The following is a 72089-nucleotide window of genomic DNA, read 5'->3' as shown; positions in this document are numbered from 1 at the left end:
AAACTGATTTCACTCTCGTTCAGATGAACTGATCAGCTGGGCTTCTTCATCAGTTGAACACTCCTTCCATTGGTCAGGCTTTTGAGGTTCTCCTGGTGAACCACCTGTCAACTGGACGATCAGCTGAACTGGTCATTTGATGTCTCATGTAATGCCCGAGATTTTATCACCGTAATTAGACATTGATTAATTGACAGAATTGATGTTGTAGGAACTCAAGCGAAGAATCTGGGCGTCAGTGCACTAGAAGCCAAGATGTTGGACAGAACATCTGGCGCACGAGCGGTAGAAAATGACCGCCCGAGCGCCAATGCATCACAAGATTAAAACTTTGGACAGAAAGTGTGGCGCCCGAGCGGTAGAAAATAACCGCCCGAGCGCCAGTGTGCAATAAGAAAAGTACTCGGACAGAATGTTCCGCGACCGAGCGGTAGTTTGTGACCGCTCGAGCGCCGCCTGAAATGCTGGAAGAATAAGCCACATATCATGACCATGCCACGTGATATATATATAGGTTTTCTTCATTCATTCCTTCAGTTTTTGGCAATAGAAAAGAACGAGAAGTCCCTGGAAAGAATTGTAAAGTTCTTGATTCTAAATTTATTATTTGTGGAAGATCCAACCGTTAGAATTTCAATCCGACTTCAGTAGTGTATTCCTATCGACGAGAGCTTCAACATGACGTAAGTTTTATTATATTTTGATATGATTTGAATTTATGATATTGGAAGAATCAGATATGATTCATATATGGTGTTCTCGATATGTTAGACATCGTATAATCGAAACCGGATTGAAGAACGGATACCATATGAAATTGTTATGATTTTCAGAGTTGATTTGATTGAGATGTGATATCAAATTTGTATTGTTATTGATTACGAGTTGTGGGAATCAATATCTGTTGATTTGTATTGCTGGGTATATTGAAATTGTGTCGTTATGCCGTTAAAACAGAATTTGATCTGGTTCTGATTATATCAAGTATTGATTTGAATGGTGTATTGATACGATACCCTCGATATTGTCATTGCCAGATTGATATTGACAGGCTTTGAATCCGAGACTTCGACAGAGTCAGATTTACAGAAAAGAAATTTATAAATCAATGTTGATCCGGGATTGCACAACTCGAGTTAGATTTAACTTGAGTTTTCCAATATCACATGCTTAATTGTCATTGCCTCGATATGTTGCAATGTCTGAGATTGAGATTCTTATTCTATAGATATATAGCAAAGCGTGTATTGAGTCATGGGCGGAGATGCCTAGTCATTGGCAGGATATGCCAAGTCTTTGGCGGATATGCCACGACACTGGATGTTTGATTTATATCGATGTTTGCTTAGGAGTTGATTTATTCCTATCGCTGAGATTCGATACATGAGACAATGTCCAGGAACCGGGATCCCTAGATTAGAAATGAGTCGAGTCTGAGATGACGAGTCCAGAGTTTATTTACAGCTTTATATCGATACATGTCTTTCTGATTTGATACATGCTATTGATATATGTTTCATGCTTTTATATTTGTTATATGATTGCATGTATACATTGTTTATACTGGGATTATATTCTCACCGGAGTTATCCGGCTTTTGTCTTGTTTGTATGTGTGCATGGCAATAGGTGGGACAGGATCAAGGTCAAGAAGTGGATGAGAGAGGACAGTTAGCGTGGAGATCCGGACTTAGAAGTAGATCTGTTTCATTACTTGACATGTAGTGACTGATCAGTAGTTTGTTATGATTTATTTTTTGTACAGGACTTGTACTTAGATCTGGATATTGATCTTGTAAATGAAATAAGTTTCATATGTCGCGTACTCTTGTATTTAAAAAAAAATTTAGACCCTGTTTATCTTAATTGATTAAATTATTCCCAAAAATGATTAAGAAGACGAATAAGGTTCAGGTCCCCACAGCAGGTGGTATCAGAGCAGTAGGTTGCTTAGACTAAAATAGGAGCTAGAGAGCGGGGTAGAATGAGTTTTCTCTCCTTGCTTTTGCATGCTAGCAATATGTTATGCTTTACTGCTTTGAAATGCATGTTTACCTGTTTATCTAATTTGATTGGTAACATGTATTATTGAGAATGGATCAGAACCGATTCTTGATCAGCAGTAAGATGATCAGGGGAGGACTGAAACAGGTTTGTTGTATTTGGTTACTAATCCTTTTGGTAATTAGATACGCCTCCTCGAAGAGTACCAGAAAAGGGTAGCACTTCAGCTAATCCGATGGACGTGACAGCAACACCGATGGAAACGTTACTGAAGAGGTTTCAGTCGCTCAAACTGCCAACCCTGAAAGGAACAGAGACTTCTGTTGACTGTGAGTGTTGGTTAGATGATATCGAGATGCTGTTTGATTCCTTGGATTACACGGATGAGCGCCGAGTCAGACTGATTGGACACCAATTGCATGATGTTGCAAAGAATTGGTGGATCACGACGAAGAAGGCTTTGGAGCATCGAGGTACGACTATTACTTAGAATGTCTTTAAAGCTGAGTTTTATCAGAGATTTTTCCCAGAGTCGTACAGGAAAGACAAGGGGGCAGAGTTTGCCAATCTGAGACAGGGTTAGTTGAACATAGAGGAGTATGTGGCCAAGTTCTCTACTTTGTTGCGTTTTGCTCCACACGTTGCTGAGAATGACGAAGCTGATAGGATCGAATGACGTGTCAAGAGTGTTTAGAAGGGGGGGTTGAATAAACACTCTCAATTAATATTGGTCTTTTCGAATTTTTGAGTTCAGTTTGGTGACAAACTGATTCTCGGAATCTTGTTGGTCAATATCAATCAGTTAAACTAAGGTAGTTGCGGAAGGTAACTGACTGACAGATAGAATACAGAACTGAAATAAAATACACAAGGATTGTTTCTGGATGTTCGGAGAATTCAATTACTCGTACGTCACCCCTTCTATCACAAGGAAAGGATTTCCACTAAAAGACTTTGATCCAATACAACACTTGTACAGACCCACTTCAGTTAGGACTTACCCACTGCCTAAACTGAAACTCTTAGTATTACAAAATGATCTCTGTGCGTAACTGATCTTAGCACTATTGAATTAACAAATATTACAGAGTGCTAGTTTGCTCAACTTGTAGCCTTGATTGATACGAATAAATCAAGTAAGAGTGAGCTGAGATTTTGATAGAGTAATAGCAAGTTTTTAATGATGTATCGTTGCTTTCTTCTTTTTCTTCTGCCATATTTATACTCTTCTTTTCCAACGGTAATCTTGAGATAAATTTGAATCTTTGTATCCGTTGGTTTCCACTTGATTATTCCTTCGATATTGTTTGCTTCATTCATTGTAATTCGGCGTCTTAATTGCTTTGTCCGGAATGCGTTGTTTTAAGTAGTCTTGGTTGTTGTGCGGTGCTCTTGTAATCTGTTATGTCTTCTTTGTTCTTTCCCGAGACATCTTCAGTTGAGAGACTTTGAGGCATTCAGCTGAATGTTTTAGCTGATCAGTTCCAACTGATCAGTTTACTCTGTATCATTGTATCAGCTAATTTCAGTTGCCGAATTTGCTTGCGCGTATCAGTTGATTCATATTTTGTTAATCGATTGATTCATGTTTTGTCAAACTCCAGAATTTAGTTTCCAACAATTTACCCCTTTATGGTGTTTGACAAAACCAAGTGATTTAAGATCGAATAACTGAGCTCTTTGTAGATAATAGATTACGCAACTGAATCATAAAATAACTGGATTCCTTGTAGATAACATAAAATCTGAGAATATAATAACTGGATTCCTTGTAGATAACATAAAATCTGAGAATATAATAACTGGATTCCTTGTAGATAACATAAAATCTGAGAATATTTTATCAGTTGATTCTAATAATCTGATTAATTCTTCTTCAACTGCTGTTCTTCCCCCTTTTTGTCAAACAACTCCATTTTGTCTGATAACTTTCGAACGTCAATGGAAAGAAGTTTTACATCTGATGAGATACTTGAGGCAACAGTTGTGAGGGAGGTCTGTAGCAATTCTATTTTATTTGAAACAGAGGTTTCCAGTCGCTCAACTCTCTGACTGATTACATCCTGAGTTGTAAAGAGTGAGTTAACTAGCCCCTTCTTTATTTCATGCACAGTTCTGCTAAGAGAGTCCAAGTTGGCTTGAAGAGCGTTTAGTTTCGCCGAGTCAAATTTAGTCGAAGAATCTAATTTGACAGTATGAGACAGTTTTTCGAATTGAATTTTCTTGATTTCAGCGAGCATCTGCTGCATATTGTACTGTATGTTCTGGATTTCTTCAAGAACAACATCCATTTCTGTGGATTGAATTGGAGGTCGCTGACTGGGCATTTCTGAATGCTTCGATGTTTGTCCAAAAAGAACTAATGCTTGATTAGTTTACATTGTTCCAGCCATAGGCTGAGCTGGAATGTTTTCTTGAATTTGAGATGATGAACTTTGGTTTTGATCAAGAAGTGGACTGTCTGGCTGAATGATGGAGATGGATGGTTCATACATAGGGGCCTCCTGTGGAGAATTAACTGAAATTTGTTCTTGCTCCTTTGATTCAGTGAGCAACTGACCTTCTACATGTTCAGCAGTTTCTTGTTCTGAGGGTTTTGCTTGTTTATCAGTTTGAATATCTTGTTCAGCAGAAGTTTTTGGCTGAACTGGTGTTTCAGTTTGAGCTTTTTCGGTTTCAGTTATTTCTTTTTCTGATGTTTGGTTTGGCTCTTCAGTTTGAGCAGATATAAATTTTTCAGCAATAAGTGACTCAGCTGGTGCTTCAGATGATATCTTAATGTCTTGCTCTGGTTGTTCAGCTGAATGGGTAATTGAGTCATATTGTATTTCCTCTAGCTGAGCTTCCAAGGTAACAGCTTGAATAATTTCATCAATGTTTGCCAAGGATAGTTTTGCTTCAGAATATAGCTGAGTTCTGTCTGAGAGGATTGAGGTATTTCCTGAACTGGATTTTCAGTTGCCTGTTGTAGAGATGGTTCTTTTTGTGGAGAGGAGGATAAATCTTTTTCAATATTTGTGTTAGGGGGTTTGTCATGAAGAACTAGTTCCTGATCTTCTTCCCAAAATCTGATTTCTCTCTGCAGACTACTAAGATCTGTGTCCAATTGAGTGAACACAGCTCTATCATTGTATGCAGTTGGACTTGTGGGATTGTACTTGGACTTCAGCTTTGCTACCATTCTTGTTACCTTTTTGACGCGAATCTGATTAAAGAAATATTTCTGCCTTTCTAATGCCTGTGGAATTGTAGCAGCTTTGACTACTTTCATCACAATTGCTTCTAGCTTGATGAACTTTTTCAGTTGAGATCTATGCTTCAGTTCTTTGGCAAAGATTTATGTTCTGAAACTTTTCCAACAATCAAAAGATTTTAATTGTGATGTGGCAAATTCATTGACCTAATCCCAAACTAGGTCAATGTTTGTTTGAATGACATTGGATGGCCGGGGTTCTTCAACTAGCTTTCCTTTTTCTTTGTCAGTTGAGAGAATGTGAGGAAGATCCATTCCATAATGTGTGGAGTGCACTGGTTCCCTTAATATTACACCTTTAGATCTGGCTCTAGGCAGGATGGTAGGGTGATTTACAAGAGTCAAGGGAGCTCTTACCTTAGCTGGTGTCTTTGCTTTGGTAACTGAATCATCAGGTGAGACTACTTGCAAAGGGATAGCCTGAATGGGCTGTTGAGCAGCTGATTGAATAATTTTCTCAGGTGGAATGACTTCCACTGTGGTTATTGGTTTGGTTCTTTGAGTCCTTGGTCTCTTGACAAGCTTAGGGGAAGGAGTTTTCTCTGAATCTGATTCACTGAGAATCAGTTTCCTTTTTGCTGTTTTGGCCTTCTTGACTGGTGATGGCTCAACCTCTATTTTGGTTTTTGATGGCAAGGTGTTTTTGGCAGTAAATACCTTGAATTTTGATGATGTTTCAGCATTTTCAGCTACCAAACCCTTCAATTTTAACAGATAACTGATTTGGATGGCGAAGCCACATGACTGTTTGGATGACTTGAGCATATTCTTCAAGATGTTAAAAAGAATATATCTCCAATTTGCTTTCTTTTCACCCACGATTATGGTCATAACCTGGAATTTTTCGAGTGTAAGAGCAGCATAAGAACCGGCTTTTGCTAATATTCCCTTTGCCACGATATCAGCTAACAACTGAATTTCTGGTTTCAGTTCTTTCTTTGGATCGGAAACCTCGATTTTTCGTCCATCAGCAGATAGTCGAGACTGCATTTCTTCAATGTCATGAGTTTTTACTTCAGAAAAGCTGACATAACCATCAGTTGGCAAAGAGAAGATTTCTCCAAAAGCTTCTTCATAAAGGAGTAGCAACTGATCATTGATAGTCACAGAGATAGTGTCATTAGCAGTGATAAATCCCTTCCGATAGAATTCATTTACCTCCTTGAGATATATCTTCTGAGAAGATTGTCCCAAGAACATCCTGAGACCTGCCGACTCAAGCTTTAGAAATACATTCTTAACGTCTGCTTGTTGGGTTGATAGAACCGAGTTAAAATCGATGACCATCGCATTCAAGATATGGGCTGGGATCTGGTTTGCCATTTTGGAAAGTGTAGTGATCTGCAAATTGGAGAAAATAAGTTCTGAAATTTGTATACTCTTAGAAACTGATTGTAATTGTGAAGAATAGAACTGAAGTGAAGCGGGCAAAATGCTTTTGTTCGTGGCTGTTCAAATTCTGGACACGTGTCAGCCCGGGAAAAATTTTGAATATAAATGTGTACACGTGTGCTGTAATCGTGTGTATATAATAATGAGCGGTTTTAAAATATGCCACGTCATAAAAATTTAGTCACCTCATTTGTTTTGGAATATAATAAGTTTTTAATTGGTTAACTTATGTGGAAAGATTTGTAAAATTTTCAAGCTGAACGATCAGTTGGGAAACTGATTCAAGTCAGTTGAGAATTCACAAACGATTGTCTTCTCAGTTAACTTCTTAAAAACTGACATTCCCCCTAAATTGGTGCATATAATAATTAAAGTAGTGCTACAAAATAATTTTAAGAGTCAGAGAGGTTATTGGTTTTGCTGAAACGTTGACGACTCTTCAGCTTTCTTGATATTCTGCTATAAATAGAAATGGCTCAATTAGTTTTAGACATATCATTGAAAATATTCAAGATAAAAAATGTCTGATACGAGTGACTCAAGTCTTTCTCCCTTTTCTGTGGAGGCCAAGAAGGCTGAGATAGAAGACGAAGTCTTCTATGAAAGTCTACATTACTGGGAGCGATTGCAGGAGCTTGAGCTCTTATGCAACTCTGGGGAGGCCACCACTCCTGAATTGGTAGCAGAACTGAATCAAGTGCGAAAGCACTTGAATTTTGTTGTGTGGGTGGAAGTCTTCAAGGATGGTCACATGTATCAGCTGATGCTCCGCAAAGAATTGAAGATCCTGAGGCGCATAGCTCATTCTCACAGCTTTCTCATGACTGCTCCTTCTTCTCTATCTGTTTGGCCGAAATTTTGGATAATTGTTGTGGAGGAGAAGTATGATGATGTAATTCAGGCCAAAATTTATAAGTAATGAAATATTTATCTGGTTTTAACTATGTTTTTCTGCAAATGATATATTTCATCAGCTGTGATATGTATGAACCGATGAAAGACTAACTGTCATAAGTTGATCATGAACTGGGACTATTTAAACAACTATTAATAGAATTCAAACTGGTGTCAGTTGACAATGAATAACTGATAACTTAAAGTCTTTGGTAAATGTGAAAGACGCATTGATTGACTTGAGACTCTTCAGCTTCTCCAACATCATTTTTCTATAAATAAGATAATAGTGATAAAAATGTGATGCAATATCAGTTCAAAAATATTTCAATATGTCTGATTCTGATGCATGCAGCAGCACTCATGTTCATGTTACTGAGCAGCCAACCCCTCGTTTAAAAGATATCAAGAGAAAGATGGAGATATATGTTTTTCAGAAGGTGATGTTAACATGGGAAAAGATTCATGAGTTGAAGAGGGTGAGTGACAGTGGTGCTATTCCTACTCGTGCTCAGGAGGCAAGAGCACTGAAATACCTTGAACGTTTTGAAGTGAGGCATGTTAGGGATTTGGTTGAAGACAAATGTCTTTTGGAGGCGATGCTATGGAAGGAGTGGCATGTTGTTGATAAGATTTCGAAATCTAGGGCATTTGCTAGAGTTCGAATTTATGAGTTAAATGATTGGGTTAGGGCGTGGCTAGATTCAGTTGATTCCATGATTTCTTCTGTAAAATGGGAACGTTGGTATTCTTAATGAAGTGTTATTTTCAATTTGTTGTGTTCTTATTTTCTGCATATAATTCTGTTAGTGAAGCAATATTACTAATAATTTCTAAGATAAATCAATTAAACCAAGAATATTTCGAAAGTAAGAAAACTTAGCCTCGGGTAATGGTTTTGTGAAAATGCCAGCTGCTTGCTGTTCAGTTGAAATATATTCTAGTCGAATATCCTTCTTTAACGCATCATCCCTAATGAAGTGATGCCTGACATCTATATGTTTGGTCCTTGAGTGAAGAACTGGATTATAAGTGATGGCAATTGTGCTGGTATTATCACAAAATATGGGCGATTCAGTTGACGTTATTACATAATCCTTCAGTTGTTGCTGAATCTAGATCAGTTGTGCACAACAGCTACCAGCAGCAAGATATTCTGCTTTTGTTGTTGAGGTAGCTATGGATGTCTGCTTCTTGCTGAACCAAGAGATCAGTCTGTCTCCTAAGAACTGACAAGATCCACTTGTACTTTTGCGATCAAGCTTACATCCTGCATAATCTGCGTCTGAATATCCAACTAAATTGAAGATGGAGTCTTTGGAATACCATAGCCCAACATTTTGCGTGTCCTTAAGATATCTAAGAATTCTTTTAGCAGCTGAGAAATGTGATTGCTTAGGATTTGCTTGAAATCTGGCACACATACAGACAGCAAAAGCAATATCAGGTCGACTGGCTGTTAGGTATAACAGTGAACCTATTAATCCTCTATATAATGTCGCCTCTACTGATATTCCCCCTTCGTCAGTATCTAGTTTAACTGATGTGCTCATGGGAGTAGTTGCAGCTGAGCATGATTCCATACCAAATTTCTTTAACAACTCCTTTGTATATTTTGTTTGACTAATGAATATAACAGTTTCCAGTTGCTTCACTTGCAGTCCAAGAAAAAATGTCAGTTCACCCATCATACTCATTTCAAACTTTTCCTGCATTAACTTAGCAAACTTTTCGCACAATTTGGGGTTAGTTGACCCAAATATTATATCATCAACATATATTTGAACTAATAGAATATGATTATTTTTAGTAAATTTGAACAAGGTCTTATCAACTGATCCGACTGTAAAGTCATGATCAGTTAGGAATTTTGAAAGAGTTTCGTACCAAGCCCTGGGAGCTTGTTTAAGACCATATAATTCTTTGTTCAAATAATATACATGATCAGGAAGTTTGTGATTTACAAAACCTGGAGGTTGTTCAACATACACTTCTTCTTGTAACTGACCGTTTAGGAATGCACTCTTCACATCCATCTGGTAAACTTTGAAGTTTTTGTGAGATGCATAAGCAATAAATATTATGATTGCTTCCAATCTTGCAACTGGAGCATACGTCTCATCGTAGTCAATTCCTTCCTCTTGCCTATATCCTTGTGCTACTAGTCTTGCTTTGTTGCGTATAACTGAACCGTCCTCGTTTAGTTTATTCTTGTACACCCATTTTGTACCTATAATGGTTTTTGAAGTTGGTCTTGGAACTAAGTTCCATACGTTATTGTGAGTGAACTGATTCAGCTCTTCTTGCATAGCATTTACCCAGTTAGGATCAGCAAGAGTTTCATCAGTTTTCTTTGGTTCCATTTGTGAGACAAAGGCTGAATGAATAAATAAATTTAACATTTGATTGCGAGTTCTTACTGGATCAGATGGATTTCCTATTACCAATTCTGGTGGATGTGATTTTCTCCATCTGTACTCAGCATTTGTTGCATCTGCAATTTCTTCAGTTGGTAACTGAATGCAGTTTTCAGCTTCAGTTGATGCCTCGTCAGCTGATATTTGAATATTATCATTTTCCTTTAATAACTGATTGTCAGCATTTACTTCCTGCTCATTTAATTGATCCAATATCTCTGGTTCTGGTGTTTGGAGGATGTTTTGATTATTATGATTTTCATCTTTGTCATCATCTTCCAAACTGATATCTGAAAATCGATCAGCTAGCTCAACTTGATCAGTTGGCTTATCAGTTAGTGCTGTTTCATCAAAATCAACATGCGCAGATTCTTCAACATTTAAAGTTTTCTTATTAAAGACTCTATAAGTTATACTAACTGATGAATATCCAAGGAAAATTCCTTCTGCAGATTTGGCATCGAATGCTTTTAAGTAATTTTTACCATTATCATGAATAAAACATCTACAGCCGAATATTTTGAAATAACTGATTATACTTTTTCTTCCATGCCAGATCTCATATGGTGTTTTTATATGATTCTTATTAATCATTGATCTGTTCTTAGTATAACATGCAGTGTTTACTGCCTCTGCCCAAAATCTTTGAGAAATACCAGAATCAGCAAGCATTGTTCTAGCAGCTTCTTTAAGGGTTCGATTTCTTCTCTCAGCTACACCGTTTTGCTGAGGAGTTCTTGCTGCTGAGAGCTCATGCTTGATTCCAGCATTTTCTAGAAAGCTTGAAAGTGTTTGATTGATGAATTCAGTTCCTCGATCAGATCTGATTCGATCAATCCCAACTGATTTTTCATTTAAAAGTCTTTTAAAGAGTTTAATCAGTTGTGCAGCCGTATGGTCTTTGGATTTGAGAAAGATAACCCAAGTAAATCTTGAAAAATCATCTACGACCACCAAGGTGTATTTCATTCCCCCTAAGCTCATGACTGGTATTGGACCGAAGAGATCCATGTGCAATAGTTCTAAGTATCGGGATGAAGACTTACAGCCCTTGTTTTTGAAAGAAGATCGTACTTGTTTTCCATACTGACATGCTGAGCAAAGTTTTTCTTTTGAAAAATTTATTTTGGGCAAACCAGTTACAAGTTCATGTTTACTCAGATAGGCAATGAATTTAAAGTTTAAATGATTTAACATTTTATGCCACAACCAGTTTTGAGATGATTTTGAAGCAATAAAGCAGACTGGTGCATGAGGCTGTTCATTCCAACTGACTTTATATGTGTTTCCACATCGTTTGCCAGTTAGTATGATTTCATCAGTTGATGTTTTAACTGAGCATGAGTTTTTATCAAATTGTACCGAGAATCCATTGTCGCATAACTGACTGATGCTAATCAAGTTATACTTCAGATTTTCTACTAATAAAACTTCTTTAATAGTAAAGTTACCATGGATAAGCTTACCCTTACCCACGGTTTTACCTTTGGAATTATCTCCGAAACTAATGTTTGGACCACTATATTTGGTCAGTTGAGATAGCATACTTGCATCTCCTGTCATATGTCGTGAGCAACCGCTGTCCAAATACCATATTGAATTTTTATATGTACCTGTTACCTGCAAGCACACACATAATATGATTTGGTGCCCATATCTATTTGGGTCCAAAACTTATTAGTCCCTTTGGAACCCATACTTGGATTAGTCTAACTGACTTTCTAGTAGCTGTATTCAAAATGGTTTTTCTCGGCTTTTGTGTGCTTGGTGAGTAGTGTACAGTTGATACAGTATGTGTTTTAGTCTTATTCAACTGATTGTTCAATCTGTATCTCTTCTGAACTGGCTTGCAGTTATAGTAATTGACATAGCCATTCGAATAGTTTTTGTGAAATCTTTTTGATGACCCGCTTTGTGAATCAGTTGAAAGCTTTTGGCTATAGCCAATCCCATATCTTCTAGCCTTGTTCAACTTCTCAGTAGGTTGTTCAATCAGTTTACTTGGCTCAATTTGTTTTTGTACCACTGCTGATTTGACAAAGTGAATGTACTTCCCTTTGTTCATTGTCAGCTTTGGTTGAGTATCATTTGAAAACGTTTCTCCTTGATTATTGAACCCTAAACCAGTTTTATCAGAAACTGATTTTTGTGAATTCTGCATCTCATTCAGTGAAGTAGACGACTTATTCCAAGATTGAATGAGTTAAGTCTGTTTTGAATTTTCAAGGATCAATTTCTGGATCAGTGACTGATCTTTCTTTCTCTCTGCTTTTAACTCAGCAATTTCTCTTTTTAGACTCAACCCATCAACTGATTCATCAGTTTTGGTTTTATTGTCCATGAGATCATTTTGCTTCGACTTTATTTCCTCAAATGATGATGCAAGTTTCTGGTACTCATTTACCATTTCATGCAATGTTAAAATGAGTTATTCTCGTGTAAAATCAGTTGAACTAAAATCAAATACCTGTTGACTTGTAGATTCTGCTTCTGTATCATTGGCCATTAGACATTTGACTTCCTCTTCATCACTTGAGCTATATGAGCTTTCTGGTTCTGATTCGTCACTATCAGTTTCTGCCCATTTGGATTTGTTCTCTTCAGCTAATAGAACCTCATGTTTCTTTTTGTAGGTTTTCTTATCATCTTTGGATCTTCTCTTATGCTCATATGATTTCTTTCTTCTGTCAGTTGATCCTTGACTGTCCTTTTTAGGTTTAGGACAGTCAGCAATATAATGACCTGTTTTGCCACAATTGTAGCAAGCATTTATTTCTTCTTTGGGATTGTTTCTCTGGTATTGCTTCTGAAAGTTTCCTTGGTTCTTTCTCATGAACCTCCCAAACTTTTTGATGAATAATGACATAGCATCATTGCTTAACTGATCGGCAGATTTCTCGACTGAACTGGTTGATTCAGTTCTTAAAGCTACTAGAGCAGTTGTAGCTGTAGGAGTAAATGGTTCTCCTTCTCTGCTCTGCAATTCAAATTCATAAGCCTTTAAATCAGCAAATAGTTCATGAAGTTCGATCTGGTTCAAGTCTTTAGATTCTATCATAGCCATAGTTTTGACATCCCATTCCTTTGGAAGACCTCTCATCACTTTTAGTGCAACCTCTTCGTTAGTATACACCTTTCCGAGTGTATTTAATTCATTTACAATACTGCTCACCCTTTCATCATATTCATTCATTGATTCTCCAACTTCATTTTGATATTGTCAAATTTCTGAACAGCAACAGAGAGTTTATTTTCTTTTGTTTGGTCATTTCCTTCATATAACTGAATCAACTTTTCCCAAATTTCTTTTGCTATTTTGCACATCTTTATTTTGTTGAATGTTGCTTTGTCTAGTGTTTTGTATAGATTATCTTTGGCCACATTGTCAAGATTGGCTTTTCTTTTGTCCTCGGTTGTCCACTCTTCTCTGGGCTTTTAAATTCTCTGTGGTGCCCCTTCAGTTATGGCAATTGCTGTATTTGCTTTTAGAATCTTCATGGGTCCGTCTGTTATGACATACCACATGTCATCATCTTGTGCAGCTAAGTGAGCCCCCATTCTGATTTTCCAGTCATCGAAATCTTCTCTTGAGAACATAGGAATTTTATTGAATGAAGTCATGCTAACAGATTTATAGATCAGAAGTATTCAAGAACAAGATTCAACCGCTCTGATACCACTTGATAGGATCGAATGACGTGTCAAGAGTGTTTAGAAGGGGGGGTTGAATAAACACTCTCAATTAATATTGGTCTTTTCGAATTTTTGAGTTCAGTTTGGTGACAAACTGATTCTCGGAATCTTGTTGGTCAATATCAATCAGTTAAACTAAGTTAGTTACGGAAGGTAACTGACTGACAGATAGAATACAGAACTGAAATAAAATACACAAGGATTGTTTCTGGATGTTCGGAGAATTCAATTACTCCTACGTCACCCCTTCTATCACAAGGATATGATTTCCACTAAAAGACTTTGATCCAATACAACACTTGTACAGACCCACTTCAGTTAGGACTTACCCACTGCCTAAACTGAAACTCTTAGTATTACAAAATGATCTCTGTGCGTAACTGATCTTAGCACTATTGAATTAACAAATATTACAGAGTGCTAGTTTGCTCAACTTGTAGCCTTGATTGCTACGAATAAATCAAGTAAGAGTGAGCTGAGATTTTGACAGAGTAATAGCAAGTTTTTAATGATGTATCGTTGCTTTCTTCTTTTTCTTCTGCCATATTTATACTCTTCTTTTCCAACGGTAATCTTGAGATAAATTTGAATCTTTGTATCCGTTGGTTTCCACTTGATTATTCCTTCGATATTGTTTGCTTCATTCATTGTAATTCGGCGTCTTAATTGCTTTGTCCGGAATGCGTTGTTTTAAGTAGTCTTGGTTGTTGTGCGGTGCTCTTGTAATCTGTTATGTCTTCTTTGTTCTTTCCCGAGACATCTTCAGTTGAGAGACTTTGAGGCATTCAGCTGAATGTTTTAACTGATCAGTTCCAACTGATCAGTTTACTCTGTATCATTGTACCAGCTGATTTCAGTTGCCGAATTTGCTTGCGCGTATCAGTTGATTCATATTTTGTTAATCGATTGATTCATGTTTTGTCAAACTCCAGAATCTAGTTTCCAACAGAAGCTGTTGCTGATCAGTTCATCAATGGGTTGAATCCTGAGATATTTACATTGGTGAACACTGGGCTACCGAATAACTTTGCTGATGCCTTGAATAGAGCCAAAGGCGCAGAAGCTGATCTGATGAGACAGAAAGGAGCTTCGTATGTTCCTCCAGCACCGAGACCACAACAACCACCTCCTAGATTTGAGAGTGGCAGCAGCAGTGGTGGAAAGAAAAATTTTCTAAAAGTCAGAGGAAAACAGTTTAAGAAGTCTGGCAGCAGTTCTTCTAGCTTCAGTGGTTCCCGACAGAGCCAGAGTTATACCGGGTCTTATTGCAGAACTTGCGGAGGGAGACATCCGACCGAGCAATGCCAGGGAGTGATTGGTAATTGCCGTATTTGCAGACAGCAGGGACACTTTGCCAGAGTCTGTCCAAAGAGAGGTTCCCAGGGATCCCAGGGAGCAGAATCAGCTGGATCAGTGGCTCAGACTGATAGATGATCATCAGCTGTTCATTCTTTCCAGCCACCACCGACTACTACTCTGTCACAGCAGAGGCCAGGAGGAAGCCAAACAGTTAGCCAGCCTCCTAGACAGCAGGCCAGAGTATTTGATTTGACAGAGGAACAGGCCCAGGAAGCACCAGATGATGTTGTTGCAGGTAACTGTTCTTTATGTGGTTACCCTACTTATGTATTGATAGATACGGGTGCTTCTCATACATTTATATCTGAACGATTTGCATTGAGTCATGCATTGCCTATTGAGTCTTTATCTGCTGTAGTGTATGTCTCTTCTCCTTTGGGGACATGTTTGATATCAGTGAAATCTGTCAAACATTGTGTACTACAGAGCTACCGTTGATTGTTTCCATAAGATTGTGAGATTCAGACCTGACATGGCTGATGAATGGAAATTTTACGGTAAAGGTTCTAGATCTAGAATTCATTTGATATCTGCTATGTCTATGACTCGATTGTTACAGAAAGAAGCGGAGGGATTCTTTGTCTATTTAGTTGATTTACTGAAGTCGAGTCCATCATTGGCTGATTTGCCAGTGGTATGTGAGTTTGCTGATATTTTCCCAGATGAGATTCCGGGTTTGCCTCCGATTCGAGAGATAAATTTCAACATTGAGTTGATGCCAGGTACAGTTCCGATTTCTAGAACTCCGTACAGAATGGCACCGATTGAGTTGAAACAGTTGAGAGATCAGTTGGAAGATTTACTGGCCAAGGGTTACATCAGACCGAGTGTTTCTCCTTGGGGTGCTCCAGTACTGTTTGTGAGAAAGAAAGACGGTTCTATGAGACTCTGCATTGATTACCGGCAACTGAACAAGGCTACGGTAAAGAACAAATAACCTTTGCCTCGTATTGATGATTTATTTGATCAGTTGCAGGGTTCGTCTGTATATTCCAAGATCGATCTGAGATTTGGATATCATCAGCTGCGAGTCAGAGATTCTGATATCTCGAAGACAGCGTTCAGAACCTGGTATGGACATTATGAGTTTATTGTCATGCCGTTCGGTTTGACCAATGCTCCAGCTGTATTTAAAGGTCTGATGAACCGTGTATTTCAGAAATATCTCGATGATTTCGTGATTATTTTTATTGATGATATTTTGATATATTCAAAGAATATGATTGATCATGCTGAGAATCTGAGAACTGTGTTGAGAATTCTGAGAGCTGAGAAATTGTATGCTAAACTGTCGAAATGTGAGTTTTGGCTGAGACAGGTTGTATTTCTGGGTCACATTATATCTGGAGATGAGATTTCTGTTGATCCTAGCAAGGTTGAGGCTGTGATCAGTTGGCCGAGACCGACATCTATACCAGAGATACGCAGTTTTATGGGTTTAGCAGGATATTATCGTCGATTTATTAAAGATTTCTCGAGTATTGATAAACCGATTACTCAGTTGACTCGGAAGAATGCTCAATTTGTTTGGTCAAAAGACTGTGAGTCCAGTTTTCTTGAATTGAAGAAGAGATTGACCAGTGCTCTGATATTGACTATTCCATCAGGTACTGGTGACTTTGTTGTTTATTGTAACGCTTCTCACAGAGGGTTGGGATGTGTTTTGATGCAGCGGAGATATGTGATTGTGTATGCCTCGAGACAGTTGAAACGACATGAATCTCGCTACCCAATTCATGATCTTGAATTGGCAGCCATTGTATTTGCTCTGAAGACATGGCGACATTATCTATATGGTGAGAGGTTCGAGATTTATTCTGATCACAAGAGTTTGAAATATCTGTTTTCACAGTCAGAACTGAATATGAGGCAGCGAAGATGGCTTGATTTGCTTAAAGACTTTGATTGTGAAATCAAATACTATCCTGGAAAATCTAATGCAGCGGCTGATGCACTGAGTCGAAAGGGATGTTCTTTATCTTTATCGACGATTGGTATTTCAAATTTGATTGAAGACTGCTATTTGTCTAGATTGGTATTTGAGACAGATTGTAAATCGTTGCGACTTTATACTATTCAAGTCGAACCAGAGCTGATTTTGAGAATTAAAGCAGCTCAGAAAGTTGATCAGAACGTTCAGAACTCGATATCGATGGTCAAATCAGGACATCGATCAGAATATCAGGTTCGTGACAGTGTGTTGTATGTGAATAATCATATTGTTGTGCCAAATGTTTTGGATTTGAAACGACAGATATTGTCAGAAGCACACAGCAGTCGATTCAGTATTCATCCTGGTGGCAGAAAGATGTACAATGATTTGAAAAGACAGTTTTGGTGGAAATAGATGAAAGCTGATATTGCTGAATTTGTATCCAAATGTCTGAATTGCCAGCAAGTGAAAGCCGAAAGAAAGAAACCAGGAGGACTGTTAAAGAGTTTATCTATTCCTGAATGGAAATGAGATCACATTTCCATGGATTTTGTAACGAAGCTACCGAGATCCTCCCGAGGTTGTGATGCGATTTGGGTTGTGATTGACAGATTGACCAAATCAGCATGCTTCATTCCGTACAAGATGACGTACCGACATGACCAGATGGCAGAGATTTATGTCAGAGAAGTGGTCAGATTGCACGGAGTGCCAAAGTCGATTGTTTCAGACCATGATCCTCGGTTTACTTCGCACTTTTGGCAGAGTTTACAGCAGGCTCTAGGTACGAAGTTACATCTGAGTACTGCATATCATCCTCAGACCGACGGACAGTCAGAGCGGACTATCCAGACACTGGAGGATATGCTTAGAGCTGTAGTGCTTGATTTTAGCACTAGTTGGAAGGATTCATTGCCACTTTGTGAGTTTTCATACAACAACAGCTATCAGACAAGTATTGAGATGGCACCTTTTGAAGCTTTGTACGGTAAGAAGTGTAGATCCCCTCTGTATTGGGATGATATCTCTGAGGTACCTGAGATTGGACCTGTTATGATAAGAGATATGACAGAAAAAGTGAAGCTGATTTAGAAGAGAATGAAAACAGCTCAAGACAGACAGGCCAAATATGCCAATGTTCGACGTAGACTGTTGGTATTTGAGGCAGGAGACCGAGTATTCTTGAAGATTTCACCTTTCAGAGGAGTTGTCAGATTTGGCAAGAAAGAGAAGTTGTCTCCACGTTATAATGGGCCGTGCGAGATTCTCGAGAAGATAGGAGATCGTGCCTATCGACTCGTATTACCGCCTTCTTTATCTGGAATACATGATGTCTTTCAAGTATCATTATTGAGAAAATATCTTCCTGATGCTTCACATGTTATTCAGCCAGATGAGGCCGAGCTGGATGAGACACTGAGTTACTTCAAAAAACCGATCCAGATTCTCGATTATAAAGAAAAGCAGCTCAGAACGAAAACTATTCCGCTTGTGAAAGTTCAGTGGAGTCGTCATGGCATTGAAGAAGCTACCTGGAAGACTGAGTCTGATATGAGGCAGAAATTCCCAGAGTTATTTCGTTGATGTGAGTTTCTATTTAGCTTCTGTTATACGTTCTTATTGATATGATTTGATTGTCTGTGATTTCGAGGACGAAATCGTATCTTAGGGGGGGAGAAATGTAATGCCCGAGATTTTATCACCGTAATTAGGCATTGATTAATTGACAGAATTGAGTTTGTAGGAACTCAAGCGAAGAAGCTGGGCGTCGGTGCATTATAAGCCAAGATTTTGGAAAGAACATCTGGCGCCCGAGCGGTAGAAAATGACCGCCCGAGCGCCAATGCATCACAAGATTAAAACTTTGGACAGAAAGTGTGGCGCCCGAGCGGTAGAAAATGACCGCCCGAGCGCCAGTGTGCAATAAGAAAAGTACTCGGACAGAATGTTCCGCGACCGAGCGGTAGTTTGTGACCGCTCGAGCGCCGCCTGAAATGCTGGAAGAATAAGCCACGTATCATGACCATGCCACGTGATATATATATAGGTTTTCTTCATTCATTCCTTCAGTTTTTGGCAATAGAAAAGAACGAGAAGTCCCTGGAAAGAATTGTAAAGTTCTTGATTCTAAATTTATTATTTGTGGAAGATCCAACCGTTAGAATTTTAATCCTACTTCAGTACTGTATTCCTATCGACGAGAGCTTCAACATGACGTAAGTTTTATTACATTTTGATATGATTTGAATTTATGATATTGGAAGAATCATATATGATTCATATATGGTGTTCTCGATATGTTAGACATCGTATAATCGAAACCGGATTGAAGAACGGATACCATATGAAATTGTTATGATTTTCAGAGTTGATTTGATTTAGATGTGATATAAGATTTGTATTGTTATTGATTAAAAGTTGTGGGAATCGATATCTGTTGATTTGTATTGCTGGGTATATTGAAATTGTGCTGTTATGCCGTTGAAACAGAATTTGATCTGGTTCTGATTATATCAAGTATTGATTTGAATGGTGTATTGATACGATACCCTCGATATTGTCATTGCCAGATTGATATTGACAGGCTTTGAATCCGAGACTTCGACAGAGTCAGATTTATAGAAAAGAAATGAAACGTCCTGTCCTTTTTATTGCTTTAAAAATACTAGAAAATTTTTTTTAAACCTCACTTAGCATCGGCCGAACCATAAAATATTTTTGACATCATTTTAAAAATAACCATCCAACTGCTATTTAAAAATCCAAAGGAAAATATTTTAAAGTATAAAATCGTCAAACATTTTACCAAACCTAAAAAGCAATAATTTGAAAAGAATAACTCATACTAAACATCTCAAAAACCACTCATACTCATGATAAAAGTCATAAAATCTTTTAACATAAATCATAATATATATGCGGAAACTAGCGTCGGCCCTCGGGTCATGTGCACCTTCTCACCAGTCGGATCAACCATCAAGAACTCCATTAGCATTATCATGATAACCTGCATCCATCACACCTAGTGAGTCTAAAGACTCAACACACCATAATCTTTATAACAAGTACTACGTAATACAGCTAACATATAACAGTGAAAAATACTTGTACTTAAAATATCGTTTTCATGAAGATGCATAAACATAAACATTTTCGTAAACATTTTCATGATGCATAAACTTTAAACATAAACATTTTCATAAAATACTTTTTCATGACATGCAATCATAAACCTTAACTTTTTCCTTTTTCCTCAACATGACATGACATAAAACATTTAACATGATCATGAACATTTTCCTTTTCTTTTCCTCTTTTCTTTTGTTGAATTTAGATCGTTAATTGTGACTTTTCTGATCATGCTCATGAGGGTCGATGGATCCATCTACATAAAACCACAGTACTGGGCGGCGGGGGACACCAGCAACACTCTCACCAGTCAACTGGGCCCTGGCCTATCATGATTTGAATAGAAATACGATCGTCGGGGCTCCCTCTGGGGCCTTTTTCCATAAATGGGCTCCCTCTGGGGCCTTTTCCCCTCACGATATTCCCATTCTTCCGTTACCACAAAACCGTTACCACATATCCATTACCACATATTCGCAATGATGGAAACACGATCGTCGGGCTCCCACTGGGACCATAACCCTCACGACGTCGCCAACATTAACGAATTATTCACAATTATTTCACATCCTTCAACATTTTTCATTCACATCACTTTAGAAAAATCATGAATATCATTACGTTTTTCATTTTTGAAACCAAGCATGCAACATGTATTTTAAATGTCTTCTTAAATCATAAAAATCCCTTAGACATTTAAAAATCATCATTTAATCATGAACAATTCATAAACATTTAAAAATAATCATATTTTCATAAAAATAGCATTTATGGCACTGCCATGACCTTTACTAATTTCTAGGTGTAAAAAGACAGTTTTACCTCTGAACTCGACATTTTACGTTTTCGACTTTTTTTCTTGATTTCATGACTCTAACATGTCCCAAATAATTATTTAAGCTTACGTGATTTTTTTCATAATTTTATTTGGCTTAAAACGAGGACTATTAATTTAATCTTTAAATAAGACGTATTAACGCTTTTTAATCCCGAATTAAACTAAACCTTAATATAAAATTCCCAAATTAAAAACTTAGACTTATAATAATTATTTAAGCTTAAACCTAATTTTTCATAATTTTATTAAGCTTAAAACTAGGCATTTCAATTAACCCGTTAATTAGCGTTTTGTGCGGCGATTAAATTCCGAATAAATCCAAAACTCAATATTTTGATCCCAAATTTTAAACATAACCTTTTTATGATTTATTCTACCCTTCCAAGTCATGAGCCACCCCCGTGGACCCTTAGATTCATTTTTAGTTCTTTAAGTTCGTAATATGACACCTAAGTGAACCCACCGAGCCATCTCCCGATTTACTCGAGCCACGTCCGAGCCACCTTGAACCAAAACCTAGCCAACCCATCTAGTGACCCTACTGTGCAAGCCCCGCCCAAAATCATGAACCTAACCCGTTCAAAAAGCCTGCTGAACTTGACCCAATTTTGCACTTATCATAGAACTCACGCCTATAGACTCCTAGTGCCACTAGGACACCTCCAGCCGAGCCACCACCGAGCCCACACGACCCTAACCTTCCCTGGACCACGCCCAAACCAAGCCCAGACCAGCCCAACCCATGGACCCCACGCAGCGAGCCACCACAATCATCATAGCAGCCTCGCGTGAACTTGCTTCTCCCGCTTTCCTGTTTCTTCTTGAGCCAGCAGAGACTCAAGCCACTCCAGCCCCTGCTCCAACCCTTGACCATGACCCTGGGATCCTGCTGAACCTACCCTGAGCCCCCCATCCCCAGCAGCGAGCACCTTGGCCGCTGCTGTACTCCACCAGCGCGCGAGGAAGCAAGGACTCCTCCTAGGCTGCAACCAAGGAGTCCTAGCCATGCTAGGAGCCTTCCTGACCCTTACCCACGTCCAGCACGAGCCCCCCCTCGAGACCTGGTCGAACCCCAAGCCCCCATGCAAAGAAACGAGCCATGCACCTCAACAAGCACACAACAAACTCACGGTTCCTTGTTCTGTAAAAATCCTACGGTTCCAGTTCTATTCTATCCTGTTGTGCGGTCCGTGGGTTGTGTTTCTAGGACTCTAACTTATGTAAAAACATGCTGGTTCAATCCTTAACTCATGGCAGTACCTTAACACATATTAAACAAGTTTTTTGGGTGAAAACACAAGCCTTAAAAATTACTTATGATGCAAATCCGAAAATAATACATGATGCTAACTTGTTTTCCATGCAAAACACAATTAAATAAATACTATGGTATGATGGATGAGTAAAAGGAAGAATTATGGCGTGCATTTGCGTATTTTACGCACGGAAAAACGTTGACGATTGCGAAGAACGGCGACGAGGAGACGACGGCTTGAAACTCTTGCAAATTTTCAACTTTTTCCTTCAATTTATTGTGTGTGCCATGTAGTATTTCTGATGGGGAGAGTTTCAATTGTGTAAAAGAAGTGGGCTTGTGTTATGAAAAGGGTTTGGGTGGGTTTTTTGTATATTATATAAATAATTACACCTTAAACAAGCTTAGGCCCATTAGGTAGTTAACTAGGCCCAATTAAGCTCATTAGTGATTAATTAGGATTTAATTAAAATATTATAATATTTTTGCTAGAATAAGTTTGTGAATTTATTAGCCGGGTTGCCAAAAAGTTCGTATTTTTGTTGAAAATCCAACACCGATAAAAATTACGTCCCGGCGTATAAAATCATCTCAAAACCCCTTATTTTAAAAAAATAAGAAAAAGCATCACCCTTATTTTAAATAATTAAAAATAATTATTTATTAAAAATATTTTCTATTTTCCAGCCCTCGGTTTCCGTTCCTCGATCGCGACTCGAATAACCTTTTAAAAATTACATTTTAATGCAACTATATAGAGAAATATATTTTAAACATGTAAATATGCACAACATAATTAATTTATGCAATTAAAACATTTAATTAAAATACAAGAGAATTTAATAATTTTTATGCATAAGGTTTGCGTGGACCCACAAATTTTCGAGGCGTTACAAGAAAGGTATAAATCAATGTTGATCCGGGATTGCACAACTCGAGTTTGATTTAACTTGAGTTTCCCAAAATCACATACTTAATTGTCATTGCCTCGATATGTTGCAATGTCTGAGATTGAGATGCTTATTCTATTGATTAATAGCAAAGCGTGTATTAAGTCATGGACTGAGATGCCTAGTCATTGGCAGGATATATGTCAAGTCTTTGGCGGATATGCCAAGACACTGTATGTTTGGTTTATATCGATGTTTGCTTAGGAGTTTATTTATTCCTACCGCTGAGATTCGATACATGAGAAAATGTCCAGGAACCGGGATCCCTTGATTAGAAATGAGTCGAGTCTGAGATGACGAGTCCAGAGTTTATTTACAGCTTTATATCGATACATGTCTTTCTGATTTGATACATGCTATTGATATCTGTTTCATGCTTTTATATTTGTTATATGATTGCATGTATACATTGTTTATACTGGGATTATATTCTCACCGGAGTTATCCGGCTGTTGTCTTGTTTGTATGTGTGCATGACAATAGGTGGGACAGGATCAGGGTCAAGAAGAGGATGAGAGAGGACAGTTAGCGTGGAGATCCGGACTTGGAAGTAGATCTGTTTCATTACTTGACATGTAGTGACTGATCAGTAGTTTGTTATGATTTACTTTTGTACAGGACTTGTACTTAGATCTGCATATTGATCTTGTAAATGAAATCAGATTTATTTCATATGTTGCGTACTCTTGTATTAAAAAAAAAATTAGACCCTGTTTATCTTAATTGATTTAATTATTCTCAAAAATGATTAAGAAGACGAATAAGGTTCGGGTCCCCACATCTCAGTTCACCTGATTTGGTTTGTGCGATCAGTTGGGTCTTCAGTTTGCAATGTAAACAAATCGTAACTGATCCTAGCTTCTGCACACTAAGATAAATCATTAGTAACACAAAATAACAAGTTTTGTCAACATCAAAATTAAGATTGCGAACTTGAAAAGTTCTAACAATCTCTCCCTTTTTGATGATCACAAAACTTGAGCAGTTAAAAACAATATATTTAGTTCATGGTTAGTCCATTTAAACATCGTTAAAGGCTCTCCTCAAGAACTCAATTAAAGACGGTTTTTGAAAAACAATTTTAGTATTGAGGGTAAAAGAAAAACTCCTCCTCAAAGATTTAATTGAAAACCCCTTAAAAAAATTAAGAAAGCATCTTCAATTGAAGAAAGCTCCTCCTTAACAACCGAATATTAAAAACTGATTGAGAAACAATTTTTCAGTTTCGGAGTACAAGAAAAAATCCCCCTCAAAAACTGAATAAAAGCTCATATTTGAAAATTAATTGTTTAATCATTCATTCAGATGTTATAATCATTCAAGCAATGTAGACAAGAAATATGGAAATATCCATTCAGTCACGACGAAACACAGCTGAATAAGTATGATGTTTATTTAATCAAATAAATTTTCTTGTATTTTACATTTGAGTACATACATCAGTTGAAAGGAAAATTGCTACTACAATAGCATTTTTTAAACAACATCAGATATCAGTCGGTTTATGTGTGACAGAACTGGATATACCAACAACTGGTTGCCTTGACGGCTTGAAATGCTGCAATGGTCGTGAGTTCAATTTTCTAGAGAAATGAGCTAATTTGTCTTGAACTTGATCTCTATGCTTACCCAACTGGTCGAGCAGACTCAAACTAGACTCAAACGGAATACAGCTGGTGATTGAATCAACCAACGTCCCAGCATGGATGAGTTTCGTCTGAAGAACAGCTGACCTGGTTGGCTTGCAACTGAAATCTTGTCATCGAACAATTTAGCTGTGCATCTTCACAGATGAAGCTCAGGACCCTGCACGCTGATTAAAGCCCCAAAGCTAGGAGTCGAGAGAAGTGGCGACAACGTTTGTTGCAGAAACAATCCTCTCAACCCTTCGCAATGAGTGATAGATAAACATTTTCAAATAGTTTTGAAAATAGTATGAAAAACTTTTAAATATTTTTTAACACTATTTTAAAGTAACATATTTTAAAACACAGTTTTCTTCAAATATTCTTCTTAGAACAGCTAGCTCTGATACCAATTGAAGGATCGTGTACTAGTGCCTTTGAAGGCATTTCAAACACAATATTCTCCAATAAGTTGCAATAGTTCGTGTTCTAAAAATGTCAACACCGATGAATTAAATCGAGTTTAATTAGAAACCAAGCGGAAGAAACTCGAAGTAATCCTTTGTGAAGAAGACTGTTAAATTAAAAAATATTTAACTTATGTAAACTGAATAACTGAAAAGCAGATGATCAGTTGTCGCATATATCAGTTCAATTATGGTAAGAACTGAGCTGACGGATGCTCTAACTGATCAAGTCACTTTGAAAACAACAGTTAATCAATTAAATACACAAAATATGTTTATGAATGTTCGGAGACTTCAACTGCTCCTACGTCACCCCTTCTATCACCTCGGGTAGGATTCACTAGAAGACTTTGATTTATACAACTACTTATACAAATCCACCCAGCTTAGGACTTATCAACTGCCTAACAGAACTCCTAGTCTAGACTGAAGGCAGCACCTTTCAGCCAATACTTCTTTAACGTCTATGTGAGAAAGACTACATACACAAGTTTAACGTCTTTGTGCAAGACTGAATTGGGTGGTGGTGAGTATGTACGTGTGTGAGAACTGAACAGGGACGTTCTCACACACTGAGGGAAGTAAGCTTCTTAAACTAACTGATAACATGTTGAAGTGTCCTTCTGGGCTGATTTGCTTCTTGAAAGCTGATAAGCATTTAGCGTGCCCTCTCTTTTCTTTTGTTTTGTCACACCTTGAGCCTTCACTGATCTTCTATTTATATAGGCGATAAACTGATCATACAGTGAGACTTAATAATTGTATCCGTTGCGTTTTGAATTCGTTCCTTGGACTTTGTGTCTCGAATTTTTGACTGTTCTTCTGAAATGTTTGTCTTTATTGCTCTGATGCAACGTTCATTATTGTCCTTTGACAGGCAATTGCTTTGTACCTTTGTGTATAGATGGAAACCACTAAATGTGTTTGTCTTCATCTACAACTGAAATATTCTTAACTGACGCTCCGAATTAGTCAGCTAAACTGATCTTCAGTTGGGCTGGTGAAATCAGTTGACTCGTCAGTGAATTTGATTTCACTCTCGTTCCGTTGAACTGATCAGCTGGGCTTCTTGATCCATTGAACACTCCTTTGGCTGGTCAGGCTTCTGAGGTTCTCCTGCTGAACCACCTGTCAACTGGACGATCAGCTGAACTGCTCATTTGACGTATCAATTCACCAGATTTTGTTTGTGCGATCAGTTGGGTCTTCAGTATGCGATGTAAACAACTCGTAACTGATCATAGCTTCTGCACACTAAGGTAAATCATTATTAGTAACACAAAATAACAAGTTTTGTTAACATCAAAATTAAGATTGCGAACTTGAAAAGTTCCAACAATATAAAATATGAACAAGCCACCCAAGTATTCATACTTGAAGATATGAGGATACTCTACATACGTGAAATAAATAGTGAGAGACAAATTTAACAGTAAATCCATCTTATGCTATTTTGTGGGATATCAAAATAACTATGTTAGACATTATTTATATTATCCTCGTGAATAAAAAAGTGTATGTTTCAAGAAACGTCATCTTCTTAGAGAACAAATTTTTACTAGATAGAAAATGAGAGATGAGGGAACTCGAGGAGGCTCAAGAAATTCCCACAACTGACAGAATAATAGAACCCACAACCCAACAGCTATTAGAAAAGTACACACACTGAGGAGATCATAAAGGACCTCAAGATCGCCTGTGAGATACGATCTACTTTTTGACAAAGATCAGGACAAACCTGACCATGGATATGATCCAAATAACTTTAAGGAAGCAATATTTGATGTCGATTCTCTATATGGCTCGAAACCATACAAAATGAAAAAGACTCCATGTATTCAAACCAAATTTTGCCATTAATTGATCCATATGAGGGGATTATCCCACAAGATGCAAATATATCTACAAGAGGAAACTTGGAGCAGATGGAAAGATAGTGACTTTCAAGGCGCGACTCGTAGCAAAAGTCTATACTCAAAGACGATGAATTGATTATTAAACATTTTCACCAGTCATGATGTTCAAATCCATTAAGATTCTGCCACACTTAGCAGCATGATATGACTGTGAAATATGACAAATGTATGTAAAATAAACATTTCTTAATGGATATTCTAAAGAAGAGATTTACATGTCTCAACTTGAGGGGTTCACATTCGTTGGAAGTGAGCCCAAGCTTATGAAAACTTCAAAGATCAATTTATTGACTCAAACATTCATCAAGGAATTGGAGCCTCAGATTCGATAACACTGTGAAGTAATTTTGTTTTGTTAAATCCCAAGGAATCATGTATGTAAAAAAAATTAGTGGGAATTTGTTGAAATTCTTGATACTTTATTTTTATGACATCCTGCTAATTGGGAACGTTGTAGGTATGTTGCAATCAACAAAAATATGGTTAGCCAGTAAATTCTTCATAAAATATATGAGTAAAGCATCATATGTATTAGGAATAAAAATATATAGAGATAGACCAAAAAGGATGATAGGGCTCATCCAATTCATATACATTGATACCATACTAAAGAGATTATCAATGAAAGAGTCCAAGAGAGGATATTTGTCTATATGTCATGGTGTAACTATATCCAAATCAATGTGCCCCAAGACGGACGAAGAGATAGAGATGATCACACACATGTGCCCAATGTGTCAGCCATAGGTAGAGCATCATGTATAGTATGTACACGATTTCTGTCAACAATGGATCTCCCTTTCTGGGTTTCCTGTCCTGTTCAATCCATTTTTCTTCTGTCTGAGGCAAATGATATCCACTCGACCTGATATATCTTTTGTAATGAACGTCGTGAATGATATTCTTAAGTACCAAAGAAGGACTAAAAATTTTAGAGCGTACGGGGTGGAGAATTAAAATTGAAAGGATACACTGATTCTAGATTTAAACCAGACATAGATAATTAGAAATTGACTTATGGATTTGTTTTTATGTTGGATGATGGTGTTGTCCCTTGGAAGAGTTCCAAACAAGAAATCACTACGGATTACGCCATTGATGCAGAATAAATTGTAGCCTCTGCTGCGGCGAAAGAAACTGTCGGAATGAGGAATTTCATCCAAGAGTTGGAAGTTTTTAATACCGGAGTTGACCCAGTGCCTGTGTACTATTTCAACACTAATGTCATTGCACAAGCAAAGAGAACAATATATCATCAACAATCCAAGCATATAATGTAATGCCCGAGATTTCAATTATTGTAATCTGAAATGAATTGTTGATAATTGAGGTGATTATAGACGGAACGGATCAGACCAGGAAAGCCGGAAAGAAGAATTAAATTATGTGCGAGGATGAGCCTCGCGCATATGCGCGACCCAGCCGGGCGCATATGCGCGAGGTAGGCAGAGAACATCGCGCATATGTGCGACATGAACTCGCGCATGTGCGTGAGGGTGGCAGAGAGTTGTGAAGAACCTCGCGCATATGCGCCGAGTGAGAGCGCGCATATGCGCGAGATGCTGTGAGGATGACGCACCGAGACATAGTGTCTCGCGCATATGCGCCGAGGATAGTCGCGCATATGCGCGAGACGTGCAGAATGAAAAATAAGCCATGTGTCCTTGCCATGCATTTAGAAGTGTACACCTCTTCATTTCTTTACCATTTTTCAGTTGAAGAACGAGACTCCATGAAGAAAACCTCCCCAAGCTCCAAGATATATTAGAAACTTGGTTGTGCAACATATAACCATCCGAATTGTGATCCGAGCTTAGATTCTTGCTCCTTGCATCATAAGCTTCTAAAAGATGTAAGTTTTATTGTTGTCTAGCATGGTTTGAAATTCAGATGTTGGGGGAATCATAGTTTGATTGAGGATATATGTTCTTGAGTTTACGGTAAACGTATAATCGAAAACAGATTGAAGAAAAGATACCGTATGTGATTGTTCTCATTTTCCAGCTTATATGGTATGAGTTGTACAGAATTTTGGGGTTATGATAGGCATATGATTGTTGTTATGAATTGGTGATATTGATTTTATGATGTTTAAGTTGTCGGTATATCAAGACTACACCGTTATGCCGTAGAAATGCATCGAGATTTTATATCGGTATTCCTACGTTGAGTTGGAGGTTGATATATTGCATCTTATACATGTATTTCAGATTTGTATTGAAGGTTTTGAAGATTGGGATTGATTTCATCCAACCAAACACTAAACAAAGAAAGGTATAAATCAATGTTGAACCGGGAGATACGACTCGAGTCAGATTGGACTGGAGTTTCCCTAAACCACATACTAGATTGTTTATGCTTTGAGATGTTTATATTTTGTCTATTGAATTATCGAAATGCACTTGAGATAGATGAGTCATTGGCAGAGCGGCCAGGTTACTAGATGTTCGGTGGTATCGAATTGCATAGGAAAAGATCGATTCCTATTGTAGATGTTCGATACAGAAAGGACCGAAGTCTAGGAATAAGACGTACTGCCACCCCGATTGGGAGAGTAGGTGGGAGATTTGTTACGTCTTATTCACACCGAGATCCCTAGACTTAGATGTAAGTCGAGTCAATAGTTTTATCTGTATTCACTAATGTGTCATAAAATCATGATTCATGTTCTTGATACATGGTTTACGTTTTGTATATGATCTTATGCATTGCACGTATACATGTTTTGTACTGGGATTTATTCTCACCGGAGTTTCTGGCTGTTGTCATGTTTGTATGTGTGCATGGCAACATGTGGGACAGGATCTGTACCGAGAAGAGCTTGAACGAGTGATGATTAGCGTGGTGATCCGAGCTTAGATATGAAACTGGTGGTTTATTCCTAGACGTGTATTGATGGAAACAAACACTAGTTAGATGGTTTGTAAATGGAATAAATTTGCAAGTTGATCATGTGTTGTAGACTTTGCCTTTGATCTTGTATAATAAATAAACTTAACTTGTTGTATGCCGGTATACACTTTTAATTAGCAATGCTTAGATATTATAAAAAAAAAAATTATCAAAGAAGCATACACAATTGATCCATTTAGTCCCAAATGATTCAAGAAGATGAGATAGCACCCGGGTCCCCACAATAGGTGGTATCAGAGCCATAGGTCTGTAGACTGAGATAAAAGAGAGTGAGCGGGGTAGATTGAGTCATTTCCTTGCTTACTTATTGATACTAGCATGAGAATATTGTATTGTTCTTATACTTATGTTCTATGCTAGCATGAAAGCATGTTTTATTGCTTTGAAAGTACATGTTTGTTTGGTTTATTTAGTAATTGCAATGTGTACTTGTAAAGAAAGAATCAGAACCGATTCTGGATCAGAAGTAAGATGATCAGAGGAGGACTGAGACTGGTTGTATGTATTGAAAAACTAATCCTTGATAATCAGATATGCCTCCTCAAAGAACAGCAGTCAGCGCGTCAGAACAGGGCAGTACATCCAATGATCCTATGGATGTGACAGCCACACCAATGGAAACATTGCTGAAACGGTTTCAGTCATTCAGACCACCGACACTGAAGGGCACCGAGAATTCTGTTGATTGTGAAAGCTGGTTAGATGATATCGAGATGTTGTTTGATTCCCTCGGCTATACAGATGAACGAAGAGTGAAACTGATTGGGCATCAATTACAAGAAGTTGCAAAGAATTGGTGGATTACTACCAAGAGAGCATTGGAACAGAAAGGTACAGAAGTTACTTGGAAAGTTTTTAAAACTGAGTTTTATCAGCGTTTCTTTCCAATGTCATACCGGAAGGACAAGGGGGCAGAATTTGCAAACTTGAGGCAAGGGCAGTTGAACATTGAAGAATATGTTGCCAAATTCTCTACATTGCTACGTTTTGCTCCACGCGTGGCAGAGAATGACGAAGCTGTGGCTGATCAGTTTATTAACGGCTTAAATCCTGACATTTTTACATTGGTGAATACGGAACTTTGTTGATGCTTTGAACAGGGCGAAAGGTGCTGAAGCTGGCTTGATTAAGCAGCGAGGGGCATCGTATATTGCTCAGACCCCGAGACCTCCACAGCCTACCGCACAGTTTTCACAACCTCCTCCTAGATTCGAGAGTCGTGGTAGCAAGTAGTGGTAAGAAAGATTGGTTGAAAGCCAGAGGAAAACAGTTCAAAAGATCAGACAGTAGTTCATCCAGTTCCAGTGGCCCGAGACAGAGTGCTCCTAGCCAGAGTTACACAGGTGTGTATTGCACTACTTGAGGTGGAAGGCATCACATAGAGCAGTGACAAGGAGTGGATGGAAGATGCAACGTCTGCAAACAACCGGGACATTTCGCTAAAGTCTGTTCACAGAGAGGTGCACAGCGATCTCAGAGTGTGGGATCATCCGGTTCAGTAGCTCAGACGGAGAGACAGGCATCTTCTGTACACTCTTTTCAGCCGGCACCTGCACAGTCCCAGTCAAGGCCAGGAGGAAGCCAGAGGGCGAGTCAACCTCCGAGACAGCAGGTCCGTGTGTTTGAATTGACTGAAGAACAGGCTCAGGACGCACCTGATGAGGTTGTTGCAGGTAACTGTTTCCTTTGTGGTTACCCTGCTTATGTATTAATAAATACTGATGCATCCCATACATTTATAGCTGAACGATTTGCATTGATACATGCATTTTTTGCAGAGTCATTATCTACTGTAGTATCTGTTTCTTCTCCGTTGGGGAGTGGTTTGATATCAGTGACTTCTGTTAAAAATTGTATGCTACAGTTTGAGAGTAATGAGATTTAGTTAGATTGCATTGTACTTGGGTTGTCTGATTTTGACTGTATTATCGGTATTGATACGCTGACCAAGTACACAGCTACCGTAGATTGTTTTCACAAGATTGTCAGGTTCAGAACGGAGATGGCTGATGAGTGGAAATTCTACGGTAAAGGTTCCAGATCTCGAATTCCTTTGATATCAGGGTTAGCTATGACTCGATTACTACAGAAAGGAGCAGAGGGATTCCTAGTATATTCAGTAGATGTACTGAAAACGAGCCCCTCATTGGCAGATTTGCCAGTGGGGTGTGAGTTCGCTGACGTTTTTCCAGATGAGATTACGGGATTACCTCCAGCCCGAGAGATAGATTTCAGTATTGATCTCATACCAGGTACTGTTCCTATATCCAGAGCTCCATACAGAATGGGGCCAATAGAACTAAAAGAATTAAAGACTCGGTTAGAAGATCTTCTGGCCAAGGGGTACATCAGACCGAGTGTTTCTCCTTGGGGCGCTCCAGTATTATTTGTCAGAAAGAAAGACGGTTTCATGCGGCTCTGTATAGATTACCTGACAACTGAACAAGGCTACGTTAAAGAATAAATACCCTTTACCTCGTATAGATGATTTATTTGATCAGTTACAGGGTTCCTCTGTTTATTCCAAGATCGATCTGAGATCTGGATATCATCAGCTGAGAGTCAGAGATTCTGACATATCGAAGACGGCGTTCAGAACCAGGTATGGACATTATGAGTTTATTGTCATGTCATTCGGTTTGACGAATGCTCCAGCTGTATTTATGGGTCTGATGAACCGTGTGTTTCAGAGGTATCTCGATGATTTCGTAATTATTTTTATCGATGATATTTTGATATACTCAAAGAATATGATTGAGCATGCTGAGCATTTGAGAAATGTGTTGCGAATTTTAAGGGCTGAGAAATTGTATGCAAAACTGTCGAAATGTGAATTCTGGTTGAGACAGGTTGTATTTTTGGGTCATATCATATCCGGAGATGGTATATCAGTGGATCCTAGCAAGGTTGAAGCCGTAATTTCTTGGCCGAGACCGACATCCGTGCCGTAGATTCGCAATTTTATGGGTTTGGCAGGATACTATCGACGATTCATCAAGGATTTCTTCAGTATTGCGAAGCCGATTACACAGCTGACTCAGAAGAATGCTCCGTTTGTTTGGTCTGAAGATTGTGAGTCCAGTTTCCTTGAATTGAAGAAGAGACTGACCAGTGCACCGATACTGACTATCCCCTCAGGTACTGGTGATTTCGTTATTTACTGTGATGCTTCTCACAGAGGATTGGGTTGCGTGTTGATGCAACGAGGTCATGTTATCGCTTATGCTTCACGACAACTGAAGACACACGAGACTCGCTACCCAATTCATGATCTTGAATTGGCGGCCATTGTTTTTGCTTTGAAGATATGGCGACATTACCTTTACGGTGAGAAGTTTGAGATTTACTCGGACCATAAAAGCCTGAAATATTTGCTTTCACAGTCTGAGTTGAATATGAGACAGCGAAGATGGCTTGATTTATTGAAGGATTTCGATTGTGAAATCAAATACTACCCAGGAAAGTCCAATGCAGCAGCTGATGCATGAAGTCGTAAGGTATGTTCTTTATCCTTATCGACTATTGGCGTTTCGAATTTGATAGAAGATTGCTGTTTGTCTGGGATAGTATTGAGACAAATCGTAGACCAGTGCAATTATATGCTGTTCAAGTCGAACCCGAGTTGATATTGAGAATTAAATAAGCACAAAAAAGTGATCAAAATATTCAGAAGTCGGTTGAGATGGTCAGATCAGGGCATCAATCTGAATATCAGGTTCATGATCTTGTGTTATATGTGAATAACAGTTTTGTGGTGCCAGATGTTTCAGACTTGAAGGAACATATTTTGACAGAAGTACATTGTAATCGGTTTAGTATTCATCCTGGTTGCAGGAAGATGTACAATGATCTGAAGAAACAGTTTTGGTGGAAACAAATGAAATCAGACATTGCAGAATTCAGTGTCTAGATGTTTGAATTGCCAATAGGTGAAAGCTGAAAGGAAGAAACCCGGGGGTTTACTACAGAGTTTGTCCATTCCAGAATAGAAATGGGATCACATTTCCATGGATTTCGTTACGAAACTACCACGTTCTTCCCGAGGCTGTGATGCGATTTGGGTTGTGATTGACAGATTGACCAAATCAGCATGCTTTATTCCTGTACAGAATGACGTACAGATATGATCAGATGCCAGAAATCTATGTCCGAGAAATAGTTCGATTGCATGGTGTGCCGAAGTTTATCGTATCAGATCGTGATCCGCGATTTACTTCACACTTTTAGCAAAGTTTACAGCAGGCTCTAGGTACGAAGTTACATCTGAGTACCGCATATCATCCACAGACCGACGGACAGTCAGAGCGGACTATCCAGACACTGGAGGATATGCTTAGAGCTGTAGTGCTAGATTTTGGCACTAGTTGGTAAGATTCATTACCTCTTTGTGAATTCTCGTACAACAATAGCTATCAGAAGAGCATAGAAATGACACCATTTGAAGCGTTGTACGGCAAGAAATGCAGATCTCCTATGTATTGGGATGACATCTTTGAGGTTCCTGAGATTGGACCTGACATGATCAGAGATATGACAGAGAAAGTGAAGCTGATTCAGCAGAAAATGAAGACGGCTCAAGATCGACAAGCCAAATATGTGAATATTCGACGTAGACCGTTAACGTTTGAGCAGGGGGATAGAGTATTCTTGAAGATTTCTCCGTTTAGAGGTATTGTCAGATTTGGCAAGCGAGGAAAGTTGTCTCCTCGTTATATCGGTCTATATGAGATTCTCGAGAAGATAGGAGATCGTGCCTATCGACTCGCATTACCGCCTTCTTTATCTGCGATACATGATGTCTTTCATGTATCTTTATTAAGAAAATATCTTCCCGATGCTTCACATATTATTCATCCAGATGAGGCAGAACTTGACGACACTCTGAGTTATATTGAAAAACCGATTCAGATTCTTGATCGTAAGGAAAAACAGCTCAGAACGAAGACTATTCCGCTGGTGAAGATTCAATGGAGTCGTCATGGCATTGAGGAAGCTACCTGGGAGACTGAGTCTGATATGAGACAGAGATTCCCATAGTTATTTCACTGATGTGGGTTTCTATTCAGTTTCTGTTATACCTTCTTGTTGATATATTTTGATTGCCTGTGATTTTGAGGACGAAATCGTATCCTAGGGGGGAGAAATGTAATGCCCGAGATTTCAATTATTGTAATCTGAAACGAATTGTTGATAATTGAGGTGATTATAGACGGAACGGATCAGACCGAGAAAGCCGGAAAGAAGAATTAAATTATGTGCGAGGATGAGCCTCGCGCATATGCGCGACCCAGCCAGGCGCATATGCGCGAGGTAGGCAGAGAACCTCGCGCATATGCGCAACATGAACTCGCGCATGTGCGCGAGGGTGGCAGAGAGTTGTGAAGAACCTCGCGCATATGCGCCGAGTGAGAGCGCACATATGCGCGAGATGCTGTGATGATGACGCGCCGAGACATAGTGTCTCGCGCATATGCGCCGAGGATAGTCGCGCATGCGCGAGACGTGGAGAATGAAAAATAAGCCATGTGTCCTTGCCATGCATTTAGAAGTGTACACCTCTTCATTTCCTTACCATTTTTCAGTTGAAGAATGAGACTCCATGAAGAAAACCTCCCCAAGCTTCAAGATATATTAGAAACTTGGTTGTGCAACATATAACCATCCGAATTGTGATCCGAGCTTAGATTCTTGCACCTTGCATCATAAGCTTCTAAAGGATGTAAGTTTTATTGTTGTCTAGCATGGTTTGAAATTCAGATGTTGGGGGAATCATAGTTTGATTGAGGATATATGTTCTTGAGTTTACGGTAAACGTATAATCGAAAACAGATTGAAGAAAAGATACCGTATGTGATTGTTCTGATTTTCCAGCTTATATGGTATGAGTTGTACAGAATTTTGGGGTTATGATAGGCATATGATTGTTGTTATGAATTGGTGATATTGATTTTATGATGTTTAAGTTGTCGGTATATCAAGACTACACCGTTATGCCGTAGAAATGCATCGAGATTTTATATCGTATTCCTACGTTGAGTTGGAGGTTGATATAGTGCATCTTATACATGTATTTCAGATTTGTATTGAAGGTTTTGAAGATTGGGATTGATTTCATCCAACCAAACACCAAACAAAGAAAGGTATAAATCAATGTTGAACCGGAAGATGCTACTCGAGTCAGATTGTACTGGAGTTTCCCTAAACCATATACTAGATTGTTTAAGCTTTGAGATGTTTATATTTTGTCTATTGAATTATAGAAATGCACTTGATATAGATGAGTCATTGGTAGAGCGGCCAAGTTACTAGATGTTCGGTGGTATCGAATTGCATAGGAAAAGATCGATTCCTATTGTAGATGTTCGATACAGAAAGGACCGAAGTTTAAGAATAAGACGTACCGCCACCCCGATTGGGAGAGTAGATGGGAGATTTGTTACGTCTTATTCACACCGGGATCCCTAGACTTAGATGTAAGTCGAGTCAAGAGTTTTATCTGTATTCAGTAATGTGTCATAAAATCAAGATTCATGTTCTTGATACATGGTTTACGTTTTGTATATGATCTTATGCATTGCATGTATACATGTTTTATACTGGGATTTATTCTCATCGGAGTTTCCGGCTGTTGTCGTGTTTGTATGTGTGCATGACAACAGGTGGGACAGGATCTGTACCGAGAAGAGCTTGAACGAGTGATGATTAGCGTGGTGATCCGGGCTTAGATATGAAACTGGCGGTTTATTCCTAGACGTGTATTGATGGAAACAAACACTAGTTAGATGGTTTGTAAATGGAATAAATTTGCAAGTTGATCATGTGTTGTAGACTTTGCCTTTGATCTTGTATAATAAATAAACTTAACTTGTTGTATGCTGGTATACACTTTTAATTAGCAATGCTTAGATATTATAAAAAAAAAATTATCAAAGAAGCATACACAATTGATCCATTTAGTCTCAAATGATTAAAGATGAGATAGCACCCGGGTCCCCACATATACTGAGGAAGTTCCATAATTAGTGAGATTTTGGGAAGAAGAGACATAACAGTCAAGATAGTAGTCTGTGCAAATAACGTTGTTGTCCACTTACCAAGCCCTTACCTAGACCAATATTTGAGAAGAATCACAAAGCAATATGTCTGAAGCTTATGAGTAGTTATCTTTAGAGCAAATGGGAGATTGTTAGAGTAGATGTCATACAAGCCAATTAAAGCTTAGTTTATATTGACTTATTGTGAAAACGATCTTTATGTTAATATAATTTATATTTATTTTGGCAATTTTTTTTATCTTTTTACCAATGCAGGCTATATAGAAAACAATCTCGAATATATTATACAAGATTAATGATGAGACCATACATGTGATGGTTGTCATGAAACACATCTTTTAATTGTCATATATTCTAAATATTTCCTAGTTGATTAATCTATCCAAAAGAAGGATAAAAGTCGCTCGAGTTCGAGGCTAGAATTTTTTATTTGTGTACCATGTTTCATCGGTAAGGACATAGAATGTTCAAACATATAGGTGAGTGCTCGTAAGATGGGTTCAGTGAACAACCCTCATTCGTACTTTCCAACTGGTTACCATTTATCGAGTGGATGAAGTTCGTGGTTATGGTTGTACACCAATAACCCTTATTATCTGATAAAGATAAAAAATTGTATATTAATTAAATGTTTTATAATATAAATATATAGTTTTTATTTTATTAAATGTTTAAATATTATATGTTTTATAATAAATTGTATAAAATATAAGTTGTTGTGTAATTATAAGTTTTTACTATTTTTTACAGGTTCGATAAAACAAGAATAACCTTGGCGTTGCAAATGGGATTAAGATGATTCTTGGACCTGTAGAAAGTTGATGTTAATATCTACAATATTGGTGGCAATCATGAGATAAAAATCTTCTCACAAGTGGGATCAAATTAAGCAACAAATAAAGTTACCAAAGAAGTGACAGTTTTACCATGCTCTAGCATTTTGATCATATCTCTCAAATTACTTGGTCAAATAGGTTAAAAAAAATACCACAATTCAAACAACTCATATATCTACATGTTTTGTGTTATGTGGAGAAGAAAATTCGGATGGGAAGATTTTCAAAAGTGATGTGTATTAAAATATTAATTTCTTGGAACACCAACGAAGAGTTATGTGTAAAAAATAATATTTTATTTGTGGTTGTCTCCCCAAATTTGGCTATAAATAGGGGTGCATTGTAATGTATTGAGATATCCCTCATTTTATGAACAAACCTTTGAGTTCATCATATTTCTCTCTTTGTTTTTCCTTTATTTCTTCATTTAAATATAATTAGCATGTTAAATTCATATTCAAAGTTTTACACTTTGAATAATGAGTAGCTAACTTCCCAAAGTTGAGATGAAAAGGTGAAACTCTTGGCATTTAAAAGGTAAGAATCTATGTTTTATATTATTTAATCATTATTTATTGTTTATGTTATTTTTATTTTTTTAAGTATTATTATACCCTACTTATAAGTGAGAGTTTTGATTTATTGTTGCTGTATGTTATACTAAATTCTTGGAACCATTTAAATGTTAGTTTGGTATTACCAACCATTTAAAGTGGATGCTTTGATTTATTATATATTAATATATCATAATATTAATTTCTTGGTACCATTTAAATATTTGTTTGATTTTACCAACTATTTAAAGTGGATGCCTTGATTTATTATATATTAATATTATAATATTAATTTCTTGGTACCATTTAAATGTTTTTTTGGTTTTACCAACAATTTAAAGTAGGAACCTTGATTTAGTGTTTATAAATATATATATATATATATATATATATATATATATAGGACAATAAATACTTGACAACATTTACAAGTTTTGGTATATATTATATACTTATAAGATAATAATATATAACATAATATAAATATGATTATTTAATATATATTGGAACCATTTTATTTAGTGGATTTCAATAATGTTCATTAATGATAACTTTATTAAAATACCAAGAGTGGATCATTTAATCTCAACTACTTAAATTAAAATTTGAACAATTAAAAATTACCAATTAAAGATTCAAACCATTAAAAGGAAAAAAAAAACAAAAAGATATTATATTGGACTTGTAATTACCCTAGCTTCCCTGTGGATACGATATTCGGACTCACCGAATTATACTACTTGTGGACAACCTGCTCATGGGAGTGCAACAATCAAAGTCGCAACAAGTTTTTGGCGCCGTTGTCGGGGAAGTATAATTTAATTTCAAGTCTATTTAATTTTGTTTATAGTTTATTTTTCTTTATTTGAATTTTTATTGCTTTTTTGTGTTTTTATTCTTTTGCATTTGCATTTGGTCACGTACACTTAGTGCTCGACTCATTCGAAATAACCCTTTATTTTTACAAAACATGGCGGAAGAACCCATCCAAGAAAATGAAGATGAAATTCAATCTCAACATGATCATGATAGACGAAGAACACTTAGAGATCACATGAATCATACACGTACTAGTACACCTTCATGTCTAGTGTTTCCCCCTGATGCATCTCATTTCAATTTTAAGCCTGGTATTATCCAACTTTTACCCAATTTTCATGGCTTAGATTCTGAAAATCCATACATGCATTTACGAGAGTTTGAAAAAGTGTGCAACACATATAATGATCTAAATTGTAGCATGAACACCATTCGACTAAAGCTTTTTCCTTTTTCTTTAAAAGATAAAGCTAAAATTTGGCTACAAAATCTTAGATCGGGATCCATTCGAACTTGGGATGAATTGCAACAACAATTTTTGAAAAAAAATTTTCCATCTCATTAAACAAATTCTTTCAAAAGGCAAATCATCACTTTCACTCAAAAACAAGGAGAAACTTTTTATCAGTGTGGGATAGATACAAAGAATTGCTTAATCTTTGTCCACATCGTGGTTTTGAAGTTTGGAGAGTTGTTTCTCAATTTTATGAAGGCTTAACACCTAAAGATAGGCAAATGGTTGAATTTATGTATAGTGGAACATTTGAAGATAAAAATCCAAACGAGGCAATTGAGTATCTCGATTCATTAGCTGAAAATGCTCAAAATTGGGACACTATAGGTACAATCGAACCATCAAACAAGATTCAATCTCCCACATCTGGTGGAGATATGTACACCCTCAAAGATGAACATTATCTCCAAGCTAGATTTACCTCTTTGGCAAGAAAATTTGAGGCACTTGAATTGAAAAAGAATGGTCAATTAAAATCTATTCAAGAAATTGCGTGTCACATCTGTGATACAAGTGATCATTCTACAAAAGATTGTCCCACTTTGTCCTCTTTTAAAGAATGTCTCCATGAACAAGCCATTATTTTGAACAATTTCAAAAGGCCAAATTTTGAACCATTTTTTCAAAATTACAATCCAGGTTGGCGAAATTATCCAAATTTTAGTTGGATGAATGATAATGATGCACAATTTTCACAACCACATTTCCAAAATCAACAAAATTTTCAAAATTATGCACCTTATATTCCTCCACCTAAAAGGAACTTGGAAGATATATTGAATTCTTTCATTGCAAAACAAGAGCCTATCAATACTCAAACTACTCAAACCATGACATATTTGAAAAATACTCTTGCTAAATTTGCATCTGCAATTAATGTTCATGAAAAAGGTAAATTTCCTTCACAACCACAGCCTAATCCCAAGGATCATCATTCACAAATTGGAACTTCTGGAACTCAACCGATGGATCAGGTAAAATCTGTTATTACCCTTCGAAGTGGTAAGGTTGTGGAAAAATCCATTCTTGAACCTTGTGAAGATGATGATAAATCAACTCCAAAGGGTAAGGAAGTGGAACCCATAACTTGCGAAGAGGAGGTTCAACAGACAGTGTCACCACCATTCCCTCATGCATTGAAAAATACAAAAAAGTCAAATTTAAATTCTGATCTATATGATATTTTTAAACAAATAAAAGTTAATATTCCTTTATTAGATGCAATAAAACAGGTACCATCATATGCCAAATTTTTGAAAGATTTGTGCACTGTGAAAAGAAAATTGAACTGTGAAAAAGAAAGCATTTTTAGCCGAACAAGTAAATTCAATCATTCAAAATAATAATACTTTGAAATACAAAGACCCTGGTTGTCCTACTTTTTCATGTATTATTGGAGAACGAAAGATTAAGAAAGCCTTGCTTGATCTTGGAGCTAGTGTGAATTTACTTCCATATTCAGTTTATCAAGAACTCAATCTAGGCGAGTTAAAATCTATTTCGATAATACTTTTACTTGCCGATAGATCTGTTAAAGTGTCAAGAGGTATGGTAGAAGACGTGTTGGTCCAAGTTGATAATTTTGTATATCCTGTCGATTTCATAGTTTTAGATACACAACCTATCGAAGCTTGTAATGCAATTCCTGTAATTCTGGGTCATCTATTTTTAGCAACTTCTAATGCTCTTATAAATTGCAGGAATGGAATAATGAAGTTGTCATTTGGTAACATGACCTTGGATCTTAATGTTTTTAATCTTTGTAAGCAACCACATGACAAAGGAGATGAAAGTGAAGATGAAAATCTTATTGAAACTCTTGTGGAAGAAAACATTCAAGAAGGGAGTACTCGTGATCAATTAGATATTTGTTCAATTGAAACTGTTAAAGAAAATATTGAAAATGATCTTGATGATTTTATCATGTATCACTCGTTACCTAAGATCAGAGAAAGAATTTGAGGCAAAATATGATAACAAAGACGAACCACCCATATTGGAGTTAAAACCCTTGCCAGAAGAATTGAAGTATGCATTTCTTGGAGAAGATGAAACATATCCGGTGGTAATTTCTTCCAAACTAGCAAGTGATCAAGAAGGTAAATTAGTTGATATGCTTAAAAGACATAAAAATGCAATTGGTTGGACACTAAAAGATCTCAAGGGCATTAATCCACTAGTTTGCACTCACAAATTTCACTTAGAAGAAAATGCAAAAACATCTGAACAACCACAAAGGAGATTAAATCCACACATGAAAGATGTTGTGAAAACGGAAGTTCTCAAACTACTTGATGTTGAGATTATCTACTCTATTTCTGATAGTAAGTGGGTAAGCCCAACACAAGTAGTTCCAAAAAAATCTGGCATCACAGTGATAAAAAATGAAAAAAGTGAATTGTTAACAAGTCGAGTCCCATCTAGTTGGCGGATGTGTACTGATTATAGAAAATTAAATGTACGCCACTAGAAAAGATCATTTTCCATTACCATTTTTGGATCAAATTTTAGAAAGAGTAGCAGGTCATCCATACTGTTGTTTTCTTGATGGATATTCAGGTTATTATCAAATTCCCACTGCACTAGAAGATCAAGATAAAACTACATTCACATGTCCTTTTGGAACATTTGCATTTAGAAAGATGTCATTTGGATTATGCAATGCCCCAGCAACATTTCAAAGATGTATGTTAAGCATTTTTAGCGACATGGTTGAAAATTGTTTGGAGATTTTCATGGATGATTTAACTGTTTTTGGGAATACATTTGATAATTGTCTTGAAAATTTTGAAAAAATTTTAAAAAGATGCGAGGAAAAAGGCCTTATTTTAAATTGGGAAAAATGTCATTACATGATTACTTCTGGGATTGTTTTGGGACATGTCGTGTCATCTCATGGAATTGAAGTTGATAAAGCCAAAGTTGATGTCATTGCCAATTTACCCCCTTCCAAAAACCATTAAAGAAATTTGCTCATTTTTGGGACATGCTGGATTTTATAGGAGGTTTATAAAGGACTTTAGTTCAATCTCTAAACCCATTTGTAACCTCTGAACAAAAGACACTGCATTTGAGTGGACTCAAGAATGTCAAAATGCTTTTGATAAAATCATTCGACATTTAACATCAGCTCCTATCATGCAACCTCCTGATTGGTCTTTACCATTTGAAATCATGTGCGATGCGAGTGATTATGCAGTCGGTGCAGTACTGGGTCAAAGAATAAACGGTAAGCCTTACGTGATATATTATGCAAGTAGAACTTTAAACAATGCTCAAATGAATTACTCCACAACTGAAGAAGAACTACTTGCTGTAATATTTTCATTAGATAAATTTCGTTCTTATTTGATTGGATCAACGACTATTGTGTTTACTGATCAATCTGCTATTAGATATTTGTTGACCAAACAGGATGCAAAGTCACGACTGATACGATGGATTTTGTTGCTCCAAGAATTTGACATTGTGATCAAAGATAAAAAAAGAACCGAGAATGTCGTAGCCGATCATTTATCGAGACTAGTAACAGGATCATCTTGTGAAATGATACCAATTAACGATAATTTTCCTGATGAACATCTATTTTCAGTTACTACTACACCTTGGTTTGCTAACATAGTAAAATTTCTTGTGATAGGAAAAATGCCACCGCAATGGAGTTCCCAATATAAAAGAAAATTTTTGAATGAGGTAAAAAACTTTTATTGGGATGATCCGTATCTGTTCAAGTATTGTCCAGATAAAATTTTTCGACATTGCATACCCGACAATGAGGTAAGTAGTGTCATTAAATTTTGTCATTCAGAAGCGTGCGGAGGACATTTTTCTTCAAAGAAAACGGCTGCAAAAATCTTGCAGTGTGGATTTTATTGGCCCACTTTGTTTAAAGACAGCCACGAAATCTGCAAGATCTGTGAAAATTGTCAAACATTGGGTGCGATTTCAAAAAGAAACATGATGCCTTTGAATCCTATCATTGAAATTGAAATCTTTGACTGTTGGGGAATTGATTTTATGGGACCTTTTCCACCATCGTTTGAATACATTGTATATTTTAGTTGCAGTTGATTATGTTTCCAAATGGATAGAGGCAATTTCATGTCGAAAAAATGATCATAAAATCGTCATCAAATTTTTGAAAGAAAATATTTTTAGTAGATTTGGAATTCCTCGAGCCATGATAAGTGATAGGGGAACTCACTTTGTTAATAAACCATTTGCTTCATTAATGAAAAAATATGGTATTACTCACAAAGTAACTACTCCTTATCATCCTCAAACAAATGGACAAGTTGAATTAGCTAATAGGAAGATAAAAAAAAATTTGGAAAAAACTGTTAACTCAAATAGAAAAGATTGGTCTTTGCGACTTAATGATGCACTTTGGGCATATCGAACAACTTTTAAAACATCTTTGAATATGTCTCCCTGTAGGTTGGTTTATGGAAAACATTGCCATTTACCTATGGAATTGGAACATAAAGCTTATTGGACGATCAAAACTTTTAATTCAAGCATGGATGATTGCAATAAATTGCGCAAATTGCAACTTAATGAACTTGATGAACTCAGAAATGATGCGTATGAGAATTCAAGGATTTATAAAGCAAAAATCAAATCATTTCATGATAAAACAATCCTTAGAAAATCTTTTGAGATTGGTAAAAAAGTTTTGCTTTATAATTCTCGACATCACATATTCCCAGGAAAATTACGATCAAGATGGACAGGCCTATATGTTGTAAAGCATGTGTATCTTTATGGAGCTGTGGATATTGAAAATCCTAAAAATGATGACGTTTTTAAAGTAAACAGAAAAAGTCTTAAACCATTTTTAGAAAATGAAATCTTTCAAGAAGAGTTTATTTCTCTTTCTGATCCCTAAATTTTTATGTTGCATTTAATTTTGTTTGTTTTTATTTCAGGTTTCCTTAATCTTTTTATTTTCCCGGTTAAATGGCGGATAACGGTACTCCGTGACTCTCATAGTCGGTTAAATCAGTTTCCCACAATTGCTGATACAAAAATAAAAAAAATCATTTCTTTCCTTTTCAAAATGGATGAAAATCTCTCAAAAATTTGTAAATATTTTCCCTCTATTTCTGAAAAATGTTCTAAGAAAAATTTATGCAGGTAGGTGTGAAATATTGAGATTGCTAATGAAAAAAGGAACTCCAGAAGATATTCGTCATGTAATAGAAGCTAAGGTCCGATTAGGAGGAGAAGTTCCACAATCATTGCTCATTCTGTATTTGCCTGGATTAGAGAAAAGCACTTATGCGAAAAAACGAAGGGCCAAAAGGTTATGGGTTTGTCATAAGTGTGCAAGATGGACTTGTGACAAATGATGCAGATCTTTGGGATGTGTTTCCAATAACAGAGAAGATAAAATTGATTTCATTAAGAATGGGCTGAGTATGGAGTCTTTAGATAACATCTTATTGACTATTGAGACGCATTATAATGGACATGTGCATATTGAACTTCTCCGTTTATGGAAACAATTTCAAGATGAGCGTCATAGTCTTGGGAATCCGACTAAAAAAGACCATGTTTGCCAATTTATAAGAAAATTGGATGTGAAGCATATCCTCGACTCATAGAAAGCGTTGAAGCCGTTTCTGGACGTAAAACCAGAGGAAAATTGTGAGCCATAATCACACTACTGTTTATATGCATGTGTGTCATTATTATTTTTACTGTTTATTCTGCTTACAGCTATGACCCATAGTTTGTTCATGATAACATATTACCCCTATAAAATCTCTCATCTTTCTCTCTATTTTCGCAGACCAAAAAGAAAGTAAAAACATTGTTGGATCCTCTGCACAAACATTGAAAAATATTTGTGTATTTTGTGGGTCGAGTCCTGGAAAAAATGAACTATTTGTAGAAGTAGCGAATAATCTTGGAAAAATATTGGCTGAGAGAAAAATTCACTTGGTATATGGGGGAGTTAATATTGGGTTAATGGGATCTGTTTCAACATCTGCTCATTTTAGATGGTCAGGTTTTGGGTATTATTCCTACAGCTTTAGCTGAAGGAAATATTACAGGTGTTACGATTGTGGAGGAATTAAAAGTTTCTTCTATGTATGAAAGAATCACCAAAATGATTGAAAATTCTGATGCTTTTATCGCACTACCAGGTGGTTTTGGTACATTAGAAGAAATTTTTCACACTGTTTCTTGGGCACAACTTAATATCCATAATAAACCTGTGGACTTGTTGAATATCAATAATTATTATGACAGTTTGTTGATATTTCTTGATAAAGCTGTGGAACAGAATTTCATTTCAGAAAATTCACGACGGATGCTCATCTGTGCTTCGACTGTCGACCAATTAATTGATGATTTGGAAGCTTTTGTTCATAAGCCTGATCCGATGATAACAAATATCAATTGATCGCAATCAAGCAGTAAGAAAAGAAAGTTGGATCATTGATTCAAAAATCGTGGATTGGTTTGCATTTGTTTCAGTTTGTTATCTTCAATAAAATTTCAGGTGATATCTCTTTCATTATGTACTCTTTATTAATAGTTATTTTGACATTAGGGACAATGTCATATTCTGATTGGGGGGAGAACAAACATAAAAATTTTAAAAAATTATTTTAAACTAAAAACATGTTTATTGTTTGTATCTTAGTAATTTTTGCAAAAATATCATACATTACATGTTTGAAAGGTTTAGATTAGAAATTGTAATAATCTATCTAACGATGTTTAAATTTTTATTTGAAAAAAAAAATCAATTTTAATATTTTGATCACTATAAAAATATGATTTATGAAATATTTTTGAATGATTAACCATTGTGATAAAATCAGTTATTAAATTATATGGCTCAAGATATACCTGATAAGAGTGCCTAAAATTTTTAAACTCACACATATTTTGTGAGTGAGTGGAGAGGATTGAGAAAACAGCTTGCGAGCCTTTATTGATCATCAGAGAGGCTATCTATTGTTTAGATCTTGAGTTCTTATTTTGAAAAAAAAAAATTGATGTTTCCTGAAAAAAAGAAAAAAGAAAAAAAAAGAAAGATGTTGAAGATCTATGTAATTTTTAAGTTATATGCTGCGACTCATTTATCTCTCATAAAAACACAAATAAAAAAAAGAAAGAAAGAAAGAAATACATTGTACAAATTAAATAAATATGTGGTCAAGAAGCATAAACTTAGTCTGATTCCATGATGTAAAAAAAAGATGAGGAAAAAAATATATAATAAGAACAACTGGATTTTGAATCAATGGATTTCCTATCTTTTGATTAGTTTGGCTCGTTTGTCTGGCTGCATTATGTAAACCATTTTCATGAGCATTTATCTGTATTCCAACTCCATGAGAGAAATCATTCCCATAAATTGAAACACTTATTAACATGTGAGGATATGGAGTTGAGACTCTTACTAGGAATTTCTGAAGGCCATGTACATTTAACTACCTGAAAATTAGCTTTGAATTGATCAGTTCAGATTATTTCATAAACTTATAATTATAATAATCTTGATATAACTTTGACAGTTTTCAAATTTAATTTAAACACTTGAATAGTTCTGATTATATTTCTATTTAAATTAATCAATATGTTTTGTGTTGCTATTAACGCTTAAATTGCTAGGTACTAGCAATAAACTGGTTGGGTAGTGTGATAAAGGTAAAAAATTGTATATTAATTAAATGTTTTATAATATAAATATATAGTTTTTGTTTTATTAAATGTTTAAATATTAATGTTTTATAATAAATTGTATAAAATATAAGTTGTTGTGTAATTATAAGTTTTTACTATTTTTTACAGGTTCGATAAAACAATAATAATCTTGTCGTTGCAAATGGGATTAAGATGATTCTTGGACCTGTAGAAAGTTGATGTTAATATCTACAATATTGGTGGCAAGTATGAGATAAGAATCTTCTCACAAGTGGGATCAAATTAAGCAACAAATAGAGTTACCAAAGAAGTGATAGTTTTACTATGTTCTAGCATTTTGACCATATCTCTCAAATTACTTGGTCAAATGGTTAAAAAAAAAATACCACAATTCAAACAACTCATATATCTACCTGTTTTGTTTTATGCGGAGAAGAAAATTCAGATGGGAAGATTTTCAAAAGTGATGTGTATTAAAATATTAATTTCTTGAAACACCAACGAAGACTTATGTGTAAAAAATAATATTTTATTTGTGGTTGTCTCCCCAAATTTGGCTATAAATAGGGGTGCATTGTAATGTATTGAGATATCCATCATTTTATGAACAAACCTTTGAGTTCATAATATTTCTCTCTTTGTTTTTCCTTTATTTCTTCATTTAAATATAATTAGCATGTTAAATTCATATTCAAAGTTTTACACTTTGAATAATGACTAGCTAACTTCCCAAAGTTGAGATGAAAAGGTGAAACTCTTGGCATGATAATAAGGTTATTAAAAGGTAAGAATCTATGTTTTATATTATTTAATCATTATTTATTGTTTATGTTATTTTTATTTCTTTAAGTATTATTATACTCTACTTATAAAGTGGGAGTTTTGATTTATTGTTGCTATATGTTACACTAAATTCTTTGAACCATTTAAATGTTAGTTTGGTATTATCAACCTATTTAAAGTGGATGCCTTGATTTATTATATATGAATATATCATAATATTAATTTCTTGGTACCATTTAAATGTTTGTTTGGTTTTACCAACCATTTAAAGTGAATGCCTTGATTTATTATATATTAATATCATAATATTAATTTCTTGGTACCATTTAAATGTTTGTTTGGTTTTACCAACCATTTAAAGTGGATGCCTTGATTTATTATATATTAATATCATAATATTAATTTTTTGGTACCATATAATTTTTTTTTGATTTTACCAACCATTTAAAGTGGGAACATTGATTTAGTGTTTACAAATATATATATAGCCCAATAAATACTTGACAACATTTACAAGTTTTGGTATATATTATATACTTATAAGATAATAATATATAACATAATATAAATATGATTATTTATAACATAATATAAATACGATTATTTAATATATTATGGAACCATTTTATTAAGTGGATTTCAATAATGTTCAGTAATGATAAATTTATTAAAATACTAAGAGTAGATCTTTAATCTCAACTACTTAAATTAAAATTTGAACAATTAAAAATTACAAATTAAAGATTCAAACCATTAAAAGAAAAAAAAAACAAAAAGATATTGTAGTGGACTTGTAATTACCTTAGCTTCCATGTGGATACGATATTCGGACTCACCGAATTATACTACTTGTGGACAACCTACTCTTGGGAGTGCAACAATGAAAGTCGCAACATTATCCTATGAAACTGTAAGGCTATTCATGATAGTGTGGTGCTTTGACTCATTTATCGACTCCGTAAAGTCATCAAATGACAAGGGTGCAATTGCAACACACGCAGGAGCCAATGCATTGTAGTCCAGGATGCACCGCTCGTCTGTGGGCATAGATATCTAATGTGACTTAATGAGGTAATAGTGTATGGAATATCTTGCTAAAGTATGCGTTGTGCATTAGGATAAAGTGATTCTCTAGTTGCACATTCAAAGACACTATGTATGCTCAAAGATATTTCACATGGCTATCTTATACCGAGCAATTCTTAATGTACCAATAGTTGTAGATTTGATCGGGATATATGATATTAAGGGATTGTATTATATACTAACCATAAATATTTATTGGGTTTTGCAGGCACTATCAGTTATATCTTGACATTCATGGGGTTATGCTAATAGGTTCCCTTAACATGATTCGATGGGTCCAATTATAAATGAGTTATGACATTCTTATGATCAATGGGTCGATGGATTGAATGATGATGATTATGGTAAGCCCGTATAAGTGATATGATAACCTTAATCACAAAGAGCTGTGAATCTAACAAATAGTTGTATCCTTGAACTATTGTCTGACAAAATTGGTTTTCGTGTTCCCAATGAGATAATATAATTCAAAGAATTGAATTTGGATAGAAGAGTTAAATGAGATCAAACATTATAGCTTATAAAAGAGTTTGTGAGCAATTTCTATTTTTGAAAGTTTTGAGAATAATTACGATTGCTAAAATAGTGAGGAGAGTGCACCTGCCAATATGGTATGGAAGTGTTCCAGAATTGGCACCTGGCACAACTAGAGTCAGTGAAAAGTTGACTTTGACTTAGTGGTTTGAAAATTTTGAGTTTATATCATTATAACAAGAAATTTAAAAAAATTTCATCGGTGATATTTGATATTCGATCAGGAATATGAAACATGATCATGGGTTTATGGTTCATGGGCTTAGCGTGACCTAGCCCAAATCTAAATGTCAAGAATCCTATTTGGACCATGAAAGTTATGGAGTCCTAGTTGGAACGTGATAATTAAATATATCCTAGTTGAACTAAGAAAGCCGATCAAGATAATGATAATTAAACTAGTAGTTACCTAGTCTCATACACAACAAGTTGCTTAATTCCCCATCTCTCACTCCAAAATTCGTATCCGCCTTTAACCTTTATTGTTCTTGGTCGCATCCTTCAACAACTATCGGCCACTGCTCTTGTCTCTCTCTCTCTCTCTCTCTCTCTCTCTCTCTCTCTCTCTCAATGTGTGAAATTTTTTCTGGTTTTTTGGTGCAAACTAGAAGTGAAGCTTGGAATCCAGTCATGGAATAGATTAAGAGATTCATTCATCGGGAGATACAAGAAGAGTTATCTCGTTTAAAAATCGAAATTATTGGAACCAAAGAGTTTATCACTCAAAGGTAAATAATCTAAACATCATATGCATGGTTTTAGATTATTTTGATAGATACATGCGTCTCTTTTTTAATGCAAAAAAAAATTTAATTCCACTAAGTTATGGGCATGAAAACAACGATACATCAACAAGGTCAAGGACCGAGCTGATATGCTAACACCTCATCCACTTGGGCTTAAAGCAAGGTCAAGGGCCGTGTTGGGACCAAGGCCTCATCCACTTAAGCTTAAAACTAGGTCATGTACCGAGCTGAGATGCCAAGGCCTCATTCACATGGGCTTAAAACTAGGTCAGGTACCGAGGTGAAGTGTCAAGGCATCATAAACTTGAGCTTAAAGCACGATTAACGACTGATAAGAGATGCTAAGGTCTAATCCACGTGGTCTTAAATCAAGGTGAGGGACCAAGATGAAGTGCTAAGGTCTCATACACTTGGCTTAAGGCAAGGTCAAGAACCAAGCTGAGATGACATGACCTCATCCACTTGGGCTTAAAGCAAGGTCAAGGAACAAGATGAGATGCTAAGGACTCCTAGCACTTGGATTCAAAGCTGGGTCAGAGACCGAGCTGAAATGAAATGAATGTCAACTTTTCACATGGATTCGAAAGTAGGGGGAGAACTCTGACATGCTGACATCAACCATCATGATTAATATTGTTACACTTAATGAGCCCGCTGTTTCACATTCTATCCAATTTCCTCCATAGACGAATTCTCGTTTCTCTAGGAAATCTCATTTGTTCACTTCGTATGATTTCAATGGTCCTATCATTTCTTTTTCCCTATATAAATCCCTCGTCCCATGTTCATTTTAAACATTTCCTTCTCAAAGAATTTCCTTACTCCTTTTTCCAAGTAACCCAAGCTCTTTGGCTTCTCCTTTGTATCTTGTTCTCAAATAATTCATCCTCTCCACCACGGTGCACTATTATTTTTATCATGTCTTGCACCCAATCATACACCCACACCTCTTATGTTACCCTTTTTACTCCTGATCAGGCTCCAGATCGTTAAACCCACAACCCAGTTGAAGCCATGGTTTATTCCTTGGCTCACCCTTAAATTCTCATCGCACCTCCAACTCTAGACTCAATCTACATCACACTTTCTTGGTACCAGAACAAATTTTCCCTGCTTAGTGCCAAATCTGAGGCTAAGATCAAGGAACCAGGTTCTATCCTTTCCAAATTCATAGTATCGTAAAGAGTCTCTTCTTCGCATACATTGAGCTTGTCTCAGAAATTATACTCTACAAATTCAGATTGATCTCTCGAGGTCTCTGCGCACCTCCCACAACAGTGATTTGACCTACTGTTCTTCTGATCGTAAACCCAAAGGCTTGGTGATTCGTGAACAAATAGACTCAACTACTTCAGGGCTAAGTATATCTCATGCTCTGACTGATCCAAAAGGCAAAGGCAAGTTGATTGAAGAGCTCAGGCCAACCAACTCTGCTCAGACTCAAATCGATCTCATCTGGATTGATATTAATGAGTTTATTGAATCAGAGTTAGAGAATTTTTATGAATGGGTTAAATTCAGACTATAGTCTTTGTCAAACGCCTGAAGAAAAAGTTAGTTCTGAAGGAATATATTGGCTTGGAAACTATGGTTCTGAAGATCAAATTGTTGGAACATTTCATGTTCGCGATCTTGATTTTGATGTTAACAAAACTTCTTATTTTGTTTCTAATGAATTTATCTAAGTACGCAGAAACTGGAACTGATCAGTTATCGAGCCAAAACTGAAGCTATCGAGACGCAAAATGAAAGCGCCAACTGATTGCCTTTAACTGAACCAGTTCAACTGAAATATCAAAAGACCAGTTCAACTTATTGTCCAGCTGATATGCAGTTCAACAAAAGACCTTCAGAAGCCCGGCCAGCTGATGAAGAGCTCGACTGATGAAGAGTTCAGCTGATTAGTTCAATTGTAGCAGCAAAATCAGTTCAGCTGACGAGCCATCTGATTTTACCGAACCAGTTCAAGTGATCAGTTTGGAACATCAGTTAGGAATCAATCAGTTTGCAGAACACGATAAGCTTATTCAAATGGAATCCAACTGTGCGCACTGAGGAAAAGCTTTTGTCCAGTCGAAGGATAATAATAGACGTTGCAGCAGTGCTTAAAGCCAAAATGTTCCAGAATGGCTGTCGGAAAGTACAACACAAATAACGAGGAACGGAATCAAAATACAAGGGATACAATAATTGAGTCTCACTGTACGATCAAGCTTTGCGCCTATAAATAGAAGATGAAGATCAGTGAAAACAAGAACAACAATTGTGTGAAGATTAAAAGAGAAAAACGGCATGTCAACTGCTTAGTATAGAAGAAAAATTCTAAGTGTATGAGAACACCTTCGCGTTGTATTCATAGTTCAGTTCTCACACATGCACACACGCAATCACTTGCTTATACAGAGAGTTGAGCTTATTGACTAGCTTGGTGAGACTTGCACAAAGACGTTAAACTTGTATATGTAGTCTTTGACAAATAGACGTTAAACAAGTGTTGGCTGGAATGTGCTTCCTTCGGTCTGACTAGGAGTTCAGTTAGGCAGTAGGGTAAGTCCTAAGCTGAGTGGGTTTATACAAATCTTTGTATAAATCAAAGTCTTCTAGTGGAATCTACCCGAGGTGGTAGAAGGGTTGACGTATTAGCAGTTGAAGTCTCCGAACAACCATTAACATATCTTGTGTATTTAACTGTTTAACTTTTGTTTTAAAACTGATTTGATTAGTTCAAGCTAGTTATCAGTTCAATTCTTACCATAACTGAACTGATAGATGCAAGAATTGATCCCCCTTATTTCGGTTATTCATTTTACACAAGTTAAAAGCTTTAAACTGATTATCTTACTTAACGAAGGATTATTTCGAGTATTTTTCGATTGGTTTAAAACCAAACTCGATCTAGTTCATCGGTGTTTACATTCTTAGAACACGAGCTATTGCAGCTCATTGAGAATATTGTGTTTGAAGCACCTCCAAAGGTGCCCGAACCTATCCAACACAAATCTGGAATGAAGAGATTATTTCTTTGATTTAACGAGGATGAAGAGGCTAGCTGAAGTGACTGCAAAACTGAAGCCGAATTACAATCCAACTTTTCCAACTACCTAAGCCGACAGAGCAGTATTTTTTAGCAACTGGACTCAGATCTCGCTTCAAATGAAGTTAAAACTTTGGGAGATGGATCAACAGTTGGTTATACCAGTTGAGACCAACAGTCAAAAATCAGCTGTGCAGGTTCAGCCAACTGAAGCTCAGACTAAACTAGTCAAGGAGCAAGCTGCTGAACAAAATTCTGAGCAAGTGATTGATTTTGTTGCTGAGATGATTCAATCATCCATCTCTTCTGCACCTCCAGGATCTTCACCAGCTGGACAAACTCTGTACACAGATGCTGAGTTTTCATTGGCCAACGCTGACGAAGTGGTCAGATCAGTTGCCATTGACATCCAGCTGAGTTTCAAATTTGCTCAACCAGCTGAGGAGGATGTAGATCCAAGTACAACAGAACAAATAGCCTTGGAGGCTATGTTGAAAAGTATTGAATATGAAGTTCAGTCAGTTGTCATGACTGAAAAATGATATGACATGGCTCAGTTGTATTCAAAACCAATACTTGATATGCAAAAGCCAACTGATGCGCCATCTAGTTCAACTGCTCCTCAATACTATACTTCAGTTCCTGACTTAAAAAAGGATGTAGTTGAAGATTTCATTGTTGAATTGGAACACCAGACTGAGACTGGATCACAAGCCTTAGCAATGGTGACTTTCAGTGAGAAAGACAAAGAAAAAGCACCAACTATAATTGAAGCCTTATCTCCTGAGGTACCAATTGATATTGACATCATGATCGAAAATATTCAGTCTGGTTTTCACAATCTGATATCAACAGTTTCGGAAGTCAAATATACTCAATTTATAAATACGCTGAGATTTGATTCCATCAAGGAAAATACCCTGAAGGATCTGAAGAAGATCACCAAAGACATAACTGATCTGTTATTTTCCGTTGAAAACGGAAGAAAGACAGATTCACGGTACCAGTTTTGTTCCAAACCCATGATATGCTCATCAACAGAATCGACTTTATGCATACAAGCCTCTCCAAGAGAATGGACATAATTCAAGCACAAATGCTTGATGCAATATCCCAAGTCACCACAGAAGTCTGCCATCTTTCTCACAAGGCAGGTGTTGAAAAAGAAAAGAGGAAGAAGAACAGCAGAAACAAGGTTGATAGGATCGGTTTTTACACCAACAAAGGTGTTTCAAACACAATATTCTAATAAATGCAATAGCCCGTGTTCTACGAATGTAAACACCGATGAATTAAATCGGGTTTGGTTTTTAATCCAAGTGGAAAAAACTCGAAATAATCCTTCAGTCAAGAAAGTTGATCGATTTAAAGCTTTTAGCTTGTGTAAACTGAATAACTGAAATAAGAGGGATCAGTTCGAGCTTGTATCAGTTCAGTTATGGTGAGAACTAAATTGATATCAGCTTAACTGATCAAATCAATTTCAAAGCAATAGTTAAACAGTTAAAGACACAAGATATGTTTATGGATGTTCGGAGACTTCAACTACTCCTACGTCACCCTTTCTACATTAAACGTAGGATACACTAACAGACTGAAGGCCACACCTCTAAGTCAGCACATTGTTTAACGTCTCACATGCAAAGACTACATACACAAGTTTAACGTCTTTGTGCGAAGACTACATACACAAGTTTAATGTCTTTGTAACTCAACTGAATTTATATTTCTATATTTGCAAGTGATTGTGTGTATGTGTGTGAGAACTGATCTATAAATACAACACGAAGGTGTTTTCACACACTGAGAGATTTGTACTTCTAATCTAAGCTGATAACAAGTTGAAGTGTTCCATCAAATCTAGGACAGTTGCTTCTTGTAAGTTAATATGCATTATGTGTGCCCTCTCTTATCTATGTTCATCTGCACACACTTGTTTTTGTTGATGGTGTTGATCTTGTACATATAGGAGCAATGTAACTGTACATCAAGAAACATCAAATATGTTCGTTGCAGTTTGAATATGTTCCTCGAAATTTGTGTCTTGTACTTTCTGACAGCCATTTCCGAATGTATTGAATTTAAGTTTTACTGCAACATTCATTATTTTACTTAGATCGTACAATTGGTTGAACCCTTGTGCAAAGTTGGAATCTATTTAAGAAGCTAACGGCAATTTGCGAACTGGTCTGCTCCAAACTGATGTTCCGAACCGATCTAATGAAATCAGTTGACTCGTCAGCTGAAATGATTTCACCGATTCAGTTTAACTGGTGAAACTTCTGCTTATTCGTTTTCTTAAAAAGTACTAGAAAATTTTTTTTTTACTCTCAAACTTACGGCCTACACATATACATATACATAAAATACTTCTGCACCATTTAAAATAACCCATCCAGCTAGTAATTAAAAATCCAAAAGAGAATAGTCAAAACAATAAATCGTAAAGCGTTTTACCAAACCTAAAAAGCACTAAATGTTGAAAAGTGTAGCCCATATTAAACCTCTCAAAAACCTCTCAAAAGCATAAATAAAATGTCGTAAAAATCTTTAATGTAAGATCATAAACTAAAATGCGGAAATAGAAGCGTTGGTCCTCGGGTTATGTGCACCGAAAGTCCAGCAAGTCACTCGTCAAGACCTCCAACATCATAGTTATTTATATCATCTGCATCATACACACCTAGTGAGTGTAAAGACTCAACACGTCCTATCTTTGATAACAAGTAATACAGTTAACATATAACGGTGAAAAATACTTGTACTTAAAATATCATTTTCATGAAGATGCATAAACTTAAAACATAACATTTCATAAACATTTTCATGATGCATAAATACATTTTCATAAAAACACAAACATCTCACTTTACGTATTCATATTCATGTCCATATTCGTGTCCATATTCATATTCACATTCACAAAATCTTCGACCCCGAGCCATCTCTTGATTTTCACGAGTTACCCCCAAACCATGTTGATCCAAGACTTAACAAACGTCCTAAAATACCCTACTGGACCCAAAGATCCCACGGAAAACACCCCAAACCACAAAACGAGCTCCCTGCTTCTCTACCATAAGCTGGCTGAGAAATCCTTGTTGGACAAGGACTCTTGATCCAGCTTCCCTGCCCCTACCAACGAACCCAGCCACCGAACCAACCTGTTGTTAACCCTCTAAGGACCCTAAGGACTCGACTTGACCTAGCCCAGGCCCCCTGGACCGCGCCCACAAGTCTGCAACAAGCACAGAAGTTGCGTGTCCCTCCATGACTCTTCCCGGGTAGGAGTCCTTGCTGTCAAGGACTCCTCCCAGCCTCTTAGCTCGAGTCCTATCATGGCTAGGACTCTTCCCTTGACTCCCTCACGACCTCGGCTAGCCCCTGGAACCAGCCAACGCCCAGCCTAGCCGTGAAGGACAAAAATCGAGCCCCTTGGACTTTATGACAGAAAAAGACGTCACCAGCTTGTGTTCTTGTTCGTGTATGGTGATTAGTGGGGTGTTTTAAGAGTTTAAAATTCATGTAAGACAATACCCTAACACTTCCTAGACATGGCAGCCCCTTATATAAATGTAAACAACCAAAGTTTGTATCAAAATCATGTTTAAAATTTCATGGATTGCATAAAAACGAAAATAATTCAAAGTGTCACTTATTTTTCCAAACTTTTCATGCACAAAAATATAATATGATGTGATGATGGTTTGAAGGGAAGAATAGGCGTGCCTTTGCGTAAATAACGCACGAAAAATTGTTGGCGATTTGCGAATAACGGACAAGAACCTTGTGATAGGATCGATTGACGTGTCAAGAGTGTTATGAAGGGGGGTTGAATAAACACTCTCAATTAATATTGGTCTTTTCGAATTTTTGAGTTCAGTTTGGTGACAAACTGATTCTCGGAATCTTGTTGGTCAATATCAATCAGTTAAACTGAGTTAGTTGCGGAAGGTAACTGACTGACAGATAGAATACAAAACTGAAATAAAATACACAAGGATTGTTTCTGGATGTTCGGAGAATTCAATTACTCCTACGTCACCCCTTCTATCACAAGGATAGGATTTTCACTAAAAGACATTGATCCAATACAACACTTGTACAGACCCACTTCAGTTAGGACTTACCCACTGCCTAAACTGAAACTCTTAGTATTACAAAATGATTTCTGTGCGTAACTGATCTTAGCACTATTGAATTAACAAATATTACAGAGTGCTAGTTTGCTCTACTTGTAGCCTTGATTGCTACGAATAAATCAAGTAAGAGTGAGCTGAGATTTTGACAGAGTAATAGCAAGTTTTGAATGATGTATCGTCACTTCTTCTTTTTCTTCTGCCATATTTATACTCTTCTTTTCCAACGATAATCTTGAGATAAATTTGAATCTTTGTATCCGTTGGTTTCCACTTGATTATTCCTTCGATATTGTTTGCTTCATTTATTGTAATTCGGCGTCTTAATTGCTTTGTCCGGAATGCGTTGTTTTAAGTAGTCTTGGTTGTTGTGCGGTGCTCTTGTAATCTGTTATGTCTTCTTTGTTCTTTCCCGAGACATCTTCAGTTGAGAGACTTTGAGGCATTCGGCTGAATGTTTTAACTGATCAGTTCCAACTGATCAGTTTACTCTGTATCAGTGTATCAGCTGATTTCAGTTGATAAGTTCAGTTGCCGAATTTGCTTGCGCGTATCAGTTGATTCATATTTTGTTAATCGATTGATTCATGTTTTGTCAAACTCCAGAATTTCGTTTCCAACAATTTCCCCCTTTATGGTGTTTGACAAAACCAAGTGATTTAAGATCGAATAACTGAGCTCTTTGTAGATAATAGATTACGCAACTGAATCATAAAATAACTGGATTCCTTGTAGATAACATAAAATCTGAGAATATTATATCAGTTGATTCTAATAATCTGATTAATTCTTCTTCAGCTGCTGTTCTTCCCCCTTTTTGTCAAACAACTCCATTTTGTCTGATAACTTTCGAACGTCAATGGAAAGAATTTTTACATCTAATGAGATACTTGTGGCAACAGTTGTGAGGGAGGTCTGTAGCAATTCTATTTTATTTGAAACAGAGGTTTCCAGTCGCTCAACTCTCTGACTGATTACATCCCGAGTTGTAAAGAGTGAGTTAACTAGCCCCTTCTTTATTTCATGCATAGTTCTGCTAAGAGAGTCCATGTTGGCTTGAAGAGCGTTTAGTTTCGCCGAGTCAAATTCAGTCGAAGAATCTAATTTGACAGTATGAGTTAGTTGTTCGAATTGAATTTTCTTGATTTCAGCGAGCATCTGCTGCATATTGTACTGTATGTTATGGACTTCTTCAAGAACAACATCCATTTCTGTGGATTGAATTGGAGGTCGCTGACTGGGCGTTTCTGAATGCTTCGATGTTTGTCCAAAAAGAACTAATGCTTGATTAGTTTCCATTGTTCCAGCCATAGGCTGAGCTGGAATGTTTTCTTGAATTTGAGATGATGAACGTTGGTTTTGATCAAGAAATGGACTGTCTAGCTGAATGATGGAGATGGATGGTTCATACATAGGGGCCTCCTGTGGAGAATTAGCTGAAATTTGTTCTTGCTCCTTTGATTCAGTGAGCAACTGACCTTTTACATGTTCAGCAGTTTCTTGTTCTGAGGGTTTTGCTTGTTCATCAGTTTGAATATCTTGTTCAGCAGAAGTTTCTGGCTGAACTGGTGCTTCAGTTTGAGCTTTTTTCGATTCAGTTATTTCTTTTTCTGAAGTTTGGTTTGGCACTTCAGTTTGATCTTCAGTTTGAGCAGATATAAATTTTTCAGCAATATATGACTCAGCTAGAGCTTCAGATGATATCTTAATGTCTTGCTCTGGTTGTTCAGCTGAATGGGTAATTGAGTCATATTGTATTTCCTCTAGCTGAGCTTCCAAGGTAACAGCTTGAATGATTTCATCAATGTCTGCCAAGGATAGTTCTGCTTCAGAATATAGCTGATGTTTTGTCTGAGAGGATTGAGGTATTCCCTGAACTGGCTTTTCAGTTGCCTGTTGTGGAGATGGTTCTTTTTGTGGAGAGGAGGATAAATCTTTTTCAATATTTGAGTTGGGGGGTTTGTCATGAAGAACTAGTTCCTGATCTTCTTCCCAAAATCTGATTTCACTCTGCAGACTACTAAGATCTGTGTCCAGTTGAGTCAACACAGCTCTATCATTGTATGCAGTTGGACTTGTGGGATTGTAGTTGGACTTCAGCTTTGCTACCATTCTTGTTAGCTTTTTGACGCGAATCTGATTAAAGAAATATTTCTGCCTTTCTAATGCCTGTGGAATTGTAGCAGCTTTGACTACTTTCATCACAATTGCTTCTAGCTTGATGAACTTTTTCAGTTGAGATCTATGCTTCAGTTCTTTTGCAAAGATTTCTGTTCTGAAACTTTTCCAACAATCAAAAGATTTTAATTGTGATGTGGCAAATGCATTGACCTGTTCCCAAACTAGGTCAATGTGTGTTTGAATGACATTGGATGGCCGGGGTTCTTCAACCAGCTTGCCTTTTCCTTTGTCAGTTGAGAGAATGTGAGGAAGATCCATTCCAGAATGTGTGGAGTGCACTGGTTCCCTTAATATTACACCTTTAGATCTGGCTCTAGGCAGGATGTTAGGGCGATTTACAAGAGTCAAGGGAGCTCTTACCTTAGCTGGTGTCTTTGCTTTGGTAACTGAATCATCAGGTGAGACTACTTGCAAAGGGATAGCCTGAATGGGCTGTTGAGCAGCTGATTGAATAATTTTCTCAGGTGGAATGACTTCCACTGTAGTTATTGGTTTGGTTCTTTGAGTCCTTGGTCTCTTGACAAGCTTAGGGGAAGGAGTTTTCTCTGAATCTGATTCACTGAGAATCAGTTTCCTTTTTGTTGTTTTGACCTTCTTGACTGGTGATGGCTCAACCTCTATTTTGGTTTTTGATGGCAAGGTGTTTTTGGCAGTAAATACCTTGAATTTTGATGATGTTTCAGCATTTTCAGCTACCAAACCCTTCAGTTTTAACAGATAACTGATTTGGATGGCGAAGCCACATGACTGTTTGGATGACTTGAGCATATTCTTCAAGATGTTAAAAAGAATATATATCCAATTTGCTTTCTTTTCACCCATGATTATGGTCATTACCTGGAATTTTTCGAGTGTAAGAGCAGCATAAGAACCGGCTTTTGCTAATATTCCCTTTGCCCCGATATCAGCTAACAACTGAATTTCTGGTTTCAGTTCCTTCTTTGGATCGGAAACCTTGATTTTCCGTCCATCAGCAGATAGTCGAGACTGCATTTCTTCAATGTCATGAGTTTTTACTTCAGAAAAGCTGACATAACCATCAGTTGGCAAAGAGAAGATTTCTCCGAAAGCTTCTTCAGAAAGGAGTAGCAACTGATCATTGATAGTCAGAGAGATAGTGTCATTAGCAGTGATAAATCCCTTCCGATAGAATTCATTGACCTCCTTGAGGTATATCTTCTAAGAAGATTGTCCCAAGAACATCCTGAGACCTGCCGACTCAAGCTTTAGAAATACATTCTTAACGTCTGCTTCTTGAATCGATAGAACCGAGTTAAAATCGATGACCATCGCATTCGAAGATATGGGCTGGGATCTGGTTTGCCATTTCGGAAAGTGTAGTGATATGCAAATTGAAGAGAATAAGTTCTGAAATTTGTATACTCTTAGAAAATGATTGTAATTGTGAAGAATAGAACTGAAGTGAAGCGGGCAAAATGCTTTTGTTCGTGACTGTTCAAATTCTGGACACGTGTCAGCCTGGGAATAATTTTGAATAAAAATGTGTGCACGTGTGCTGTAATCGTGTGTATATAATAATGAGCGGTTTTAAAATATGCCACGTCATAAAAATTTAGTCACCTCATTTGATTTGGAATATAATAAGTTTTTAATTGGTTAACTTACGTGAGAAGATTTGTAAAATTTTTCAAGCTGAACGATCAGTTGGGAAACTGATTCAAGTCAGTTGAGAATTCACAAACGATTGTCTTCTCAGTTAACGTCTTAAAAACTGACATTCCCCCTAAATTGGTGCATATAATAATTAAAGTAGTGCTACAAAATAATTTTAAGAGTATGAGAGGTTATTGGTTTTGCTGAAACGTTGACGACTCTTCAGCTTTCTTGATATTCTGCTATAAATAGAAATGGTTCAATTAGTTTTAGACATATCATCCAAAATATTCAAGATAAAAAATGTCTGATACGGGTGACTCAAGTCTTTCTCCCTTTTCTGTGGAGGCCAAGAAGGCTGAGATAGAAGACGAAGTCTTCTATGAAAGTCTGCATTACTGGGAGCGATTGCAGGAGCTTGAGCTCTTATACAACTCTGGGGAGGCCACCACTCCTGAATTGGTGGCAGAACTGAATCAAGTGCGAAAGCACTTGAATATTGCTGTGTGGGTGGACGTCTTCAAGGACGGTCACATGTATCAGCTGATGCTCCGCAAGGAATTGAAGATCCTGAGGCGCATAGCTCATTCTCACAGCTTTCTCATGACTGCTCCTTCTTCTCTATCTGTTTGGCTGAAATTTTGGATAATTGTTGTGGAGGAGAAGTATGATGATGTAATCCAGACCAACATTTATAAGTAATGAAATATTTATCTTGTTTTAACTCTGTTTTTCTGCAAATGATATATTTCATCAGCTGTGATATGTAAACAAATGAACTGATGAGAGACTAACTGTCATAAGTTGATCATGAACTGGGACTATTTAAACAACTATTAATAGAATTCAAACCGGTGTCAGTTGACAATGAACAACTGATAACTTAAAGTCCTTGGTAAATGTGAAAGATGCATTGATTAACTTGAGACTCTTCTCCAACGTCATTTTCCTATAAATAAGATGATAGATGATAAAAATGTGATGCAATATCAGTTCAAAAATATTTCAATATGTCTGATTCTGATGCATGCAGCAGCACTCATGTTCATGTTACTGAGCAGTCAACCCCTCGTTTAAAAGATATCAAGAGAAGGATGGAGATATATGTTTTTCAGAAGGTGATGTTAACATGGGAAAAGATTCATGAGTTGAAGAGGGTGAGTGACAGTGGTGCTATTCCTACTCGTGCATCAGGAGGCAAGAGCACTGAAATACCTTGAACGTTTTGAAGTGAGGCATGTTAGGGATTTGGTTGAAGACAAATGTCTTTTGGAGGCGATGCTATGGAAGGAGTGGCATGTTGTTGATAAGATTTCGAAATCTAGGGCATTTGCTAGAGTTCGAATTTATGAGTTAAATGATTGGGTTAGGGCGTGGCTAGATTCAGTTGATTCCATGATATCTTCTGTAAAATGGGAACGTTGGTATTCTTAATGAAGTGTTATTTTCAATTTGTTGTGTTCTTATTTTCTGCATATAATTCTGTTAGTGAAGCAATATTACTAATAATTTCTAAGATAAATCAATTAAACCAAGAATATTTCGAAAGTAAGAAAACTTAGCCTCGGGTAATGGTTTTGTGAAGATGTCAGCTGCTTGCTGTTCAGTTGAAATATATTCTAGTCGAATATCCTTCTTTAACGCATGATCCCTAATGAAGTGATGCCTGACATCTATATGCTTGGTCCTTGAGTGAAGAACTGGATTATAAGTGATGGCAATTGTGCTGGTATTATCACAAAATATGGGCGATTCAGTTGACGTTACTCCATAATCCTTCAGTTGTTGCTGAATCCAGATCAGTTGTGCACAACAGCTACCAGCAGCAAGATATTCTGCTTCTGTTGTTGAGGTAGCTATGGATGTCTGCTTCTTGCTGAACCAAGAGATCAGTCTGTCTCCTAAGAACTGACAAGATCCACTTGTACTTTTGCGATCAAGCTTACATCCTGCATAATCTGCGTCTGAATATCCAACTAAATTGAAGGTGGAGTCTTTGGAATACCATAGCCCAACAGTTTGCGTGTCCTTAAGATATCTCAGAATTCTTTTAGCAGCTGAGAAATGTGATTGCTTAGGATTTGCTTGAAATCTGGCACACATACAGACAGCAAAAACAATATCAGGTCGACTGGCTGTTAGGTACAACAATGAACCTATTAATCCTCTATATAATGTCGCCTCTACTGATATTCCCCCTTCATCAGTATCTAGTTTAACTGATGGGCTCATGGGAGTAGTTGCAGCTGAGCATGATTCCATACCAAATTTCTTTAGCAACTCCTTTGTATATTTTGTTTGACTAATGAATATACCAGTTTCCAGTTGCTTCACTTGCAGTCCAAGAAAAAATGTCAGTTCACCCATCATGCTCATTTCAAACTTTTCCTGCATTAACTTAGCAAACTTTTCGCACAATTTGGGGTTAGTTGACCCAAATATTATATCATCAACATAAATTTGAACTAATAGAATATGATTATTTTTAGTAAATTTGAACAAGGTCTTATCAACTGATCCGACTGTAAAGTCATGATCAGTTAGGAATTTTGAAAGAGTTTCGTACCAAGCCCTGGGAGCTTGTTTAAGACCATATAATGCTTTGTTCAAATAGTATATATGATCAGGAAGTTTGTAATTTACAAAACCTGGAGGTTGTTCAACATATACTTCTTCTTGTAACTGACCATTTAGGAATGCACTCTTCACATCCATCTGGTAAACTTTGAAGTTTTTGTGAGATGCATAAGCAAGAAATTTTCTGATTGCTTCCAATCTTGCAACTGGAGCATACGTCTCATCGTAGTCAATTCCTTCTTCTTGCCTATATACTTGTGCTACTAGTCTTGCTTTGTTGCGTATAACTAAACCGTCCTCGTTTAGTTTATTCCTGTACACCCATTTTGTACCTATAATGGTTTTTGAAGTTGATCTTGGAACTAAGTTCCAGACGTTATTGTGAGTGAACTGATTCAGCTCTTCTTGCATAGCATTTACCCAGTTAGGATCAGCAAGAGCTTCATCAGTTTTCTTTGGTTCCATTTGTGAGACAAAGGCTGAATGAATAAATAAATTTAACATTTGATTGCGAGTTCTTACTGGATCAGATGGATTTCCTATTACCAATTCTGGTGGATGAGATTTTCTCCATCTGTACTCAGCATTCGTTGCATCTGCAACTTCTTCAGTTGGTAACTAAATGCAGTTTTCAGCTTCAGTTGATGCCTCGTCAGCTGATATTTGAATATTATCATTTTCCTTTAATAACTGATTGTCAGCATTGACTTCCTGCTCATTTAATTGATCCAATATCTCTGGTTCTGGTGTTTGAAGGATGTTTTGATTATTATGATTTTCATCTTTTTCATCAACTTCCAAACTGATATCTGAAAATCGATCAGCTAGCTCAACTTGATCAGTTGGCTTATCAGTTAGTGCAGTTTCATCAAAATCAACATGCGCAGATTCTTCAACATTTAAAGTTTTCTTATTAAAGACTCTATAAGCTATACTAACTGATGAATATCCAAGGAATATTCCTTCTGCAGATTTGGCATCGAATGTTTTTAAGTAATTTTTATTATTATCATGAATAAAACATCTACAGCCGAATATTTTGAAATAAGTGATTATACTTTTTCTTTCATGCCAGATCTCATATGGTGTTTTCATATGATTCTTATTAATCATTGATCTGTTCTGAGTATAACATGCAGTGTTTACTGCCTCTGCCCAAAATCTTTGAGAAATACCAGAATCAGCAAGCATTGTTCTAGCAGCTTCTTTAAGGGTTCGATTTCTTCTCTCAGCTACACCGTTTTGCTGAGGAGTTCTAGCTGCTGAGAGCTCATGCTTGATTCCAGCATTTTCTAGAAAGCTTGAAAGTGTTTGATTGATGAATTCAGTTCCTCGATCAGATCTGATTCGATCAATCCCAACTGATTTTTCATTTAAAAGTCTTTTAAAGAGTTTAATCAGTTGTGCAGCCGTATGGTCTTTGTATTTGAGAAAGATAACCCAAGTAAATCTTGAAAAATCATCTACGACCACCAAGGTGTATTTCATTCCCCCTAAGCTCATGACTGGTATTGGACCGAAGAGATCCATGTGCAATAGCTCTAAGCATCGGGATGAAGACTTACAGCCCTTGTTTTTGAAAGAAGATCGTACTTGTTTTCCATACTGACATGCTGAGCAAAGTTTTTCTTTTGAAAAATTTATTTTGGGCAAACCAGTTACAAGTTCATGTTTACTCAGATAGGCAATGGATTTAAAGTTGAAATGATTTAACCTTTTATGCCACAAACAGTTTTGAGATGGTTTTGAAGCAATAAAGCAGACTGGTGCATGAGGCTGTTCATTCCAACTGACTTTATATGTGTTTCCACATCGTTTGCCAGTTAGTTTATTTCATCAGTTGATGTTTTAACTGAGCATGAGTTTTTATCAAATTGTACCGAGAATCCATTGTCGCATAACTGACTGATGCTAATCAAGTTATACTTCAGATTCTCTACTAATAAAACATCTTTAATAGTAAAGTTACCATGGATAAGCTTACCCTTACCCACGGTTTTACCTTTGGAATTATCTCCGAAACTGATGTTTGGACCACTATATTTGGTCAGTTGAGATAGCATACTTGCATCTCCTGTCATATGTCGTGAGCAACCGCTGTCCAAATACCATATTGAATTTTTATCTGTACCTGTTACCTGCAAGCACACACATAATATGATTTGGTGCCCATATCTATTTGGGTCCAAAACTTATTAGTCCCTTTGGAACCCATACTTGGATTAGTCTAACTGACTTTCCAATAGCTGTATTCCAAATGATTTTTCTCGGTTTTTGTGTGCATGGTGAGTAGTGTACAGTTGATACAGTATGTGTTTTAGTCTTATTCAACTGATTGTTCAATCTGTATCTCTTCTGAACTGGCTTGCAGTTATAGTAATTGACATAGCCATTCGAATAGTTTTTGTGAAATCTTTTTGATGACCCGCTTTGTGAATCAGTTGAAAGCTTTTGGCTATAGCCAATCCCATATTTTCTAGCCTTGTTCAACTTCTCAATAGGTTGTTCAATCAGTTTACTGGGCTCAATTTGTTCTTGTACCACTGCTGATTTGACAAAGTGAATGTACTTCCCTTTGTTCATTGTCAGCTTTGGTTGAGTATCATTTGAAAACGTTTCTCCTTGATTACTGAACCCTAAACCAGTTTTATCAGAAACTGATTTTTGTGAATTCTGCATCTCATTCAGTGCAGTAGACGACTTATTCTAAGATTGAATGAGTTCAGTCTGTTTTGAATTTTCAAGGATCAATTTCTGGATCAGTGACTGATCTTTCTTTCTCTCTGCTTTTAACTCAGCAATTTCCCTTTTTAGACTCAACCCATCAACTGATTCATCAGTTTTGGTTTTATTGTCCATGGGATCATTTTGCTTTGAATTTATTTCCTCAAATGATGATGCAAGTTTCTGGTACTCATTTACCATTTCATGCAATGTTAAAATGAGTTATTCTCGTGTAAAATCAGTTGAACTAAAATCAAATACCTGTTGACTTGTAGATTCTGCTTCTGTATCATTGGCCATTAGACATTTGACTTCCTCTTCATCACTTGAGCTATATGAGCTTTCTGGTTCTGATTCGTCACTATCAGTTTCTGCCCATTTGGATTTGTTCTCTTCAGCTAATAGAACCTCATGTTTATTTTTGTAGGTTTTCTTATCATCTCTGGATCTTCTCTTATGCTCATATGATTTCTTTCTTCTGTCAGTTGATCCTTGACTGTCCTTTTTAGGTTTAGGACAGTCAGCAATATAATGACATGTTTTGCCACAATTGTAGCAAGCATTTATTTCTTCTTTGGAATTGTTTCTCTGGTATTGCTTCTGAAAGTTTCCTTGGTTCTTTCTCATGAACCTCCCAAACTTTTTGATGAATAATGACATAGCATCATTGCTTAACTGATCGGCAGATTTCTCGACTGAACTGGTTGATTCAGTTCTTACAACTGCTAGAGCAGTTGTAGCTGTAGGAGTAAATGGTTCTCCTTCTCTGCTCTGCAATTCAAATTCATAAGCCTTTAAATCAGCAAATAGTTCATGAAGTTCGATCTGGTACAAGTCTTTAGATTCTCTCATAGCCATAGTTTTGACATCCCATTCCTTTGGAAGACCTCTCATCACTTTTAGAGCAACCTCTTTGTTAGTATACACCTTTCCGAGTGCATTTAATTCATTTACAATACTGCTCACCCTTTCATCATACTCATTTATTGATTCTCCAACCTTCATTTTGATATTGTCAAATTTCTGAACAGCAACAGAGAGTTTATTTTCTTTTGTTTGGTCATTTCCTTCATATAACTGAATCAACTTTTCCCAAATTTCTTTTGCTGTTTTTCACATCTTTATTTTGTTGAATGTTGCTTTGTCCAGTGTTTTGTATAGAGTATCTTTGGCCACATTGTCAAGATTGGCTTTTTTTTTGTCCTCAGTTGTCCACTCCTCTCTGGGCTTTTGAATTCTCTGTGTTGCCCCTTCAGTTATGGCAATTGCTGTATTTGCTTTTAGAATCTTCATGGGTCCGTCTGTTATGACATACCACATGTCATCATCTTGTTTAGCTAAGTGAGCCTGCATTCTGATTTTCCAGTCATCGAAATCTTCTCTTGAGAACATAGGAATTTTATTGAATGAAGTCATGCTAGCAGATTTATAGATCAAAAATATTCAAGAACAAGATTCAACCGCTCTAATACCACTTGATAGGATCGATTGACGTGTCAAGAGTGTTTAGAAGGGGGGGTTGAATAAACACTCTCAATTAATATTGGTCTTTTCGAATTTTTGAGTTCAGTTTGGTGACAAACTGATTCTCGGAATCTTGTTGGTCAATATCAATCAGTTAAACTGAGTTAGTTGCGGAAGGTAACTGACTGACAGATAAAATACAGAACTGAAATAAAATACATAAGGATTGTTTCTGGATGTTCGGAGAATTCAATTACTCCTACGTCACCCCTTCTATCACAAGGATATGATTTCCACTAAAAGACTTTGATCCAATACAACACTTGTACAAACCCACTTCAGTTAGGACTTACCCACTGCCTAAACTGAAACTATAGTATTACAAAATGATCTATGTGCGTAACTGATCTTAGCACTATTGAATTAACAAATATTACAGAGTGCTAGTTTGCTCTACTTGTAGCCTTGATTGCTACGAATAAATCAAGTAAGAGTGAGCTGAGATTTTGACAGAGTAATAGCAAGTTTTGAATGATGTATCGTCACTTCTTCTTTTTCTTCTGCCATATTTATACTCTTCTTTTCCAACGGTAATCTTGAGATAAATTTGAATCTTTGTATCCGTTGGTTTCCACTTGATTATTCCTTCGATATTTTTTGCTTCATTTATTGTAATTCGGCGTCTTAATTGCTTTGTCCGGAATGCGTTGTTTTAAGTAGTCTTGGTTGTTGTGCGGTGCTCTTGTAATCTGTTATGTCTTCTTTGTTCTTTCCCGAGATATCTTCAGTTGAGAGACTTTGAGGCATTCGGCTGAATGTTTTAACTGATCAGTTCCAACTGATCAGTTTACTCTGTATCAGTGTATCAGCTGATTTCAGTTGATAAGTTCAGTTGCCGAATTTGCTTGCGCGTATCAGTTGATTCAATTTTGTTAATCGATTGATTCATGTTTTGTCAAACTCCAGAATCTAGTTTCCAACACCTTGGCTTGATTATTGCTTAAGCTATTCTCGAAAATTTCTCCTTGCCTTTGACGTGTTGTTGTGTGTTTGTATGGTGGGGAGAGTTTTAATTGGTTGAAATTTCAGAAAGTGGCCGAAACTAGAATAGGGTTTGGGGCGATTTTTAACATATTATATAGAAATTAATTCACTAATTAAGGCTTAGGCCTATTAAACATAAGTTTTAGGCCCATTAGTCTAAATTAAGATTTAGTTAGAATATTAAAATAGTTTTGGTAAAAATAAGTTTGTGAATTTAATAGACGGGTTGCCAAAAAGTTCGTATTTTTGTTGAAAAACTAATACCGATAAAATTTACGTCCCGGCGTATAAAATTATCTCAAAACCCCTTATTTTCAAAAATAAGAAAACGCATCACCCTTATTTTAAATAATTAAAAACAATTATTCCATAAAAATATTTTCTATTTTTCAGTCCCTCGGTCTCCGTTCCTTTATCGCAATTCGAATAACATTTTAAAAAATACATTTTAATGAAACCATGTAGAAGAATATATTTTAAACATGCAAATATGCACAACATAATTAATTTATGCAATTAAAATATTTAATTAAAATACAAGATAATTTAATAATTGCATGCATGTGGCTTGCGTGGACTTTCAAATTTTCGGGGCGTTACAATCTTCCCCCCATAAATTGAATTTCGTCCTCGAAATTCGCTTATCCTTAATAACCCAAAGTTTAGATTCAGTTCTAGTATCCCAAAAATCCACGCTTCCGGCTGCACTACTCTGATCAAACTTAAGTTCTAGAATGTCTTTACGTCTCCTTGATCCCAATTAAATTTTTTCTTCTAAATCCTTATTTGCAAATCGCAACTTAAAAGACCCATAATAACTTAGTGCTGTTACTATTATAACCTCGAATTTCAATTTTTCTTACCATTCTCAATATTCAAAATGGATGACCACCCTTATCGTATATTACTTTCCATTTTATACCCAAAATGTTCTTCAACTTATCAAATTTCAATCTTAAAATCCCAAACGCATCCGCTAACGCATAGATTTTCAAGCTTAATATCGATTCATCCTTAAAAATCTTTGATTAACATTCCTTATAACATTATAACCAAGATATCCCAAAGTTCCAAATATTCTTAAAAGTCTAAATCATCAAAAATTCTTATCATTTAACCCATTCAATTATCACTTATTGCTAAACTAGTTCCCAAATTCCTTAGCAATTGCAAAAATAATTCTTAATTTCCTCAAAAATCATCCTAATTGGTTCTTAATTTCAAAAATCCTACGATTAACCCATAAGTTCTTGGCATTTTTAATTTCCTGCTACGAGTTTCCCATAACATAATTTCGATAATTTTAAACTTATTTACCAAAAAATCAATTCTCATAATCAATCTTAGCTTTCATCAAAACTTAAAATCTCAATTTATACATTTTCTTACTCCCAAGTCGTTGCAAATCCTTAAATCATTATTCCTCAAGTCTAATTCCCAAAAATTAATTCGACTACTAACCATGGATCATAATATCTTCTTAGAAAATCTACGTGTCCCAAAGCATTCATAATATTCACGATTAACTTATGGTCCAAAAGTAGTACGTCAATACTAAAACCCAAAAATCAACATAGTCCAATTCCACCACAAAGCCAACATGCATTGAAATAAAATAATTTCTTATTTCATATCGTGTCACGTATAAGAATTCTAAAGCATATAAATCACATATTATCATAAAGCTATTAAACATGTGATGTAAACATATAATTCATGTGCTCATGCAGGTAACAACATATAAATCATATAAAGCATGTAAACTTACAATTTGAGGCTTGACAACTAATCTTTCTGGCGCTGATGGTGGCACAACCCTTTACAGGACCTTTGCTCTGATACCAACTGAAACGTCTACTTATTCATTTTCTTAAAAAGTACTAGAAAATTTTTTTTTTTACTCTCAAACTTACGGCCTACACATATGCATATACATAAAATACTTCTGCACCATTTAAAATAACCCATCCAACTAGTAATTAAAAATCCAAAAGAGAATAGTCAAAACAATAAATCGTAAAGTGTTTTACCAAACCTAAAAAGCATTAAATGTTGAAAAGTGTAGCCCATATTAAACCTCTCAAAATCTCTCAGAAGCATAAATAAAATGTCGTAAAAATCTTTAATGTAAAATCATAAACTAAAATGCGGAAATAGAAGCGCTGGTCCTCGGGTTATGTGCACCGACAGTCCAGCAAGTCACTCGTCAAGACCTCCAACATCATAGTTATTTATATCACCTAAAGACTCAACACGTCCTATCTTTGATAACAAGTAATACAGTTAACATATAACGGTGAAAAATACTTGTACCTAAAATATCATTTTCATGAAGATACATAAACTTAAAACAAAACCATTTTCGTAAACATTTTCATGATACATAAATACATTTTCATAAAAACACAAACATCTCACATAACGTATTCATATTCATGTCCATATTCGTGTCCATATTCATATTCACATTCACATTCACATTCATGTTCGTGTTCGTTGAATTCAGATCGTTGATTGTGACTTTCATATACGTGTTAGGCGATGGATCCATCTACATGTAACCACAGTATTGGGTGGCGGGGGACACCAGCAACACTCTCACCGATCAACTGGGCCGTGGCCTTACGTATTAACATATCATCGTAAACGTGTTCATATCCGTATCCAAGGAAATACGATCGTC

The sequence above is a fragment of the Primulina tabacum genome, chromosome 3 (assembly GCF_025594145.1).
Source record: "Primulina tabacum isolate GXHZ01 chromosome 3, ASM2559414v2, whole genome shotgun sequence".
NCBI lineage: Eukaryota > Viridiplantae > Streptophyta > Magnoliopsida > Lamiales > Gesneriaceae > Primulina > Primulina tabacum.
Note: the sequence above shows the minus strand (reverse complement) of the source record.